The following is a 59,864-nucleotide window of genomic DNA, read 5'->3' as shown; positions in this document are numbered from 1 at the left end:
CCCACACCAGCCCAACACAGGGTATCCCACACCAGCCCAACACAGGCTAGCCCATACCAGCCCAACACAGGGTAGCCCACACCAGCCCAACACAGGCTAGCCCACATCCCAACACAGGCTAGGCTAGCCCACACCAGTCCCACACAGGCCCACACCAGTCCAACACAGCCCACACCAGTCCAACACAGGCTAGCCCACACCAGTCCAACACAGGCTAGCCCACACCAGTCCAACACAGGCTAGCCCACAGTCCAGTCCAACACAGGCTAGCCCACACCAGTCCAACACAGGCTAGCCCATACCAGTCCAACACAGGCTAGCCCACACCAGTCCAACACAGACTAGCCCACACCAGTCCAACACAGGCTAGCCCACACCAGTCCAACACAGGCTAGCCACACCAGTCCAACACAGGCTAGCCCACACCAGTCCAACACAGGCTAGCCCACACCAGTCCAACACAGGCTAGCCCACACCAGTCCAACACAGACCAACACAGGCTAGCCCACACCAGTCCAACACAGGCTAGCCCACACCAGTCCAAGTCACAGGCTAGCCCACACCAGTCCAACACAGGCTAGCCCACACCAGTCCAACACAGGCTAGCCCACACCAGTCCAACACAGGCTAGCCCACACCAGTCCAACACAGACTAGCCCACACCAGTCCAACACAGGCTAGCCCACACCAGTCCAACACAGACTAGCCCACACCAGTCCAACACAGGCTAGCCCACACCAGTCCAACACAGGCTAGCCCACACCAGTCCAACACAGACTAGCCCACACCAGTCCAACACAGGCTAGCCCACACCAGTCCAACACAGGCTAGCCCACCAGTCCAGTCCAACACAGGCTAGCCCACACCAGTCCAACACAGGCTAGCCCAACACAGGCTAGCCCACACCAGTCCAACACAGACTAGCCCACACCAGTCCAACACAGACTAGCCCACACCAGTCCAACACAGGCTAGCCCACACCAGTCCAGCAACACAGACTAGCCCACACCAGTCCAACACAGGCTAGCCACAGACTACCAGTCCAACACAGGCTAGCCCACACCAGTCCAACACAGGCTAGCCCACACCAGTCCAACACAGGCTAGCCCACACCAGTCCAACACAGACTAGCCCACACCAGTCCAACACAGTCCAACACCAGGCTAGCCCACACCAGTCCAACACAGACTAGCCCACACCAGTCCAACACAGGCTAGCCCAGCCCAGGCACCCACACCAGTCCAACACAGACTAGCCCACACCAGTCCAACACAGGCTAGCCCACACCAGTCCAACACAGGCTAGCCCACACCAGTCCAACACAGACTAGCCCATACCAGTCCAACACAGGCTAGCCCACACCAAGCCCAAAACATGTTGTCAAGTAAAATAATTAATACAAGATAATAATTGCTGACACCATTCGAACCAATGAGGGTTCAGAACTGAAGCCAATTATCTTGGAATCATCAGATAGAACCTTATAGTTCCGAGTTCACAAGGTATTTTTGTGAAACCATTACTGAGAGTGTCGTTTTAGTTGAACTGTTCTGTAGTGTGAAAACAGAAAACAACATTGTATACTGCCAATGATGAAGTGTGTAAAAAGACTTAGATAAGTGCATGTGACATACTGTATGTCTGGTGAAAACATGTATATGATAGTAGCAACTTTGTCTTTCTGATACAATATAATGTGCAGCTGACCCAAAAGGGTGGGCTGATTTCAGGTGAAGTGAGGGCTGCCCTTGGGACTACGTGCCTTGGGGCCAATGTTTTAACCCACATCGTGCCAATTTGGACATGTTTGCTGGGTAGCTTGGTCCCAGATCGTTTTGAGCAGTAGTGCCTGGTCCCAGATCTGTTTGTGCTGTATTGCCTGGTCCCAGTAGTGCCTGGTCCCAGATCTGTTTGTGCTGTATTGCCTGGTCCCAGATCTGTTTGTGCTGTATTGCCTGGTCCCAGATCTGTTTGTGCTGTTTCGCCTGGTCCCAGATCTGTTTGTGCTGTATTGCCTGGTCCCAGATCTGTTTGTGCTGTATTGCCTGGTCCCAGATCTGTTTGTGCTGTATTGCCTGGTCCCAGATCTGTTTCTGCTGTATCGCCTGGTCCCAGATCTGTTTCTGCTGTATCGCCTGGTCCCAGATCTGTTTCTGCTGTATCGCCTGGTCCCAGATCTGTTTCTGCTGTATCGCCTGGTCCCAGATCTGTTTCTGCTGTATCGCCTGGTCCTGAATATGTTTGTGCCGTCACCAACCCCACAGTTGGCCAGACAACAAAAAGACAGATCTGGGACTAGCCTACCAAGAGTTATATGCACTTATGCTGTCAGTTGTAGCTTCCATCATACCACCTCTGATGAATTGTATGGATGTAAACAAGATGTAAATCCTAAAACGTGTCCTGTCATTAATCTGGTTGCTTTGCAGCAGGTTGGCCTGCAGGTCTGTAATACTTAATGAAGATTTGGCAGTTAAAGCTGTTTACATTTTCCAGTCTGTTTCTTCCAGGGTTCTCCCCTCATCCCATTGTGTGTGTGTGTGTGTGTGTGTGTGTGTGTGCGCGCGCCTGGGTCTGTCTGTCTGTCTGTCTGTCTGTCTGTCTGTCTGTCTGTCTGTCTGTCTGTCTGTCTGTCTGTCTGTCTGTCTGTCTGTCTGTCTGTCTGTCTGTCACATCCATATCCACCGTGTCACTATGCAAAATGAAAGCTGAATCTCTTTCTGGTCTCTGTCCTCTGTCCCACTCGTGAAAAACAATATTATCTGAAGTTCGAGGACTTGAAAAGAGGATAGAGGACAAATCAAGGGCACTATGAACAATAACAGCATTCATACGCTGGCAGAAGAATGACATCGCCTGTGAGGGTGTGTGAGGGGGGGGGTGTACTGTAAATCTGTGTTTTAGCTTATTCTCTACATATTAGTACCTCCAAGTGATATCAAACAGTTTTGACACACTAATAGTGCTGAGTCTAAGCAGAGGAGAGGAACAGTAAGGACATGAGTCATATGTGGACAGCACAGTAGAGTTTATTCTCAGATCTCTCAATAACAGACACCTGTTACTGACCCCAGTGGATTTGGAAGTGGTCAGGTCAGACCCACGGTCACACGAGGCACGCACAACCACACACACACATACGCAAACACACAGGCGAGAGCAAACACAGGTGCTACGGGCACCGAGGGTCAGGTTTTTGTTTGAGACCCACAACACACACACACAAACACACACACACACACACACACACAAGCAGCTGCACCATCTATTTACTTACACCATTCACCTTCCCTCTCTATTGTGGAAGCCACTTTCCCTTTAACACGTTCTGGCTGACCACTGAGGCGCAGTCAGTCTGTCTATTTTCCTGGACTTAGTTTCTGAATCAGACCAATAGCCTGACAGGAAAAATCCCCCTGAAATTCAGCATTATCCGACTCTTAAATATAGCCAGAAACATCCTGAGGCTCATGGGTAATGAGTAATGTGGTCATGTGGTAATAAGGGGAAACAAGCAGGTACACAAACGGGCCGTATAGAGGGGCCGCTGTGTCGGGACTGACCTGGGGGTTTGGTTACACCCGGACGGGGATGGTTGAGTCAGGCTAGCCCCGGTCCTCAGCCCCCTGTCCCAGCAGTCAAGGCTGTCTGGGGCTGTGGATCTTAAAGAGGCTGTTGTTCAGTGGGAGCGGTGGCTGGGTGTTCCTGGGTGTCACCACTGACTGGACCAGGGTCATGGAAAGGTCAGCTGGGCCTGAGGGAAGCAAGATGACCAGCAGAGAGACACTAAGTAATCGCCAGGGTCATGTTCATTAGGGCACACCGTAGCAAAATGTTTTGCAAAGGAAAGCAAAAATGACCATTCAGGTAGTTCCCTGTTTTAGTCCATTTCTTCCGTTGAGTGACTAATGAACACAACCCTGGACTGGATGGAGAAGATGAGGGCTCTGTTTAAATGGCTAGTGGAACCTTGTCTGTTATTCATACAGGTTCCAACCATTCATCATACACCTTGACATGTCTGTATACCTCCTTTTGTGTCTTCTATTGACTCCCTCTCCTCCTCTCTCTTTCTCCCTCCCTCTGTCTTTCTTTTTGTCCATCATCACCCCCTGTGCTCCTCCTCTCCCTTCTTCCTGCTCACTCACAATCAACTGCAGTGTGAGTTCTGAAAAAGGACAGACAATAGAGATCTCATTTAGGAAACAACCCATTTTAGCATGGACATGGCTACTGAGGGCTTTCACCATTTTAAAGTTGTCAACAGGGTGGGGATTCTGTGGCTTGGGAGTGCTCAGTCAATGACAGAGCATTGACTTTTTCTTCAGATTTTTTAAAACCTTTGTTTAACTAGGCAAGTCAGTTAAGAACAAATTCTTATTTTCAATGATGGCCTAGGAACAGTGGGTTAACTTGTTCAGTGGCAGAACGACAGATTTCTACCTTGTCAGCTTAGGGATTTGATCTTGCAACCTTTTGGTTACTAGTCCAATGCTCTAACCACTTGGCTACTTAGGCCACCTGTAGTGTTTGTAAACGGCTTTAAGATATATCACCGCCATCTAGTGGCCACAATAAATAAATATCATACAAGATTCCAGCACTGCAGGTAAATCACCAATATTAGCTTTACACTTTTTTCTTGCACAAAAGATGGAAATGGACGACTTCAATATAGAAATGGCTTCCATGGCACTGCCCAAAGATGCCATAATGGGACAGATACAAAGACGAGTTGTCTAACTAAGTCTATGGGAAAGACAGATTTACAGATTCATCCCTCGTACTCACCCTTCTTTTCCTCCCATTGCTTCTCATTCTCTCCATCTCCAGAACTCTCCAATGCTAATACATTATCTCTGTCTGCTTGAGTCTGCCTGTAATGAGTTTACATAAAGTTTAAATAGAATATTGAGTTATTTCCTCTTAGATGATCCAAACATGTTACGCCCAGGTACTCTATTTCTACTGGACAAAATAGCTAGGTGGAGAAACATAATGGTTGCCTATAAATGCATACTGTAAATAGGAAACTGTCGGGTCATACGGAGACAAGACTCTGGCCATTTCCTGTCTGTCTGCACCCTCCTACCTGGCGACCTGCTGTTAAGACCAATCATTTGCCCCGGCGAATCCAAATTGGTCGTGTTGGTGTTATTTTTGGGCCTGCCTGCTTTATGTCAATACGGGGGCAACGAGAGTGGGGGAAACTGTAAGCAGCATTGGACAGTTGCTGGGCAAAAATACACAGATTTACATGCCTGGGTGTGTGCGTGCGCAAACGCACACACAGCTCGTCTCCCCATGCCATTTGTATTCCATAGCACTGTGCTGGGTGGTCCTCTCCTCCCTCTGTTTGTCCTCTCCCTCCTGCATCCCTCTCTCTCTCAGCAACTCCCTGTACAGGGTTAATGGGTCACTTTGTGAAACCGGGCCTGAGCTCAGATTGTAGTGCGGCAGCATGTGGAATGATGGGGAGAGTATGTGTTTGATGGTGTGTGTGTGTGTGTGTGTGCACATGACTGATATCTAAGGGAAGTTTTTGTGGGTGGGGGAGGACAAGAGAAGGGTTGTTTGAAATATCCCCATCAGTCACTGGAGACGCAGAAAAGTTAAAGGCTCAAACATAGAACTATGCTGCCCTCTACCGTCACACCTTGGACACACAGCTCAAGCTGTAGTATAGACGGGTGTGTTGACAACATCACAACAATGATGCACTTGTAACTGAGGCTAAAGGCTGTGTGTTGTTATGAATGGTAAGATCAAAGACAAGCATCAATGACAAGAAGCTGTTGTGTAGTGAATTGTAGATCTCTTGCTTCAGCTAGCTGTATCTTGTTTATGAAACCATATCTTATTTTGAGGTGTTTCGACTCATGTCAAGTCGATTCTAATATGGCTAAAGTTTGCTAGCTAGCTAACCAACAACTGTAACAATTTGAGAGACAAGTGCTTATTGAGCAAATGTATCAATGTCTATACCATAAAGTAATGTTCAGTACACATATACTTGGCTTCCATTTTCACTTAAACCTATGGTGAGTTAAAATACCCCAATGGAGTTTGGCAGGTCATTTTGTTTGCTTGGTGTTTTACTAAATAACATTAGTGTAGTTTTTCAAACATCAACTGAATCCCTTTTGAAAGTCACACAACATGTGTAGATATAGTCAAACTATCAACAGATTTTTATTTACATTCTACCTGACTCAAAGTATAAGTTATACTATGAACAAAGTATAATTTATGGGCTGGATTCAGTCTGTATTGAGGAAGTATCGCAGAAGATCCGTATTAAAATGTTAAGGTAACATTTCCATCGAGCTATAACACGGATCTTCCATGATACTTCGGTGATAGGGATTGAATCCAGCCCCGAGTGTCTATTCTCACTCAAAACTGTGGCGAGTTCATTTTTTTCACTCTCTTTGATGCTGTTTTAAAAACTTAGTATAAAACTCCAAACTGGTAACACTTGTAATGCAGCAAACCTTTTACTGTACATTAATTTAGTCTCCGGACGTCTTTCACCACACAACCATTGATCTAAAATATACATTAATATGAAATACCAACACAACATAATGACACTGTATCTTCTCAATTTAGTTGTTTTAATAACCAGTTAATCGAATAGCAAAACTGCCATTTGAATGTAATATGCTATAGCGGCAGGTAGCCTAGTGGTCAGAGTGTTGGATTAGTAACCGAAAGGATTCTAGATTGAATCCCTAAACTGACAAGGTAAAAATCTGTCCTTCTACCCCTGAACAAGGCAGTTAACCCGCTGTCATTGAAAATAAGAATTAGTTCTTAACTGACTTGCCTAGTTAAATAAAGGTAAAATTAAAATTAATTACACAGTTTTCACATTAGGCAATATACTTGCACTACCCATCAAAATTGACTGGAAATGTAATTTCCACAGGCAAGATAAATATATTGTCCAGATGTAATTACGACATATGTGTACTTTAACCCAAAAAAAAAAATGTTTATCAGGCACTAGTTCGCATCAAGCCTGTCTTGAGCATTTTGCCAATGCAGTAAATGTCCTCATTGTTCATGCACCTGGGGAAAACCCTTTTGGCTGCGCGAATCCTATCCTGACATAGGTCTGGATTAATGTCATGTTATCCTTATCCATGGCTTGAAGGAGGATGGCAATCATACACATTCCACCTGTATTGTAATCATGTGATGCATTTTACAGTATTGTAGTGTACAGTTGAAGTCAGAAGTTTACATACACTTAGGTTGGAGTCATTAAAACTCATTTTTCAACCACTCTACAAATTTCTTGCTAACAAACTATAGTTTTGGCAAGTCGATTAGGACAATTCTTTACAGACAGATTATTTCACCTATAATTCACTGTATCACAATTCCAGTGGGTCAAATGTTTACATTTTTTATTTATTTTACCAGGCAAGTCAGTTAAGAACAAATTCTTATTTTCAATGACAGCCTAGGAACAGTGGGTTAACTGCCTGTTCAGGGGCAGAACGACAGATTTTGTACCTTGTCAGCTCGGGGATTTGAACTAGCAACCTTTTGGTTACTAATCCAATGATCTAACCACTAGGCTACACTGCCACCCCATACATACACTAAATTGACTGTGCCTTTAAACAGCTTGGAAAATTCAAGAAATTGATGTCATGGCTTTAAAAGCTTCTGTCAGGCTAAATGACATCATTTGAGTCAATTGGAGGTGTACTTGTGGATGTATTTCAAGGCCTACCTTCAAACTCAGTGTCTCTTTGCTTGACATAATGGGAAAATCAAAAGAAATCAGCCAAGATTTTATTAAAACCTTCCCCAACCAGAAAAAGTGGATTGATGGCAGCATTCGGGCAAAACTGAAAGCGCAAACCACTGCTTTTAACCAGGGCAAGGCGACCGGAAACAGTGTAGTTATTCCCTCAGCAAGGCAATCAAACAAGCAAAGCGTCAGTATAGAGACAAAAATAGAGTCACAATTCAATGGCTGAGACACGAGATGTATGTGGCAAGGTCTACAGTCAATCACGGATTACAAAAAGAAAACCAGCCACGTTGCGGGCACCGACGTCTTGCTCCCAGACAAACTAAACAACTTCATTGCTTGCTTTGAGGACAATACAGTGCCACTGACACGGCCTGCTACCAAAACCTGTGGGCTCTCCTTCACCGCAGCCAACGTGAATAAAGCATTTAAACGTGTTAACTCTCGTAAGGCTGCAGGCCCAGATGACATCCCCAGCCGCATCTTCAGAGCATGTGCAGACCAGCTGGCTGGTGTGTTTACGGACACATTCAATCAATCCCACACCATTGTTCCTGTTCCCAAGAAAGCTAAGGTAACTGAGCTAAATGACTACCGCCCTGTAGCACTCCCGTCATCATGAAGTGCTTTGAGAGGCTAGTCAAGGATCATATCACCTCCACCCTACCTGACACCCTAGACCCACTCCAATTTGCTTACTGCCCCAATAGGGCCACAGACGACGCAATTGAAACCACACTGCAAACTGTCCTAACCCATCTGGACAAGAGGAATACCCAAATCAAATCAAAATGTATTTGTCACATACACATGGTTAGCAGATGTTAATGCGAGTGTAACGAAATGCTTGTGCTTCTAGTTCCGACCATGCAGTAATAACCAACAAGTAATCTAGCTAACAATTCCAAAACTACTACCTTATAGACAAGTGTAAGGGGATAATTAATATGTACATATAGATATATGAATGAGTGATGGTACAAAGCAGCATAGGCAAGATACAGTAGATGGTATTGAGTACAGTATATACATGTGAGATGAGTATGTAAACAAAGTGGCATAGTTAAAGTGGCTAGTGATCCATGTATTACATAAAGATGCAGTAGATGATATAGAGTACAGTATATACGTATACATATGAGATGAATAATGTAGGGTATCATTTACATTTACATTTAAGTCATTTAGCAGACGCTCTTATCCAGAGCGACTTACAAATTGGTGAATTCACCTTCTGACATCAGTGGAACAGCCACTTTACAATAGTGCATCTAAATCATTTAAGGGGGGGTGAGAAGGATTGCTTTATCCTATCCTAGGTATTCCTTGAAGAGGTGGGGTTTCAGGTGTCTCCGGAAGGTGGTGATTGACTCCGCTGTCCTGGCGTCGTGATTTGTTCCACCATTGGGGGCCAGAAACAGTTTTGACTGGGCTGGGCGGGAACTGTACTTCCTCAGTGGTAGGGAGGCGAGCAGGCCAGAGGTGGATGAACGCAGTGCCCTTGTTTGGGTGTAGGGCCTGATCAGAGCCTGGAGGTACTGCGGTGCCGTTCCCCTCACAGCTCCGTAGGCAAGCACCATGGTCTTGTAGCGGATGCGAGCTTCAACTGGAAGCCAGTGGAGAGAGCGGAGGAGCGGGGTGACGTGAGAGAACTTGGGAAGGTTGAACACCAGACGGGCTGCGGCGTTCTGGATGAGTTGTAGGGGTTTAATTGCACAGGCAGGGAGCCCAGCCAACAGCGAGTTGCAGTAATCCAGACGGGAGATGACAAGTGCCTGGATTAGGACCTGCGCCGCTTCCTGTGTGAGGCAGGGGCGTACTCTGCGGATGTTGTAGAGCATGAACCTACAGGAACGGGCCACCGCCTTGATGTTAGTTGAGAACGACAGGGTGTTGTCCAGGATCACGCCAAGGTTCTTAGCGCTCTGGGAGGAGGACACTATGGAGTTGTCAACCGTGATGGCGAGATCATGGAACGGGCAGTCCTTCCCCGGGAGGAAGAGCAGCTCCGTCGTGCCGAGGTTCAGCTTGAGGTGGTGATCCGTCATCCACACTGATATGTCTGCCAGACATGCAGAGATGCGATTCGCCACCTGGTCATCAGAAGGGGGAAAGGAGAAGATTAATTGTGTGTCGTCTGCATATATGTAAACATTATATTAGGTAGCATTGTTTAAAGTGGCTATTGATATATTTTGCATCATTTCCCATCAATTCCCATTATTAAAGTGGCTGGAGTTGAGTCAGTGTGTTGGCAGCCACTCAATGTTAGTGGTTGCTGTTTAACAGTCTGATGGCTTTGAGATAGAAGCTGTTTTTCAGTCTCTCGGTCCCAGCTTTGATGCACCTGTACTGACCTCGCCTTCTGGATGATAGCGGGGTGAACAGGCAGTGGCTCGGGTGGTTGTTGTCCTTGATGATCTTTATGGCCTTCCTGTGACATCGGGTGGTGTAGGTGTCCTGGAGGGCAGGTAGTTTGCCCCCGGTGATGCGTTGTGCAGACCTCACTACCCTCTGGAGAGCCTTACGGTTGTGAGCGGAGCAGTTGCCGTACCAGGCGGTGATACAGCCCGACAGGATGCTCTCGATTGTGCATCTGTAGAAGTTTGTGAGTGCTTTTGGTGAGGGGACACAAGAATGTTGTGTGGCCTGAGATTTACCAGGGGCGTGAGGGGTCATAAAACCCCACATCTTCAGACCCCTAGATCTCTCCTCCTCTATTGGGGTTGAGAGATAATCTGTAGGGTGGTGGTCTCCTGTAACCTGACCTGATCAGGACAGTCATGACAAGTGCTATGAAAGACCCGACCAACTTCATTTTGGATACCTGTTGACTTTATAGAGGATGCATTTGTTAAATACAGTACATCTCTGATCTTGTCAATATCAGATTTAGTCAAACTTACTGTGAAGTAAAATCATTATAGTCATCATCATAATAGTACTTCAAATCAAATGCTATTTGTCACATGCTTCGTTAACAGGTGTAGACTAACAGTGAAATGCTTACTTACGGTCCATTACAATATATCATGCTTCATATCTTTCTACTTTACAAACCTACATTCTCATTATGTAGTTCTCAAAGTCTGTAGTAGACAAAGCAGTTTAAAATCTATAGGTTCACCAAACGGTTAAGTGATTATCAAGGGAGAACAGGCAGATTAATATTACTTCAACTGGGTTTTAATCAATTAGAAGACAATCAGATCAAGAAATTTGAGCATTGCGAAGAGTAATTACCTTATGAACATGTATTATAGATTAAACTGATTAAGTTTGGCAAAAAAATTACTACGATTTTGTGTGTTGCACTTAGTCAATTGAAAATGTGCTGAGTCTTAAAACAGCTTTTTTTTAAATATTCTATTTAGATGTTTTTTGTACTAAGAGTTCTGAAAATGCACATACTGTACATAAACCTAAACTGTAAGTAAACAAGGTGGACCCTGATTTATTGAGAAAAAAAGTAATCTTGATTTGCTATATAATAATCTGTAAAAGAGACAACTAAAACCATAGAGAAAGCCTAACATTTTTAAAGAAGCATATGAAAAGTTATACTTATGATAGTAAGATAGTAAATGCTCCTTTAATTGTCGGTGATGAAAGTGATCAAGTACGCAGGATAAGCCTGAATGTCGTTGAATACAATAAACATGGATGGCGCTGTTGGGTCGTCTGTCACGCTGTCATAGAGTTGAGTAGTTGATTTGCTTTTAGCTGGAGGCGCAATCATATCTTCTTGTCCTTCTGTGAAATCTCCGGTCAGAACATTGCACAGGTACATGTGCTTCTGCCCTTGGGAATCTGGGACTGAGTATGTGTCATCGGCAGAGTAGCTGGCCTCAACTGCAAAGTAGGTGCCGTTTCCATACGCTGCCGCTGCAAAAAGTGATGACATTATTATCATGACATAAATGATCTATAGACTTCTGCTGAGTGGTAGGAGGGGTCAGAGAACATAGCTAGCTGGCTAACTAGTGTTTGTTATTTTAGCCTAACTTTCGTTGGTGAGTCTTACAGATGTAGTTGCTACGTTAGTGGCAAAACCAAAATTAGTACACTTTCCTAATACTCATACCTGTTTATCATTTGATCTGAATTTGTAATACTCATATAAAAACAGAGGTTTTTGGCACTACTTTAGAACTCTGGTGTTTGTCATTTTGTACATCTTACCATTTTTCCCAGCGTAGCTCCGATTGAACCCGTTTGCGTTAATTTGATCTATGATTAGGGGGCAAGTTCCATGGAACAGCCTCTTCTCATTGTTCTGGTGACAGTTCTTGGAATCCATTTCTTGTTTCTTGATCTGGAGATTCCTCCACAGGCTTGGGTTCTGGATCCTCTCAATCTGAAGGAAGGGGGAAAACCAACATTCATATGCAAAAAGACATTGTAAAAGACTGTCAATACAGCTAGATGTCCTACTCTAATATGACCGGTTTTCAAAACCCAGATGAAGCTTAGATCTGGATTAAAAAGCACAACTCATTCCATTAAGAACATGGCCAAATTATGACATTATAACAACTGTAACCATTCCATTTGGCAGGCCCAGCCAGAATGTGAATGTAACCAGGGGTGGAATTGAAAGGGAGTGTGTGATTCTTGGTGATATAACAATGGAGAGATCTGAGTGTTGTGTCTTTTTTAATTGCACCTCTTCATGTAACTTGTATTGAAATACATTTAGCAGCAGAGATAGATACCTTTAGAACGGTGTTTTGGCAAGTGGCCTGAAACAGGCCTAGGACCTCATCATGCTCAGAGTTTCCTGGCTGGATGGGGAAGGACTGGCATAAAGAGTTGTCTGTCATGGTATCCCAATACTGAGGAAGGCTGTCATGAGCTGGAGAATACGGTTGAATAATGAAGGTCAGACAAACACACAGGCTTTACATTGTTGTAAATTCTTGTTAGTACTATAATGGGAATATAACAGTGGGAATGCTATCCTCATGTGTATGCATTGCTTACTCCCAACCAAGAGGACCATAGATAAAGCAATAGCAAGCAATATCAAAATAAAAGTTATTGGAATGCACATGCATCAATATCAATTAGCCAATCATAAACTCCCAAGAAAACACTTTAGAGAATGTGAATGTGGTGTATTGATTTCTTGAAAATTGTTGATCAAGTTGACATGGAAGGCCAAAAGGATAGGTACCTGCTTTGTCAATGCGTCTGATGTCGAGGCTGTTGCCATGGTTATCTGTCGCAGGCCCATTTGGCAGGGTGACCTTGTACATCCGACCTTGGATAGTGACCTCCACATGCTGCTTCTTGGTCTCATTTGCCTGCTCCAGATGGAAGTTATGGATGAGGTCAAAGCTTTGGTACTGCCCTCCCTGCTGCTGGTACTGCCATTCCACCACGGTGCTGGCTAGCTCAGCACTCCTCATGAGTTCCTCTTCACTACGGATCCTTTGGAGCATCTTCTGGATTTCATTAGTAACTTTGAGCACATCTTTGGTGATGCCCTCTATAGTCAGCTTGTCTTGAGATGACCCCTGTTCCACTCTCACTCCCATGGTGTTGATCATGTTACTAATGCGCTGGCGGTCAGAAGTGGTTAAGTTGATGATGGCATCGTCAGTGATGATGGAGCTGTCTTGCTCCTTCAAGATCAGGTCCATGACCCACTGCTTAGCTTCATCTACTTTAGCCTGAGAATCCCCACAGATGTGGAAGCAAGCCGGATGCACTTCTTTATCCATGAAGACAAATCTCTCATGCTTTTGTGGCTTATTACCTTTATTCCTAGTGAAAATTGCTGTAAGAATATGAACAGATGGTAATATATTGTAAGTCCCAGTAAATGCAGCTGTTTATCTAAAACTCTTTCTGTAAAAAAATTCTGTATACAAAAAAAATGAACAAATTGACATGGAAAGTGTTTCAGTTATCATGTAATAACGAAGACACCTAGCAAATTTAAACATGTTATATACTATATATACTCAAGTTAATAAAGGCATCCCATACATTTTATTCTGGTGCCAATGTTTTCAAAGGTTTTAAACAGACTGCCTTCATCTTGAAGGTCAGTGACTGCCTCCTGATCATCAGTGTCCTCCTCTTCCTGATCATCTGTGTTCTCCTTCTTCAGCAGACTGTTGTGAAATTCAGTCAGCATGGCAGTCTGAAAGATGACAATCCGGACCAGCCTCAAGGTGTTCACTGACTTCTTGGCCACCACTTCCACTAGCGCATCGAACATGGCGTCTGCCACCTGGCTCACCTGTACATTGCCTTGGCCTTAAAAAAGTATGTTTGAATTGGAATTAAAACTGAAATTGTGACTGTTTGAATTAGAATTGGGATTCAATATAACACAACTTTATAAATGTTCATACATGCTTAGAACAAAAATAATAATATTAGGCTTTAAGTCAAGTGTTATTCTGTCTAACAAATGCAATATCAATGTTATTTGATATTTCTCCTATACTCTGTATACGGCCAGTCGTGTTCTCTGTGTGACTCACCTGTGCCGAGAGCAGGAAATGAGATGGATTTGAAGTCTTTCCTTGTGCACATTCTAAGTGCATCCTTGACACTCTCCTGGATGTTCTGAGGGTCACTGATGCCGACCAGGTGAAGGATCTTCTTACTCTGCAGGTTGCCTGGCTCGGTCAAAATCATATCTTTTATAGGTTGGGCTGCTGGAAATAAAGTGTATGGGTTATTTATTTACACATACCTCATACTGCACGCAGAGACAAAGACTTCAGCTTGCTCTCGGTAAGTAGAAAAACAGCCTAACTGCGAGAATCTTGCACTATCCCTTAATTGCATATTTAGATATACTTATGTGTAAGTAATTTAAGAAAAATAAGGGTATGTTTTCAATTTCATAAGGGGACCAGCATATAAGCGGCAGTGCAAATTCATTTCTAAAATTGGAAGTATACCATAACCCAATGGGTGTAGACAAAGGAGAGCTCTCCTGTAGGTGCCAAAACATTCAACGGCCCTTTTCTCAAAAGTGAGTTTACAAGTTTATCAACATTCAAAGCAGAATTACTTTCCCATTGTTCCTCAAAAATGCAGTGTATGATATAACATTTTGTAGTTTTGTGTCTCCACTTTTTTACCAATGTAAAAAAAACAATTTCAAATTTTGCTACACAAGACCGATTTGAGCCGGTCAGTCACAATTTTGCAACAGGGTCACATTCATATTCAGAGATTCAGGGATATAAGTTCTTAAACTAAATAAAATGACAAAACTATAACTGGTTTTACTGAGTTGTTGACATTCTGCCTCCACAGTTGGACCAGCCGCATCCAGAATGGCTTTCGACACCCCTGGAGAAGAATAAGAGGAGAGTGTTTTTAAAAGTACACACCTCTGCCTGCATCGGTCTTGACTGCATACATGGCCTATCTTTCCTGGCTGAGGGACACTACATTTCACTACAATGACCAAATACACTGTGTATGCAGTGCCAATTATTTGGAAAATCACATTATTAAAACTGAAACTCTAGGGGCGCAATTTCATTTTTGGATGAAAAACGTTCCCGTTTTAAACAAGATATTTTGTCACAAAAAGATGCTCGACTATGCATATAATTGGTAGCTTTGGAAAGAAAACACTCTGACGTTTCCAGAACTGCAAAGATATTTTCTGTGCGTGCCCTAGAACGTGAGCTTCAGGCAAAACCAAGATGAGACGGCATCCAGGAAATGAGCAGGATTTTGAGGCTCTGTTTTCCATTGTCTCCTTATATGGCTGTGAATGCGAGAGGAGTAAGTCTGCCCTTTCTGTCGTTTCCCCAAGGTGTCTGCAGCATTGTGACGTATTTGTAGGCATATCATTGGAAGATTGACCATAAGAGACCACATTTACCAGGTGTCCGCCCGGTGTCCTGCGCCGAAATTGGTGCGCAAAAGTCAGCTGCAAGTATTTTTCCATGGAATTTAGAGAAGAATACAGGCTTCCACGAACGATATATCAATGAAGAGATATGTGAAAAAACACCTTGAGGATTGATTCCAAACAATGTTTGCCATGTTTCGGTCGATATTATGGAGTTAATTCGGAAAAAGTTTGACGTTGTAGGTGACTGAATTTTCGGTTCGTTTCGGTAGCAAATGTGATGTACAAAACGGAGCGATTTCTCCTACACACAGACGCTTTCAGGAAAAACTGCGCATTTGGTATGTAACTGAGAGTCTCCTCATTGAAAACATCCGAAGCTCTTCAAAGGTAAATGATTTTATTTATTTGGTTATCTGGTTTTTGTGAAAATGTTGCGTGCTAAATGCTACTCAAAATGCTAAGCTAGCTTAGCATACTCTTACACAAATTAGTCAATTGCTATGGTTCAAAAGCATATTTTGAAAATCTGAGATGACAGTGTTGTTAAGAAAAGGCTAAGCTTGAGAGCAGGCGCATTATTTTCATTTTATTTGCGATTTTCAGAAATCGTTAACGTTGCGTTATGCTAATGAGCCTGAGGCTTTAGTCACGATCCCGGATCCGGGATGGGGAGTTTCAAGAAGTTTTAAGATAGGGTTATTCAAGCTTGTCTTTTGGAGTCACAAATCTTGGTGTCTTCTCCTCTTGACCATCCAGGTTGTTATTGGAAAAAAAACATTTTGGTCCCACTTTTTTTTAAATGTTTTTTTTGAATGATCCCCTATAGATTGTTTGGTGATGGTAAAACTATCAACTGCAACTCTGCAGATATGCAACAACTTAGTTGATAGTCAGTTAAACAGTTTGTTGAGAGTCAGTTGAACAGTTTGCTGATTTGAACTTAAACCATCTCTAGGCTAATGTCCAAAAAAAGTGTGAGAGACTTCATTCTCAATTACTAACACAGCTCATTAAGATAAACTACATTGTTGCACATTACAGCCTACTGGGCACAGAAGTTAAGTCAACGTCTATTCCATGTTGGTTCAATGTAATTTAATTGACATAGAAACAAAGTTGATTCAACCAGTGTGAGCCCAGTGGGAGGTGACACAAATAATGACTTGCTGAATCTCACGCATACTAAATCCCCCAATAAAACCTACTGATTAAACCAATAAAACTGCTGTTGTTGTTGAACGTTTAACCTAAAACATGGAACCTCAGGGGAGCCAGAGGTAAGGTTGGATGTACCTGTCTTAAGGTTGAAGGTCCCATTGGTGGAGTTGACGATGACATCAGTAGTCTCTTTGGTTATGTCTCCTGTGACGACCTGTATAACCACCCCTCCCATCTTTGTCTCATGCATCCCTGAGCTTGAAGTGACCTTAGAGAAAAGACCTACCAGTAGGAAATAAGTGTTGTACAAGCTGATAAATAATAGCAGATAAATCATCTTAGACAGAAAAGAACAAGCTCCTCCTGATAAAAATCAAGGAGGAGAAAGTTGGCATTGTGTCAGACAGTGAAATACCTTGGTGTTTATATCGAAAGTCAACTGAATTATTGGAATTTAAACATTAAGAAGCTTTCAGCTCTGTAGACACTTCTACAACTCTGAGAAAAGATGCGTGCACACAAACCAAACTCATTGACTGGGATAACCCATTTCAAATGACCAGCTGCATGGTCATCTCCTAAACTGAGGGTAATCTAAGATTGCTCCGTACCATCACGCTCAAATTGGTAAATTACAAGGTTTTAATGCTAAGAGCTGCAAATCCTCCCTTGTTATGAGGATTATATGAGCTGCACCTTTACCTTGTTGAGTGGATGCTGAGCCCTTTGAAATTGCAGACTGGGTCATGAACCTTTTGTTAAATTCGTCAGTGAAAGCCTGACAGGGAAACAGAGAACGTTTAAAAATACTAATTCAATGCAATACCATTTGACCAATTCAACTGCATTCACATATGACTTATTTGATTACCACCTGGTTATCAAACGCACTCTAAACGTTATTTGTGTATATTTAAAGTCCCTCAGTTTGGCCTTATACCTTGAAAGTCGAAACATCACTTGGGTGGAGGATGAACACCACCTCCTTCAAATGCTTGGGGTTCATCTTACTGCTGAATCTGAGGACTTTATCCAGCATCAGAGAGGCCACCAGGTCTCTGGGGAAGCCCAGGTTTCCTGTGCCGATGGCGGGGAAGGTCACTGACATTAGTTGCTGCTGCTCCGCCAGAACCAAGCACTTCTTTACGATCTTACTCAATGTCTGCAAGATGTCAGGTAAACGTGTTTTTCATAAAGGAATTGCTGCAAAGTTGCTTAAATCTTTGTAATTTCATTGAGCATGTTTCTATAGTATTGTGTGTTTACATTGTATTGGCATGGTATGTGAAATACAAATATTAATTTTAGTTCTCAGTTGAGGAACAACATCTAAGAGTATGGTTTTCCAGTAAATGTTTCAGTAAAGGTAGACAGTTAGACAGCATTCTACCTTCTGTGTTGCTCCTTGTCCATTATTCCATCTAGGAGCAATGATATGAAAGACCAGCTTGCTTTTGAGGTTGCAGCCTTTGGTGATGATGACTTCCCCAACCTTGCCAGCAGTGGCATGTTGGTTTATCAGTTCCTGAAGTTCAGGGCCAGCAGCATTAAGGAGTGCAGTGGAGACTGCTCCACTATCCAGTATCAGGTCATTACCGACTGTATTCACAACAACCTCAGTCTGTAACAGATACAGTGCATTCGGAAAGTATTCAGACACCTTGACTTTTTCAACAATTCATTACGCTACAGCCTTATTCTAAAATGTAACAAATTAACATTTTTCCTCGTCAATCTACAAACAATACCTCATAATGACAAAGTGAAAAACAGCTTTTTAGAAATGTTTGCACAAATAAAAAACAGAAATACCTTATTTGCATAAGTATTCAGACCCTTCGCTATGAGATTTTAAATTGAGCACAGGTGCATTTTGTTTCCATTGATCAGCGTTGAGATGCTTCTACAATTTGATTGGAGTGCACCTGTGGTAAATTCAATTGAATAGGAAAGGCACACACCTGCCTATATAAGGTCCCACAGTTGACAGTGCATGTCAGAGCAAAAACCAAGCCATGAGGTCGAAGGACTTGTCCGTAGAGCTCAGAGACAGGATTGCGTCGAGGTACAGATCTGGGGAAGGGTACCGACAAATGTCTGCAGCATTGAAGGTCCCAAGAACAGTGGCCTCCATCATTCTTAAATGAATGAAGTTGGGAACCACCAATACTCTTCCTAGAGCTGGCCGCCCCCAGCAAACTGAGCAATCTGGGGAGATTGGGGAGGTGGTCTCTCTGGACAGAGCTCCAGAGTTCCTCTGTGGGGATGGGAGAATCTTCCGGAAGGACAACCATCTCTGCAGCACTCCACCAATCAGGCCTTTATAGTCGACTGGCCAGACGGAAGCCACTCCTCAGTAAAAGGCACATGACAGCCCGCTTGGAGTTTGCCAAAAGGCACCTAAAGGACTCTGACCATGAGAAACAAGACTATCTGGTCTCATGAAACCAAAATTGAATTCTTTGGCCTGAATGCCAAGTGTCACATCTTGAAGAAACCTGGCACCATCACTACGGTGAAGCATGGTGGTGGCAGCATCATGCTGTGGGGATGTTTCTCAGCGGCAGGGACTGGGAGACTAGTCAGGATCGAGGGAAAGATGAACGGAGCAAAGTACAGAGAGATCCTTGATGAAAACCTGATCCAGAGAGCTCAAGACCTCACACTGGGGCCAAGGTTCACCTTCCAACAGGAACGACCCTAAGCACACAGCCAAGACATCGCAGGAGTGGCTTTGGGACACGTCTCTGAATGTCCTTGAGTGGCCCAGCCAGAGCCCGGACTTGTACCGATCGGACATCTCTAAGACCTTAAAATAGCTATGCAGCGTCACTCCCCATCCAACCTGACAGAGCTTGAGAGGATCTGCAGAGAAGAAATGTGAGAAACTCCCCAAATACAGGTGTGCCAAGCTTGTAGCATCATACCCAAAAATCGCTGCCAAAGGTGCTTCAACAAAGTACTGAGTAAAGGGTCTGAATACTTATGTAAATGTGATATATTTATATATTTATTTAGACATTTGAAAACATTTCTAAAAACCTGTTTTGTTTTGTCATTATGGGGTATTGTGTATAGATTGATGAGGGAAAAAATACTTAATCAATTTTAGAATAAGCTTGGAACAACAAAATTTGGAAAAAGTCAAGGGTTCTGAATACATGTATGATACCTAAGGTAAACTATACCAGACTATTCAAAATAATTCTCTGATTTGATTTTAGTAAGACTGACATTTATAAGAGAGCAAAGACATAATGATAACATTTTACCAAAGCATCTTGGATGTTTCCTTTCATCAGTGTGATGGTCAGCCCCTCTTTGGTCTGCGCTTTCTCTGACCCATTTGTGCTCTGCTCCCATCTACAATGCTGGGTCTCTGTGGATATGGCCAGATGCTGTTGCAGATTATTTCCCCCGTGGTTCCCAAACTCTTTCGGCACCATTTCCTCCATAGCCTGGACTGTCTTGTCATTGCTCACCAGATGCATCTCATCCACCAGCTGGACTACACAAGCTGTCTTAATTTTGATGGCTTCAACATACATGTCCTCCTCGTCCTGGAAGAACTTCTTCGCTCCAGGTTCTGGGACTTGTAAAGTATCAAAGTATGTTGATGATACCAGGTCTTTAAATAAGGTCAAGCAGTCAGAGACATGAACCCTGATGCCACTAAGGCAAATGGCCTCATCCTTGAAAGAAACCTTTACTCCACCTTTGACTATATCAGACCAAGCACTCTTTTTTTCTTGGATGAATTTGACAATGGCGTTTGACTTAATCTGAAGAATTTCATCAACTGGAGCATTTTGAAGTAAGAAGCCACCAAGTTCCTTTTGCACTGAATTGACAATGTCCATATTGCCAGCCACTACCACTTTTATATTTGGATGGACACCAGACGTCTTCACCATGAAAGTCCTAGACAAAATGTTGTATGTTTTTTCCAAACGGGAGGTAAGGTCCTTCCACCCTGACATCTCCAGGACATTGGAGTCTTCAACATCTATGTACTTGGAAACCAAACATTTTTCAAGTTGGCGTTTTGCTTCACTCAAGGCCAGGTCTGAAACAGCCAGGAGCTCCACGCCATTTCTATCTATTTCTAGTGCTGCATTAACACTCTGTGACGTGAAAAGAGTGTTGCTAAGCTTTTCTTGGTCTTCCTCCTGCAGAAACTCAAGGACATAGTTGCTCACTTCCACCTTCTTCCGTTTCAGTGCCGACACCCCATCTATAATCTTCCTATTAGCACCCCACACCTCTTGCATTAAGCCTGTTAAGATCACATTCTGGCTCTCACGGTTGTATGCCATCTTCAGTTCTGGGTATTCACCTGCAATCTTGCCTTGCAGACCATCTTGAGAAATTACATGGTAGATAGATGGAGCTAGGTGGAGCTCCTCTGTCTTGCTAGTCTTCTCCCTCTCAATTATTCTGGCAATCTTGTCCATGATTTCCTTTAGTGACTGACTGAGCCTATCCACTTCATCTACCAAGCCCACCACTATGAGTGCACCTTTGGTCTTATCAGGGACGACAACCACTGCCTCACCAGACATCGCCTTGCAGATCTCCTGTTCAGACTCCTCCCATGCACAGTCCTGTACATTCAGCTCCAAGGATTTGAATTTAGACAAGGCTTGAGTGAAGGTAGCCTTGACAGTGTCCTTCCACTGGTTGACATGCTTGGCTTTGACATCTTTCTGTTTGAGTAGAGATGGTAGGGGCCTTAACTGGACAGTATGGTGTTGCAGGTCTACTTTGCAGAAGTTTTCGGCCATAATCTTGTTGATGGTTGCAGTAGCTTCTTGCTTGTCACAAAGGTATCTCCAAATGGCCTGGTCGATGTTCTCAGTGAAGGCAGCTGGGAGTTTCAATGTGGGTTGATCTTTGTCATACAGGGCCGTTCCCAGAGATTCATAAAATGGGAAAGCTTTGATAGGCTGCTTCTCATCGTGGTGCTTTTTTGTGACTCTGTGAACAGCTAAATACACAGAAATATCTATCAATATATCATCACGCATTATGGAAACTCTGTCACAACATAGAGAATAAGAATGACCATTTACCGTGCGGATCTTGGAAAGTGATGATAGCGGATTGGTCCTCTTCACACATTTCAAGGTCGACAACTTCACCTTCTTTTTCATAGTACAGATGGAGATGGTCTGAACTGTAATTTGGAGGTATGTTTTCAACTTTCACTTTTGCTGTGATTTCCAGTAGTTTTACTGATAATTCTTTCTGCTTGAATATCTTGTGGCTGATACAGTTTGAGATAAAGTACTCAGTATCTGCCAAATAAGAAAAAGGTTGATTATGCACTTAAGATATTGCTTAGGTTTCAATGACTGAACAAAGATGTGACAATAACAGTGACACTCCACCACCCCCAGCCCCCAGTTTTATTGTTTACCTTTTACATTTTGGAAAGTCACTACAGCCATACTGATGTCAGGCAGGATTTCCAGACTGAATCTCTGTGATGCAGTATGAGAAGCTGAGGTTTGGGCATTCATGATGTTCTCTACCAACATCTCCAGAAATGCCTGGTTCATACCCTTCTGAATGTTTCCCAGCACTGCTGAGGTGGAATGCAGCTCTGTCTTATCTGTTGCTGCACTGTCCTCAGGACAGGCTGTTTCTCCATCCACACTCTCAGGTAAGTCTTTTGGAACAACAGCAGCTGAGGATGAAATGTAAGCAATGCATATCCAACAGGCTTCAGACCAATGTGGACAAACAAAAGTGGGCACAGTTAAATAGTAACATTAAGCCCTGGAAACCTGACACACAGTAGGAAAAGGAAACATGGAAACAGGATGTGGCATTGCTGTACTTGAATATCAACAACAATATTAATGACAGATGGTTGGAGCTACCGTAGCTGTATCTGATATGCCCAAACAAGATGACTTTGGGTTTTCTCCCAAATGAGATGAAGTTAGTAAAAATGTAAGATTGTGTGATTACAATCTCAATAAAGGTATAACAGTTGTAAGTATTATGTAACAATGTGCATACAGTGTATTTTCATTTTTTAACTAGGCAAGTCAGTTAAGAACAGATTCTTATTTTCAATGACGGCCTAGGAACAGTGGGGTAACTTCCTTGTTCAGAGGCAGAACAACAGATTTTTACCTTGTGAGCTCAGGGATTTGAACTTGCAACCTTGATTAAGTGGGACCACAATTAAGTGGGACCACAATGAAATGTTTTCCCAACGCTCTAACCACTAGGCTACACTGCCACCCACCATGTAGGCCCAAATTACACTTTACCTGCCTATGTAACTACCATGTGTATAGGTTACATAGGCCTAGGTATTATGGGACACTAATTATTAAGTGGGACCACAATTACAGTGGGGCAAAAAAGTATTTAGTCAGCCACCAATTGTGCAAGTTCACCCACTTAAAAATATGAGAGAGGCCTGTAATTTTCATCATAGGTACACTTCAACTATGACAGACAAAATGAGAAAAAAAATCCAGAAAATCACATTGTAGGATTTTTAATGAATGTATTTGCAAATTATGGTGGAAAATAAGTATTTGGTCAATAACAAAAGTTTATCACACACTGTTGCTGGTATTTCGGCCCAGTCCTCCATGCAGATCTCCTCTAGAGCAGTGATGTTTTGGGGCTGTTGCTGGGCAACACAGACTTTCAACTCCCTCCAAAGATTTTCTATGGGGTTGAGATCTGGAGACTGGCTAGGCCACTCCAGGACCTTGAAATGCTTCTTACGAAGTCACTCATTCATTGCCCGGGCGGTGTGTTTTGTTAAAGATCCAGCCACGTTTCATCTTCAATGCCCTTGCTGATGGAAGGAGGTTTTCATTCAAAATCTCACGATACATGGCCCCATTCATTCTTTCCTTTACACGGATCAGTCGTCCTGGTCCCTTTGCAGAGAAACAGCCCCAACGCATGATGTTTCCACCCCCATGCTTCACAGTAGGTATGGCGTTCTTTGGATGCAACTCAGCATTCTTTGTCCTCCAAACACGAGGAGTTGAGTTTTTACCAAAAAGTTATATTTTGGTTTCATCTGACCATATGACATTCTCCCAATTTTCTTCTGGATCATCCAAATGCTCTCTAGCAAACTGCAGACGGGCCTGGACATGTACTAGCTTAAGCAGGGGGACACACCTGGTACTGCAGGATTTGAGTCCCTGGCGGCGTAGTGTGTTACTGATGGTAGGCTTTGTTACTTTGGTCCCAGCTCTCTGCAGGTCATTCACTAGGTCACAGTTCTTGTTATCATTTTGACCCCACGGGGTGAGATCTTGCGTGGAGCCCCAGATCGAGTGAGATTATCAGTGGTCTTGTATGTCTTCCTTTTCCTAATAATTGCTCCCAAAGTTGATTTCTTCAAACCAAGCTGCTTACCTATTGCAGATTCAGTCTTCCCAGCCTGGTGCAGGTCTACAATTTTGTTTCTGGTGTCCTTTGACAGCTCTTTGGTCTTGGCCATAGTGGAGTTTGGAGTGTGACTGTTTGAGGTTGTGGACAGGTGTCTGTTATACTGATAACAAGTTCAAACATGTGCCATTAATACAGGTAACGAGTGGAGGACAGAGGAGCCTCTTAAAGAAGTTACAGGTCTGTGAGAGCCAGAAATCTTGCTTGTTTGTAGGTGACTAAATACTTATTTTCCACCATAATTTGCAAATAAATTAAAAATCCTACAATGTGATTTTCTGGATTTTTGTTCATTTTTATGTCTGTCATAGTTGAAGTGTACCTATGATGAGAATTACAGGCCTCTCTCATCTTTTTAAGTGGGAGAACATGCACAATTGGTGGCTGACTAAATACTTTTTTTGCCCCACTGTATACAGTGCCTTGCGAAAGTATTCGGCCCCCTTGAACTTTGCGACCTTTTGCCACATTTCAGGCTTCAAACGTAAAGATATAAAACTGTATTTTTTTGTGAAGAATCAACAACAAGTGGGACACAATCATGAAGTGGAACGACATTTATTGGATATTTCAAACTTTTTTAACAAATCAAAAACTGAAAAATTGGGCGTGCAAAATTATTCAGCCCCCTTAAGTTAATACTTTGTAGCACCACCTTTTGCTGCGATTACAGCTGTAAGTCGCTTGGGGTATGTGTCTATCAGTTTTGCACATCGAGAGACTGAAATCTTTTCCCATTCCTCCTTGCAAAACAGCTCGAGCTCAGTGAGTTTGGATGGAGAGCATTTGTGAACAGCAGTTTTCAGTTCTTTCCACAGATTCTCGATTGGATTCAGGTCTGGACTTTGACTTGGCCATTCTAACACCTGGATATGTTTATTTTTGAACCATTCCATTGTAGATTTTGCTTAATGTTTTGGATCATTGTCTTGTTGGAAGACAAATCTCCGTCCCAGTCTCAGGTTTTTTGCAGACTCCACCAGGTTTTCTTCTAGAATGGTCCTGTATTTGGCTCCATCCATCTTCCCATCAATTTTAACCATCTTCCCTGTCTCTGCTGAAGAAAAGCAGGCCCAAACCATGATGCTGCCACCACCATGTTTGACAGTGGGTATGGTGTGTTCAGGGTGATGAGCTGTGTTGCTTTTACGCCAAACATAATGTTTTGCATTGTTGCCAAAAAGTTCAATTTTGGTTTCATCTGACCAGAGCACCTTCTTCCACATGTTTGGTGTGTCTCCCAGGTGGCTTGTGGCAAACTTTAAACAACACTTTTTATGGATATCTTTAAGAAATGGCTTTCTTCTTGCCACTCTTCCATAAAGGCCAGATTTGCGCAATATACGACTGATTGTTGTCCTATGGACAGAGTCTCCCACCTCAGCTGTAGATCTCTGCAGTTCATCCAGAGTGATCATGGACCTCTTGGCTGCATCTCTGATCAGTCTTCTCGTATGAGCTGAAAGTTTAGAGGGACGGCCAGGTCTTGGTAGATTTGCAGTGGTCCGATACTCCTTCCATTTCAATATTATCGCTTGCACAGTGCTCCTTGGGATGTTTAAAGCTTGGGAAATCTTTTTGTATCCAAATCCGGCTTTAAACTTCTTCACAACAGTATCTCGGACCTGCTTGGTGTGTTCCTTGTTCTTCATGATGCTCTCTGCGCTTTTAACGGACCTCTGAGACTATCACAGTGCAGGTGCATTTAAACAGAGACTTGATTACACACAGGTGGATTGTATTTATCATCATTAGTCATTTAGGTCAACATTGGATCATTCAGAGATCCTCACTGAACTTCTGGAGAGAGTTTGCTGCACTGAAAGTAAAGGGGCTGAATAATTTTGCACGCCCAATTTTTCAGTTTTTGAATTGTTAAAAAAGTTTGAAATATCCAATAAATGTCGTTCCACTTCATGATTGTGTCCCACTTGTTGTTGATTCTTCACAAAAACATACAGTTTTATATCTTTATGTTTGAAGCCTGAAATGTGGCAAAAGGTCGCAAAGTTCAAGGGGGCCGAATACTTTCGCATGGCACTGTATGTGTTTCCCAAAGTCTTAAATTCAAGATTTCAAGTAAATGCATTAGTATCTTTTCCAAAAGAACATAGCATCTGGGTCGGCCACAGCAACTAGCTAAGACAACAACCCATATATTACCGGTAAAAAGTTTTAGAACAACCCGGGGCATCTTTGTGAGACGCAGAGTAGGTGAACAGATGATCTCCGCAAGTGTGGCTCCCAACGTGAAGTATACAGGAGCTGGTGTGATGGTATGGGGGTGCTTTGCTGGTGACACAGTCAGTGATTTATATATAATTCAAGGAACACTTAACCAGCATGGCTACCACAGCATTCTGCAGCGATATGCCATCACATCTGGTCTGCGCTTAGTGGGACTATCATTTGTTTTTCAACAGGACAATGACCCAACACACTTCCAGGCTGTGTATGGGCTATTTGACCAAAAAGGAGAGTGATGGAGTGCTGCATCGGATGACCTGGCCTCCACAATCCCCCTACCTCAACTCAATTGAGATGGTTTGGGATGAGTTGGACCACAAAGTGATCGAAAAGCAGCCAACAATTTCTCAGCATATGTGGGAACTCATTCAAGATTGTTGAAAAGAATTCCATGTGAAGCTGGTTGAGATTGCCAAGAGTGTGCAAAGCTGTCAAGGCAAAGGTTGGCCATTTTGAAGGATCTAAAATATTACAATTTGTTTAACACTTTTTTTTAATACAACATGATTCCATATTCCATAGTTTTGATGTCTTCACTATTATTCTATAATGTATAAAATAGTCAAAATAAAGAAAAATTCTTGAATGAGTAGGTGTGTCCAAACTCTTGACTGGTACTGTTTGTATGTATGTACAGTTGAAATCAGAAGTTTACATACACCTTAGCCACATACACCTTAGCCACATACACCTTAGCCACGTACATTTAAACACAGTTTTCACAATTCCTGACATTTCATCCAATTAAACATGCCCTGTCGTAGGTCAGTTAGGATCACCAATTTATTTTAAGAATGTGAAATGGCAGAATAATAGTAGAGAGAATGATTTATTTCAGCTTTTATTTCTTTCATCACATTCCCCATTGGTCAGAAGTTCACATACAGTCAATTAGTATTTGGTAGCATTGCCTTTAAATCGTTTAACTTGGGTCAAACGTTTCAGGTAGCCTTCCACAAGCTTCCCACAATAAGTTGGGTGAATTTTGGCCCATTCCTCTTGACAGAGGTGATGTAACTGAGTCAGGTTTGTAGGCCTCCTTGCTCACGCACGCTTTTTCACTTCTGCCCACACATTTTCTATAGGATTGAGGTCAGGGCTTTGTGATGGCCACTCCAATACCTTGACTTTGTTGTCCTTAAGCCATTTTGCCACAACTTTGGAAGCATGCTTGGGGTCATTGTCCATTTGGAAGACCCATTTGCGACCAAGATTTAGCTTCCTGACTGATGTCTTGAGACGTTGCTTCAATATACCCACAATTTTCCAACCTCATGATGCCATCTATTTTGTGAAGTGCACCAGTCCCTCCTGCAGCAATAGCACCCCCACAACATGATGCTGCCACCCCCGTGCGTCACGGTTGGGATGGTGTTCTTCGGCTTGCAAGCCTCCCCCTTTTCCCTCCAAACATAATGATGGTCATTATGGCCAAACAGTTCTACTTTTGTTTCATCAGACCAGTGGACCTTTCTCAAAAACGTACGATATTTGTCCCCATGTGCAGTTGCAAACCATAGTCTGGCTTTTTTATGGCGGTTTTGGAGCAGTTGCTTCTTCCTTGCTGAGCGGCCTTTCAGGTTATGTCGATATAGGACTCGTTTTACTGTGGATATAGATACTTTTGTAGACTATGATCTGAAGCCATTCTTGTGATTATTGTGACTTTGCCATTGTAATTGTGTGTAAACTTGTATAGTCAAATTAATCTATGATCGTATGCTATCCATTTGTTTGTATGCTGTTCTTTGTATGACATTTTAATATTTGATTATTAACCAATGATATTAGGCCACTCCTGGCCATGATTACAGACACCTGTGTCCTTTGACACTATATAAACGAGTCATCCCGCAGTGTTTGTGATTATACCCTGATGAAGACAGCTTGGCTGTCGAAACGTTGGTATTAAATTTTTGCATCTGAGCTCCAAGAGTGTGCAGCTCTCTTTTATTTTCAAGTTTCTACTCCGCCAGCCAGCACCTCGTCTTAATAGGTGTGCGTTTCTTTTTCTTCTTATAGATACTTTTGTACCTGTTTCCTCCAGCATCTTCACAAGGTCCTTTGCTGTTGTTCTGGGTTTGCACTTTTTACATTTACATTGATTTGCACTTTTTACACCTAAGTACCTTCACCTCTAGGATGTAAACCTTCGACTTCAACTAATATATATATATATATATATATACACATATATATATATATATATATATATATGTGTGATTGGCACTATCCCCACTTTGCAATCAAGCATAATTTATTGTATCAGGTAGTAAAGCATGATGGGGAGACAAAAGACTTATTACTCATACCCAGCCAGTAGATAGGACTGTGTTGCAGCTTGCCCACACCCACCTGCTTGGGGCACACCTAGGGATGGAGAAAACCAGGGAGCGGATCGGGAACCGGTTCCACTGGCCTAGAGTCAAGGGCGCCGTGGAGGACTACTGCCTTAGTTGCCCGAAGTGCCAGATCACCCTATGGTTCCCTTGCCCATTATAGGAGATCTGGTGGATCCGTTGGTGAAGACCACGAGGGGACACAAATACATCCTGAGGCAACCCCACTACGGCGGCGGCAGCAGCAAATGGTATCGCACGGGAGCTCTTCAATTTATTTAGCCGGGTGGGTATTCATCGGGAAATCCTGATGGACCAGGGCACCGCGTTAATGTCTCATGTGATGAAAGATGTCTGCAATCTGTTACGATTCAAACAGGTGAAGACCAGTGTGTACCATCCACAAACGGACGGGCTGGTGGAACGCTTCAGTAAGACCCTTAAACAGATGCTGAAGAAGGTCATCGAGAGAGACGGGAGGAACTGGGACCAGCTGCTGCCCCACCTTGGTCTCGGTGCTGATCCCTACAATGGAGAGTAAATTCCTGGCTACGTGGCATGGGCCGTACGACATCTTTGAGAGGGTAGATGACGTCAACTATAAGGTCCGCCAACCGGGGTGGAGAAAACCCCTCCCGCTTTACCATGTGAATTTACTTAAGAAATGGCACGCACGCGAGGCACTGTGCGTAACGTGGACCCGGCCACAGCAGGGCCCGCCCTCGGTTGAAGTTGCAATGGGGGAAGATCTCAGCCCGACCCAACGACAAGAGCTCAAGCTCAGAGTTGGTCCAGCGGAATACGTCCGTGTTCTCCGAGGTTCCGGGGCGCAAGGATCTCGTGGAACATCAGATCTACACCCGTCCGTGAGAAAAAGTGCGGGCCTGACCGCGAACCCCCACAAGTGCAAGCCTGGCTACGCCGAGGTGGAGTACCTGGGATATCAGATCGGGAGGGGAAATGTGAAATCCCAAGGAAAAAAATAACATCCCTGCTTTTAGGGGATGGCCGGTCCCCCGAACCAAGAGGCAGGTGAGTTCATTCCTGGGGTTAGCAGGGTACTACAGTAGATTTGTACCTAACTTTGCCGCAATTGCTTCTCCCTTCACAGACTGAAAAAAGGCACGACTACCCCAGACGGTTCGATGGATGAAGGACACAGAGGCGACATCCAGACCCTGAAGGATGCGCTATGTTCGCACCCGGTACTCGTCACACTGGACTTCTCAAAAAACCTTCTGGTCCAGACAGACACATCTGACACAGGTGTAGGGGGCGTTTTGTCCCAGGAGCAGGAAGATGAGGAGCACCCCATCATGCATGTCAACAGGAAGCTCCTCCCGAGGGAGAATAAATACTCTATTGTCAAGAAGGTGTGCCTCGCTGTGAAGTGGGCACTGGACACCCTCAACTATTACCTTCTCGGGAGAAAGTTCACCCTAATCACTGACCATGCCCCCCTTGTGTGGATGGCAAGAGGTAAGGACACATATGACCGTGTCACCCGCTGGTTCCTGTCCTTACAGCGACCAGGAGGTCTACCCCGGGGGATGTTAATAGAGGGGAGGTACGTGAGGCAACGTTGGCTCCCTCTGCTGGGAATATGGGAGCTGGGCACCCCGACATGGACAGCTCTAAGTGGAGGTAATTAGAGGAAAGTGCCAACCAGCTGTGGAGGCCAAATAAAAGGAGCATGGTGACACACTGTGGGAGAGAATGTGGAGAGACCGACACCAAGCAAAAGTAGAGAAGAAGGACTGAGCGAAACCTAAGTGATTTTCTTTGTTTTATTCATTTTCTGTTTTAGTAAAGTTGTTTTTGCGGACGAAAGCATCCCTATTTCTGTGGCAATCTCTGCACGCTCAACCCAACACCCCACAGTTCACCAATATATTAACTCAGCAAAAAAAGAAAAGTCTCTTTTTCAGGACCCTGTGTTTCAAAGATAAATCGTAAATATCCAAATAACAGATCTTCATTGTAAAGGGTTTAAACACTGTTTCCCATGCTTGTTCAATTAACCATAAACAATTCATGAACATGCACCTGTGGAACAGTCGTTAAGACACTAACAGATGGTAGGCAATTAAGATCACAGTTATGAAAACTTAAGACACTAAAGAGGCTTTTCTACTGACTCTGAAACACAGAGACACAGAGCACATGGAGTGGAAGGTTGGTTTAAAACAGGTTCTAGATGTCTGGTCCATTAATTGAATCATGACTGAAATGGGAGATGAGTCAGAGGGGACTCTAACATTAACATACTTGTTATAAAACCTCCCCCTCAAAAAATATATTGCTGCCATCTGTCAAAATAATTTTCATAGTTGAAAAACATTTATATCATCGTTCATGGAAATTAAAATGTATAGTTAAGCTGATGATATAATATATATTATAAGTTGAGAGGACTTGAAATAAAAAGTTGAGTCAACTTTTAAAAAGATCTATGGAACCAGCTGCAAAATAATTTTCTAGTTCTCTCAACTTTGGCAAATGTGTTGAGACAACTCAGGAATGTGTTATTGTAGAATTTTCCTTCCACATAGTTCAGTAAGGCTGTTTGCCTTGAATTTTTAAAAGTTGACTGAACTTCCAAATGCTTTCAGTGTGCATGAATATTACACTAGGCATCCATATATATGTCCAAAGTTGAATGAGATCTATTGAATAACGCTTGGCTCAATCTGTTTTGACTGACATAAAATCTAAGTGGACAGACCTTACATTCCAGCCAACAGGCATATCAGTAAGGCAACAGGCATATCAGTAAGGCAACAGGCATATCAGAAAGGCAACAGGCATATCAGTAAGGCAACAGGCATATCAGAAAGGCAACAGGCATATCAGAAAGGCAACAGGCATATCAGAAAGGCAACAGGCATATCAGAAAGGCAACAGGCATATCAGAAAGGCAACAGGCATATCAGGGCATATCAGTAAGGCAAAGGCATATCAGAAAGGCATCAGGCATATCAGTAAGGCAACAGGCATATCAGAAAGGCAACAGGCATATCAGAAAGGCAACAGGCATATCAGAAAGGCAACAGGCATATCAGAAAGGCAACAGGCATATCAGAAAGGCAACAGGCATATCAGAAAGGCAACAGGCATATCAGAAAGGCAACAGGCATATCAGAAAGGCATCAGAAAGGCAGGCATATCAGAAAGGCAATCAGGCATATCAGAAAGGCAACAGGCATATCAGGCAACAGGCATATCAGAAAGGCAACAGGCATATCAGAAAGGCAACAGGCATATCAGAAAGGCAACAGGCATATCAGGCATATCAGAAAGGCAACAGGCATATCAGAAAGGCAACAGGCATATCAGAAAGGCAACAGGCATATCAGAAAGGCAACAGGCATATCAGAAAGGCAACAGGCATATCAGAAAGGCAACAGGCATATCAGAAAGGCAACAGGCATATCAGAAAGGCAACAGGCATATCAGAAAGGCAACCACTCCTATAATATCCCATGAGTCCCCATGTTAATTATTTGTAAAAGGTGATGACATTCTCTTGCAATAACACATATTTCTAATTAAGCAATATGGCTCGAGGAGGTGTGGTATATGGCCAATATACCACAACTAAGGATTGTTCTTAAGCATGACACAAGGGAGTGCTTTGATACAGTCATTAGCCGTGAAATATTGGCCATATACCACAAACCTCTGAGGTGCCTTATTGCTATTATAAACTGGTTACCAACATCATTATTTTTCATTTTTTGTCATACCCGTGGTATATGGTTTGATATACCACGGCTATCAACAGTCAGCAGTCAAACCACCCAGTTTATAATACAATCATTTATAATAACCCGAACCCTCTTCCATATTGACCTAAAGTTAAATGTTTTGTACTTACGTTGTTTGCTTGAGTTGACAGCAGATGGTATTTCCTAAACATAAACATCATGTGTTAAGTTTGATGGGGCTTGTCCAGAGAATATATAGTACCAGTCAAAAGGGTTTTTCTTTATTTTTATTATTTTCTACATTCCAGAATAATAGTGAAGACATCAAAACTATGAATTAACACATATGGAATCATGTAGTAACTCAAAGTGTTAAATCAAAATATATTCTATATGAGATTCTTCGAAGTAGCCATCCTTTGCATTGATGACAGTTTTGCATACTCTTGGCATTCTTTCAACAAGCTTCATGAGGAAGTCACCTGGAATGCATTTCAATTTGTGAGAATATTTTCCTTCTTAATGCATTTGAGCAAGTAAGTTGTGTTGTGCGAAGGTACGGGTGGTACAGTTGAAGTGGGAAGTTTACATACACTTAGGTTGGAGTCATTAAAAATCGTTATTCAACCACTCCACAAATTTCTTGTTATCAAACTATAGTTTTGGCAAGTCGGTTATGACATCTACTTTGTGCATGACAAGTAATTTTTCCAACAATTGTTTACAGAGATTATTTCACTGTATCACAATTCCAGTGGGTCAGAAGTTTACATACACTAAGTTGACTGTGCCTTTAAACAGCTTGGTAAATTCCAGAAAATGATGTCATGGCTTTAGAAGCTTCTGATAGGCTAATTGACATCATTTGAGTCAATTGGAGGTGTACCTGTGGATGTATTTCAAGGCCTACCTTCAAACTCAGTGCCTCTTTGCTTGATATCATGGGAAAATCAAAAGAAATCAGCCAAGATTTTATTAAAACCTTCCCCAACAAGAAACCGTGGATTGATGGCAGCATTCGCACAAAAATGAAAGCGCAAACCATTGCTTTTAATCACGGCAAGGCGACCGGAAACATGACTGAATACAAACAGTGTAGCTATTCCCTCCGCAAGGCAATCAACAAGTTAAGTGTCAGTATAGATGTAACGGATGTGAAATGGCTAGCTTAGTTAGCGGTGGTGCGCGCTCGCAGGGCTGCCGGCCCAGACAGCATAGCGTTTCAATCGGTGACATCACTTGCTTTGAGACCTTGAAGTAGTGGTTCCCCTTGCTCTACAAGGGCCGCGGCTTTTGTGGAGCGATGGGTAATGATGCTTCGAGGGTGACTGTTGTGTGCAGAGGGTCCCTGGTTCGCGCCCGGGTATGGGCGAGGGGACTGTCTAAAGTTATACTGTTACATAGAGACAAAGTACAGTCGCAATTCAACGACTCAGACACAAGACATATGTGGCAGGGTCTACAGTCAAACACGGATTACAAAAAGAAAACAAGCCCCGTCGCGGACACCGATGTCTTGCTCTCAGACAAGCTAAACAACTTCATTGCTCGCTTTGAGGACAATACAGTGCCACCGACACAGCCCGCTACCAAAACTTGCGGGCTCTCCTTCCCTGCAGCCAATGTGAGTTAAACGTATTAAACCTCGCAGGGCTTCCGGCCCAGACAGCATCGCTAGCCGCATCCTCAAAGCTTGCGCAGACCAGCTGGCTGGTGTGTTTACTGACATATTCAATCAATCCCTGTCCCAGTCTGCTGTTCCCACATGCTTCAAGAGTGCCACCAAAGTTCCTGTTCCCAAAAGGCTAAGGTAAGTCATTTAGCTAAGGTAACTGAGCTAAACGACTATTGCCCCGTAGCACTCACTTCCATCATCATGGAGTGCTTTGAGACAAACTGAAATGGTCCACCCACATAGACAGCGTGGTGAAGAAGGCGCAACAGCTCAAGACATCAGTTAGGAATTTAAAGCATACTTCCAAAGTAGTGGCAAAATGGCTTAAGGGCAAAAAAGTCAAGGTAGTGGAGTGGCCATCACAAAGCCCTGACCTCAATCCTATAGAAAAATGTGTGGGCAGATCTGAAAAAGCGTGTGCGAGCAAGGAGGCCTACAAACCTGACTCAGTTACACCACCTCTGTCAGGAGGAATGGGCCAAAATTCACCCAACTGGTTGTGGGAATCTTGTGGAAGGCTACCCAAAATGTTTGACCCAAGTTTAAATTGTTTAAGGCAATGCTACCAAATACTAAGGTGTATGTAAGCTTCCAACAAACTGTATATAGAAGATAGCCCTATTTGGTAAAATACCTAGTCCATATTGGCAAGAACAGCTCAAATATGCAAAGAGAAACGACAGCACATCATTACTTTAAGTCATGAAGGTCAGTCAATCTGGCCAAGGAAAGTGAAGGAGTCCTGCATCAGATGACCTAGCCTCCACAATCACGTGAAGTCAACCCAATTGAGATGGTTTGGGATGAGTTGGACTGTAGAGTGAAGGAAATGCAGCCAACAAGTGCTCAGCATATGTGGGAACTCCTTCAAGACTGTTAGAAAAGCATTCCAGGTGAAGCTGGTTAAGAAAATGTGTCACACCCTGATCTGTTTCGCCGGTCGTTGTGCTTGTGTCCAGCCCCCTCAAGGTGTCACCCACCTGTTCCATTATCCCTTGTGTATTTACACTTGTGTTCTCTGTCTGTTGCCTGTTCGTCTCGTCAGGTTCTTACCAGCATGCTTTCCCGTTTCTCAAGTTCTTCCCTTCTGACCATTCTGCTTGATCTGACCCCGAGCCTGCCTGCCGTCCTGTACCTGCCTGACTCTGACCTGATCACGAACCTCTTCCTGTCCTCAACCTGCCCTTTGCCTGCCCCGTGATTATAATAAAGTATCTGAGAACTGTACTATCCACCTCCTGTGTCTGCATATGGGTCATATCCTGAGTTGTGATAGAATACCAAGAGTTTGCAAAGCTGTCATCAAGTCAAAGGGGTGGCTAATTTGAAGAACCTCAAATATATATATATATATATATATATATTTTGATTTGTTTAACACTTTTTTTGGTTACTGCATGATTCCATATGTGTTATTTCATAGTTTTGATGTCTTCACTATTATTCTACCCAGTTAGAAAATATTAAAACTAAAAACCGTGAATGAGTATGTGTCCAAACCTTTGACTGGTACTGTACATGTAATCCAGCAAATCATTAGTAAAACACATTTACTGTCAATATCACACTACTGTATATACGATTCAGAACAAGAGACAGCAGCAGTGAATGTGGCCTTGAAGCTGTTAGAGGGTCGGATATGCATGCTTGGATAGTGGCCGCATTCCAGGGTGACAACTTTGCAGACGCCTATCAGATCACACAACTCCTGGATAGGTGTTGAACATTTATTTTCTTTCTTTTTTATTTAACCTTTATTTAACCAGGTAGGTTGGTTGAGAACACGTTCTCATTTACAACTGCGACCTGGCCAAGATAAAGCACAGAGTTACACATGGAGTAAACAATAAACAAGCCAATAACACAAACAAGTCAATGACACAGTAAGAAAACAATAAAGTTTATATACAATGTGTGCAATAGGCGTTAGGAGGTAGGAAATAAATAGGCCATAGGAGCGAATAATTATAATTTAGCAGATTAACACTGGAGTGATAAATGAGCAGATGATGTGCAAGTAGAGATACTGGTGTGCAAAAGAGCAGATAATTAAATTAAATAAAAACAGTATGGGGATGAGGTAGGTAGATTGGGTGGGCTATTTACAGATGGACTATGTACAGCTGCAGCGATCGGTTAGCTGCTCAGATAGTTTGTTTAAAGTTGGTGAGGGAAATAAGTCTCCAACTGCAGCGATTTTTGCAATTCGTTCCAGTCACTGGCAGCAGAGAACTGGAAGGAAAGGCGGCCAAATGAGGTGTTGGCTTTGGGGATGATCAGTGAGATATACCTGCTGGAACGTGTGCTACAGGTGGGTGTTGTTATCGTGACCAGTGAACTGAGATAAGGCGGAGCTTTACCTAGCATAGACTTGTAGATGACCTGGAGCCAGTGGGTCTGGTGATGAATATGTAGCGAGGGCCAGCCGACTAGAGCATACAGGTCGCAGTGGTGGGTGGTATAAGGTGATTTGGTAACAAAACAGATGGCACTGTGATAGATTGCATCCAGTTTGCTGAGTAGAGTATTGGAAGCTATTTTGTAGATGACATCGCCAAAGGCGAGGATCGGTAGGATAGTCAGTTTTACTAGGGTAAATTTGGCGGCGTGGGTGAAGGAGGCTTTGTTGCAAAATAGAAAGCCAATTCTAGATTTGATTTTGGATTGGAGATGTTTAATATGAGCCTGGGAGGAGAGTTTACAGTCTAACCAGACACCTAGGTATTTATAGTTGTCCACATATTTTAGGTCGGAACCGTCCAGGGTGGTGATGCTAGTGGGGCAGGTGCAGGCAGTGAACGGTTGAAAAGCATGCATTTGGTTTCACTAGCATTTAAGAGCAGTCGGAGGCCACGTAAGGAATGTTGTATGGCATTGAAGCTCGTTTGGAGGTTAGTTAGCACAGTGTGCAAGGAGGGGCCAGAGGTATACAGAATGGTGTTGTCTGCGTAGAGGTGGATCAGGAAATCGCATGCAGCAAGAGCGACATCATTGATCTACACAGAGAAAAGAGTCGGCCCGGGAATTGAACCCTGTGGTACCCCCATAGAGACTGCCAGAGGTCTGGACAACATGCCCTCCGATTTGACACACTGAACTCTGTCTGCAAAGTAGTTGGTGAACCAGGCGATGCAGTCATTAGAAAAACCAAGGCTATCGAGTCTGCCGATTAGAATACGGTGATTGACAGTTGAAAGCCTTGGCCAGGTCGACGAAGATGGCTGCACAGTACTGTCTTTTATCGATGGAGGTTATGATATCGTTTAGGACCTTGAGCGTGGCTGAGGTGCACCCGTGACCGGCTAGGAAACCGGATTGCACAGCGGAGAAGTTACGGTGGGATTCGAAATGGTCAGTGATCTGTTTATTAACTTGGCTTTCGAAGACTTTAGATAGGTAGTGCAGGATGGATATAGGCCTGTAACAGTTTGGGTCTAGGGTGTCACCCCCTTTGAAGAGGGGGGTGACCGCGGCAGCTTTCCAATCTTTAGGGATCTTGGACGATACGAGAGAGGTTTAACAGGCTGGTAATAGGGGTTGCACCAATGGCGGCAGGGGTTGGAGTAGCCAGGAGGAAGGCATGGCCAGCCGTTGAGAAATGCTTATTGAAATTTTCGATTAACATGGATTTATCGGTGGTGACTGTGTTACCTAGCCTCAGTGCAGTGGGCAGCTGGGAGGAGGTGCTCTTGTTCTCCATGGACATTACAGTGTCCCAAAACTAACTTGGAGTTAGAGCTACAGGATGTGATTTTCTCCTTGAAAAAGCTAGCCTTTGCTTTCCTGACTGACTGCGTGTATTGGTTCCTGACTTCCCTGAACAGTTGCATATCGCGGGGACTATTCGATGCTATTGCAGTCCGCCACAGGATGTTTTGTGCTGGTCAAGGGCAGTCAGGTCTGGAGTGAACCAAGGGCTATATCTGTTCTTAGTTCTGCATTTTTTGAACGGGGCATGCTTATCTAAGTTGGTGAGGAAATAACTTTTAAAGATTGACCAGGCTTCCTCGACTGACGGGATGAGGTCAATATCTTTCCAGGATACCCGGGCCAGGTCGATTAGAAAGTGTTTTAGGGAGCGTTTGACAGTGATGACGGGTGGTTGTTTGAGCGGACCCATAGCGGATACAGGCAATGAGGCAGTGATCTCTGAGATCCTGATTGAAAACAGTGGAGGTGTATTTGGAGGGCAAGTTGGTCAGGATAATGTCTATGAGGGTGCCCATGTTTACGGATTCAGGTTCTGCTGTTGACATGAATGGAACCAAGGCTTTTTCAATCACAGAAGTCAACAAATGAGGGTGCCTGGGGACTCGCAGGGCCTGGGTTTACCTCCACATCACCATTGGAACAGAGGTGGAGTAGGATGAGGGTATGGCTAAAGGCTATCCAAACTGGTCGCCTAGAGAGTTGGGGACAAAGAATAAAAGAAGCAGATTTCTGTGCGTGGTAGAATAGATTCAGGGCATAATGTGCAGACAGGGTTATGGTGGGGTGCGGGTATAGTGGAGGTAAGCCCAGGCACTGAGTGATGATAAGAGAGGTTGCATCTCTGGACAAGCTGGTTATAATGGGTGAGATCACCGTATGTGTGGGAGGTGGGGCAAAGGAGGTATCAGAGGTATGATGAGTGAACTAGGGGCTCCATTGTAAACTGAAACAATGATAACTAACCTAAACAACAGTATACAATGCATGTTGACATTTGAGAGAGACATACAGCATGGCATAAAGTAATCACAGGTGTTGATTGGGAGAGCTAGCTAAGACAACAACGGTGAGACAACAACAGCTAATCAGCTAAAACAACAGGTAAAATGGCAATGACTGGGCAGAGAGGGTCGGTTAACTACACAAAGAGCCTGAGTTTGCGGCTGGGGCCGACAGATAGACAAAAAATAAACAGAATAGAGTACTGTGATTAATGGACAGTCCAGCAGGCATCAGCTACATAGATAAGTGATCATAGGGTCCAGGGGGCAGCAATAGATGGAACAGGGAAGCAGGGGAGTAGTCGCTAGCACGCGGGCGACAAGGCGATTAAAGTTAGTAGCCCGGGGCTAGTAGAAGCGTCTGCTACGAGGTCGGACGGAGGCCGGTTGAAGGCACAGCGGATGGAGTATTCGTCGGCAGACCAGTCGTGGTGGTGCGGCGGGGCGTCGTGTTGACTAAGGATCCAAGCCAGATGGCGAAAGAGGTGTTGTAGTTGTAGTAATTTAGTTTGCGCCCTGCTCACGGCTAACTTGTGCTAGCTTCGGGGCAGGGGCATTAGCCACTTTAGCCACTCGGTAGCAGCGGTGATCCGGTGCCAAGGTCCAGAGCTTAAGGCAAGGATCCGGTGTAGTAGTGTGTTCTAGCCGTGTTTTGCGTATGCAACCAGGTGATGAATGCATGTACCCAGGAGACAACAACCTTGCCTCATGTCCAGAGCCAGATCCTTCTTGGCCTCTTGGTCAGCAAATCCAAGTGGATTATTGTTAGTTCAAAGTGGTGACCCCAAAACAAAGATATATAAAAACAAAACAACAAAGAGGCTAAACTAAAGAGGGTAAGTAACAAAAAAACAACACCAACACTGGCTGGACGAGAGGCCTCTGGCCACAGGTGAACAACTGAGTAGGCCCGTGAGGTGGGCCTCAGGGATAGCTTCGGTACTGGGTAACTCGGAGGTTGCTAGCTAGCTGTGAAGATCAGGAGTAATCGTCCAGGGATTACGGCAGGAATCCGGCGTTGTAGTGGAGAGACAGTCCGATACTGGTAGGCTTGCGAGTATTATCCAGGCAAAAAAAAAGGCTGGTATCTGTGCAGCAGGTAAAGCCCGCTAGCAGTGGCTAACAATGACTAAATAGCTTGTAGCTAATTAGGCTGGTTAGCTTCTGATGGCTCGGTGGTTCTTGCTATAAGTCCTAAAAATTAAAAATAATAGCGGTTCCGTATCACATTGGGTGAGGCAGGTTACCGGAAGGTATAATTGAACTAAAATGGAAAAGAGATTGAAAATAAAATTGTAATATATACAAAAATAGATGGAAAATACATAAGTACACGAGAGGATGAACAAAACACATCTGCACTGCTACGCCATCTTGGATGAACATATCCACTAACCACATCATATGATATAGCAATCTGATGCCTGACTGTGCAGATGATGTCTGCAACATTGTCTGCCTGGAATGCAACCACTATCAGGGAGGGGCCAAGCTTACCTGTGAAATTGTGACCTCATCTGATGGTAGACGAAGATTCAGTATAAGCACACCTTGATCCAACTTGATCTTGTGTTCTTGCTTTTCAAGAACCATCTGCCTCACTGTGTGTGGAAAAAAACATTACTTTTGCCTTGTACTAAAGCTTCAAAGTTTGAAACTAGTAAATAAAAATCACAGACGTGGGACTGTTTAGTATAATATCAAATTGTTACTTCCGGGGAGAGGAATTTGTAGCAATTCCCCTCAGATTAAAGACATTCTGAGATTTGAAAAAGAGCAAAATGGTGTCCATGTCACTTGCTTTGTTATAAAGATGAGCAATGGGGCCAAATGTAACCCCTCAAATTCATAGACAGCATTCTATATGCAAAGACAGAGTCATCCAACAGATAATATTATAAACATGGGTAATACTATGTAGAATGAGGGATATCTTGAAAGATTTCTTATCACTGTTTATACAAGGGAATTATAGTCTGTATTAAACAATTCAATAATAAAAGTACCATGTTAGTACCATGTTTATTTTTTATTTAACTAGGCAAGTCAGGGAAGAACAAATTCTTATTTTCAATGACGGCCTAGGAACAGTGGGTTAACTGCCTGTTCAGGGGCAGAACAACAGATTTTGTACCTTGTCAGCTCGGGGATTTTATTTATTTATTTTATTTTACTAGGCAAGTCAGTTAAGAACAAATTCTTATTTTCAATGATGGCCTAGGAAGAGTGGGTTAACTGCCTGTTCAGGGGCAGAACGACAGATTTTGTACCTTGTCAGCTCGGGGATTTGAACTTGCAACATTCCGGTTACTAGTGCAACGCTCTAACCACTAGGCTACCCTGCCGCCCCATGTTGTGCGAGCTGAAATAAAATATCCCAGAAATGTTCCACATGCCAAAAAGCTTCTCTATCATATTTTGTACATCCTGTTAGTGAGCATTTCTCCTTTGCCAATATAATCCATCCACTTGAAAGATGTGGCATATCAAAAAGCAGCTTAAACAGCATGATCATTACACAGGTGCACCTTGTGCGGGGGACAATAAAAAGCCACTAAAATGTGCAGCTTTGTCACACAACACAATGCCACAGATGTGAGCGTGCAATTGGCATGCTGATTGCAGGAATGTTCAGCAGAGTTATTGCCAGAGAATTTAATGTCAATGTCTTTATCATAAGCTGCCTCCAAGGTCGTTTTAGAAAATTTGGCAGTACCTCCAACCAGCCTCATAACCGCAGACCGCAGATATGGCGTTGAGTGAGCGAGCAGTTTGCTGATGTCAACGTTTTGAACAAAGTGCCCCATGGTGGTGGTTGGGTTTTGGTATGGGCAGTCATAAGCTACGGACAACGAACACAATATGCATTTTATTGATGGTAATATGAATGCATAGAGATACCGTGACGAGATCCTGAGGCCCATTGTCCTGCCATTCGTCCACCACCATCCCTTCATGTTTCAGCATGATAATGCACAGCCCCATGTTGCAAGGATCTGTACACAATTCCTGGAAGGAGAAAATGTCCCAGGTCTTCCATGGCCTGTATACTCACCAGACATGTCACCCATTAAGCATGTTTGGGATGTTCTGGATCGAAATGTACGACAGGAGTTTCTAATTCCTGCCAATATCCAACAACTTCGCACAGCCATTGAAAAGGAGTGGGACAACATTCCACGTTTCACAAACAGCCTGATCAACTCTATGCGAAGGAGCTGTGTCGCACTGCAAGAGGCAAATGCTGGTCACACCAGATACTGACTGGTTTTCTGATCCACACCCTGACCTTTTTTTAAGGTATCTGTGACAAACAGATGCATATATGTATTCCCAGTCATGTGAAATCCATAGATTAGGGTCTAATTTATTTATTTAAATGGAGTGATTTCTTTATATGAACCGAGACTCAGTAAAATCTTTAAAATTGATGCATGTTGCATTTATAGTTTTATTCAGTATATTTACATAATGTGATTTTAGTGCCAAAGATCATATTTTTTTATAACCCTGTTAGGAGTTTGTTATTCTTCAATAACACAGACCCTAAAGCAAATCAGGGGGAGAAACATATATTTGTTCAAAGAGATCAAATCATAGTTGTTATGCTGGGAAGCAGATGGAAGATGTTTATTATTCCCTGTCCTCAATGGTTTCATCCTGGAGACAGGATGTAGTTATTAACCCAACCCTAGCCAGTGGTAGACCAATTAGAATTCCATGCAGTAAAATTGGGCCAATGGCCAAATAACAAGTATGCCATTTCAGGCAAGTCATTCAAACACCACATGGCAAAAAGTATGTGGACATGCATTCAAATTAGTGGATTCAGCTATTCCAGCCACACCTATTGCTGACAGGTGAATAAAATCGAGCACACAGCCATGCAATCTATATTTTGCTATGGCCATCTCAGTCTCCAGACTTCAAACCTATTGAAAACCAGTGGTTTGAATTGAAGAGGGCAGTCCATAGGCACAGACGAAGGATATCAAGGATCTGGAAAGACTCCATATCGAGGAATGATCCCTCCTAATGTCTTCTCTAATCTCATAAAATATTTTACAAAATTGGTCCTGAGCCAGCTCCTTCTTGATCGGCCAGTTCAAGCAGATCATTTTTTGTTCAGAGTGGTGACCCAAAATAAACATGTATTAAAAGGAAATAACAAAGAGGAATGCCAGTAAATAAATACAATTAAAATAGAGAGCATCTCGCTTACTAATTAACAATATAACATTATACAATATCTTTACTTGTTTTTCAAGTTTATCATGGTTTTCTTAAAGATAAACAAGCTGAGCTCATGATGTACAGGTCTGCCAAGTACACTCAAATTTAAACTAGAAAGAACATTCCACGTGTTCAGGATTTAAATACAGTTTCACTTTCTATTTGAAATCATGTCAAAATGTTAGTGTGTATTGAAAAACTTTTGTTTTACAAGAACAGTGTCACGCCCTACAGTAGTTTAAAAAACGGCAATGCTGATTTACATAAGGTTTTCCCATTTGAATGGAATGACAATCAAGGGCTTCTTACTTGGTATTGTTTCATATTTGATGTATTTTTAGATTAACATAACAGCCTTTTGTATTTACATTCCATTATTTAAAATATCTATGATAAAAGATCATAACCTAATTTGTGGAAAAAATGACTGGCCTTTTTATAACTTACCCTCTGCAGTCTGGAACCTCACAACTGCTCCTTGTCCTTTTGAGATTTCAACTAGACAATCACCGCCGTTGGATGACTTTTTACTTTGAAAATATTTAACCAACTTGTTTTTAAGTTTAGGAATATCTGGGTTTCCTTCGAGCTCAACAAGCACAGAAAATAAGTATGATTCTGCCATTGCTGCTGGACACGAACTGAACAAATTTACTGCAGGGTGGGTGTCTTGGTTCAAGTTTCACTTTCGCTTCTTGCTCTATTCATAATGAGAACAAAATGTTACAAAAGCGCACCGCTGTCACGTTCTGACCTTAGTTCCTTTGTCATGTCTTTGTTTGGTCAGGGCGTGAGTTGGGGTAGGTAGTCTATGTTCTTTTTTCTATGTTGTGTTTATGTGTTTGGCCTGGTATGGTTCTCAATCAGAGGCAGGTGTCGTTCGTTGTCTCTGATTGAGAATCATACTTAGGTAGCCTTTTCCCACCTGTGTTTGGTGGTTGATTATTTTCTGTTTTAGTGTTTTACGCACCTGACAGGACTGTTTCGGTTTTTGTTTATTTTCACGTTGTTATTTTGTATTTCAGTGTTCAGTATAATAAATGATCATGAACACATACCACGCTTCGCATTGGTCCGACATTTCATACTCCTCGTCAGAGGAGGACAAAGAATTCTGTGTATTGTCCATATCGCTTAGCTTCCTGCCTAGCAATAATGATGCAATGTTTAGTGGTAAGGAGGAGACTCCACCCAAAGTGGGGTATGTATACTACCATGGGTGGAACCATGTCTTTGTCTAATGAAGCTGTATTGACTCTCTGAGAAGAATGAACTTGGTTTAAGCTTTCAGTGTACGTCGAGTTCTTACTCGAATAATAGGAACTAAAAGGGGGGACCAACTCCATATTAATGCCCATGATTTTGGAATGAGATGTTCGAAAAGCAGGTGTCCACATACTTTTGGTCATGTAGTGTATGTTCATGAAGCATTTTATTGCAACAACTGAGTACTTTAAAACAAACACAATTGAAAAATATGTATTCAAGTAGCAAGACATCAACATTCAATTATTCTATGCAAATTTGGTTCACCCATTAAATGTTTTTGAGTTGGCAAAGTCATTTAGACAGCAAATCGCTTAATAATTAACAATGTAACATTATGCAATATCTTACCTTTCAGGTTTTCATAAAGATAAAAAAGCTGAGCTCATGATGTACAGGTCTGCCAAGTACACTCAAATTTTAACTAGAAAGAACATTCCACGTGTTCAGGATTTAAATACAGTTTCACTTACTATTTGAAATCATGTGCAAAATGTTAGTGTGTAATGAAAAACTTTTGTTTTACAAGAACAGTGTCATGCCCTACAGTAGTTTAAAAAACAGCAATGCTGATTTACATAAGGTTTTCCCATTTGAATGGAATGACAATCAAGGCCTTCTTACTTGGTATTGTTTCATACCCTCTGCAGTCCGGAACTGCACAACTGCTCCTTGTCCATTTGAGATTTCATATTCAACTAGACAATTACTGACTTTGGATGACTTTTTACTTTGAAAATATTTAACCAACTTGTTTTTTAGTTTACGAAAATCTGGATTTCTTTCGAGCTCAACCAGCACGGCAAATAATTATGCTTCTGCCATTCCTTGGCGACCCGTTATTCCATGCAGGTGGGGCAGAGACCCACTTGTTTTGCTAGAAAAATAAAAAATATATTTTTAAATAATTGTTTTTTTGGGGGGGGGTTGTTAATAAGGGAATTTATATGTTTAAGGTAATGACTAAAGAATTCCACCCTGAAAGGTAAATATTAGATTATCTTCTTATGGCTGAGATCCCGCTAACGGGATCGATATGACAACAGCCAGTGAAATTGCAGGGCGCCAAATTCAAACAACAGAAATCTCTTTATTAAAATTCCTCAAACATACAAGTATCTTATACCATTTTTAAGGAAATCTTGTTGTTAATCCCACTACAGTGTCCGATTTCAAAAAGGCTTTACAGCGAAAGCACACCAAACGATTATGTTAGGTCACCGCCAAGTCACAGAAAAACACAGCCATTTTTCCAGCCAAAGAAAAAACAGTCATTTTTCCAGACAAAAAGCAGAAATAGAGAAAATTAATCACTAACCTTTGATGATCTTCATCAGATGACACTCATGTTACACAACACATGTATGTTTTGTTCAATAAAGTGCATATTTATATCCAAAAATCTAATTTTACATTGACGTGTTATGTTCAGTAGTTCCAAAACATGTGGTGATTTTGCAAAGAGCCACACAAATTCACAGAAATACTCATAATAAACATTGATAAAAATGTAGATAAACTTCTCCTTAATGCAACCGCTGTGTCAGATTTCAAAAAAACTTTACGGAAAAAGCATACCATGCAATAATCCGAGTTCAGCGCTCAGAGACCAAAGCACCCAAACAAATATCCGCCATGTGGAGTCAACAGAAGTCAGAAATAGCATTATAAACATTCACTTACCTTTGAGGATCTTCATCAGAATGCACTCCGAGGAATCCCAGTTCCACAATCAATGTTTGATTTGTTCGATAAAGTTCGTAATTTATGTCCAAATACCTCCTTTTTGTTAGTGCGTTCAGCCCAGTAATCCAAATTCATGACGCGTGAGCAGACGGCCAGACTAAAAGTCAAAAAGTTCCGTTACATATCATAGAAACATGTCAAACGAAGTATAGAATCAATCTTTAGGATGTTTTTAAAATAAATCTTCAATAATGTTCCAACCGGAGAATTCCATTGTCTGTAGAACAAGCTAACTTTCACATGAACGTGCATGGTCAGCTCATGGCTGCTGGCTGACCTCTGACTCATTCCCCTTTCATTTGGCCCCCCTTCACAAGGTTCTAAAGGACCTAAAGAACAAGGTTCTAAAGACTGTTGACATCTAGTGGAAGCCTTAGGAAGTGCAAGATGACCAATTTCCCACTGTATCTTCAATGGGGGATGAGTTGAAAAGCTACAAACCTCAGATTTCCCACTTCCTGTTTGGATTGTTTCTCAGGTTTTTGCCTGCCATATGAGTTCTGTTATACTCACAGACATCATTCAAACAGTTTTAGAAACTTCAGAGTGTTTTCAATCCAAATATACTAATAATATATTAGCAACTGGGACTGAGTAGCAGGCAGTTTATTCTGGGCACCTCTGGGCACCTTATTCATCCAAGCTATTCAATACTGCCCCCAGCCATAACAAGTTATGTAACATATATAATGAATAATTAGACAAACGTAACTATTAGTCATTATTAGATTATGTAATATGTATAATGAATTAGAATGATAAACTTCAGTCTAATACGGTTTGGTCGAGACAAGTAGAAATGTGTGTGTAACTAAGAAAATACAGAGAACAATTAAACTGTGCATGACCTGACCTGGTTAGAACTCTGAGAAACTTACGGCAGGAAAGGGAGTCCTGTCAAGGTCCCTCTAATCTCGGGAGGATGGAACTGCCAGCTTTGTAGTGATAAACGGGTGATGAGAACTATGGGGAAAGATACATCCCACCTACTGTTTGTGTGTCTGTATGTGCGTGTATGTAGGAGGAGGTAGGGAGGGGGTGAGTTATAAAACGGCATGTCTTTGTATTATGGACTTTAGAACGTTCTCGTGGATAACTTTACGGACCTTTTGCATAAGCTGAGTCTTTGCCTAATTATTATTAAACCCAGGGTCTTACAAACCTCGGGAATTGGTCAAAGCTTAAATAAGTTTTAGTTATTATCATGGGGATTGAAAGTTCTTGTGACAGTTTGGTCCGGATCTCAATATCTTTTTCTGTCGTTCCATGGAGACTGTCACGCCCTGACCTTAGATATCTCTGCTTTTCTGTATATTTTAGTTAGGTCAGGGTGTGACTAGGGTGGGTACTCAAGTTTTTGTAAGTCTCGGGTTTTTGTATGTCTAGGGGGTTTTGTATGTCTATGTTGGCCTGATATGGTTCCCAATCAGAGATAGCTGTTTATCATTGTCTCTGATTGGGGATCATATTTAGGTCGCCATTTTCCTCATTTGTGTTGTGGGATCTTGTCTATGTATAGTTGCCTTAGTGCACACCAGTAGCTTCACGTTTAGTTTGGTTGTTTGTTGTTTTGTTCAGTGAGTTTCAGTTTATTAAAATATGTGGAACTCTATGCACGCTGCGCCTTGGTCTCATCATTACGCCGATCGTGACAGAGACACCAAAACCGTGCATGGGTGCATGAAATATCTGTAAATTAAAGACCTGGCCCCAGTCTGAGGGTTCTTTACAGGCCGGTGGTGAACTGGTGCAGGCCGGTGGTGAAACGGTGACGAGATCCAACCAACATTGAAACCTCAGCTGCAAAAATAATGTCAGTGCTCTTTATTCATGGATACATGGGATAATATCTGTATGATTGCCTTAAGGGTCCGAGCAAAATACCAGCCTTAGTAAAGTTGAACATTTATTTTGAGGCCTTTAACTCTACAGCTACAGCACTCACCAGTTTTCTTCCCAGAAGTCCACAGGTCATCCCTGTAGACTGCCCAAAACTAATGCTTTACAGCTGTAGACTTATCATATAGTTATCAACTTAGAATAGTACCCTAAGCAACACCCCGCAAATTAGGAAAGCCCTTGATATGACATTAGACACTGCCATGATAAGGTAATTTTGCCAAGACCATGGAAGTCAATAGAATACAGTCCAATTAGATGATTAAGGGGGCATAACTATATTTTATTTTGTTTATGCTTTCGTTCATTTTGTTTCATTTTCTTCGGCACGTAGAAAGTGATAGAGCCATAAACAACTTCCCCATACAACCATCAGTTAGTGCCACAATGCCACTCATTTGGGAGGAAATGTAATGATATATTTCATGAGGATAATGAAAAGGCGATCTGTTCATTTGCAGACACCCTACCAGGGTCGACCACACCAGAGGGGGGACTGCAACAGCGATCACCAACTGGACATCTGCTGTCCAGCCATGGAGCAGACTTCATTTGCCTACCCGGGTTTCTGCGAACATGCAGGTTAATTTGCAACATGCAGGTTAATTGCAAGATTGAACCCAACATGGGGGGACTGTCATGACGTTGGCCTGGGGGTAAGTTTATGACAGTCATAAATACCTCTTCCCCCCCCTTTTCCTCTCTCTACCCTACTGATGTTACATTTGCAAAACCCTTGGTTAACATAGAGATTCTGGGAATATCAGATGGTGGGGGGAAATGAACTATAGTCTGGTAATCAGACCAATAGAACATATGCGGTGGTACTTAATGAATATGATGTCAGTTCGGTTGTCATCTGAGACAATCTAGTCAATGATAAGATGACATAAACTCTACAGTGGAAAGTCTACACATCAGAGTTATCAGATTCACGTGGAATTGTTGTTCAATTTAAATGTTTGAATTTGAAATCTTTTGTGATGGGATGAAATGTGATTTTAGCTTCTAAAATGTGAGATATGATAAGATAGGGCTCTGCTCACTCAGTGGCCCGCCCATGTGAAGAGACATCGTTTGTAAACTATGAAACACACGCATTTCTCCCTTCCTATATAAAGCCTTGACGACAATATGACCTCCTGTTCCGAAGATGTGAGGACGACGGTCTGATGTCAGAATGGTTCAGATAATACCTACAGAACGAAGCCAATATCAGCGTGAGCTTTGGTTGCGAATGGTATGAACTTTGAACTCTTATTCACTACAGAAGTGATACCTCCTAGCCGTTGAGTTAGCAACAGCAGATGCAAACGAGGCTTAGGGAGGAACAGACAGAGTATCCCATCTATCACACAACGACGTTACTACAACGTATCCAATTGACCACCAGAGACATTCTTCAAAGGACTCGGTTGGGCAACACGGCCTTCCATCTACCACCAACCTACCGAAGCGCAGCTCAGAGTAAATATTTATTGCATTTTCCTTTCCAAATGGGTGGTAATTTAGAATGCATAAGATAATGTATTTACGATAGCACAGCTTCTTCCCTTTGTTCCTCAGTCTTCCCGCTCTTTCACTCAAACCCAGCCCCTTTTCTTTTGTGTAACAAGCTGTCATCTCTGTTCCGCCCGCTAGGGACGTTTTCCATTATGGCGTAATTTGTAATCAAGTTATGATTTAATTATGTGTATGTGTAATTCTGTGTGATTAGTTAGGTATTTAGTAAATAAATGATTAAACCCAATTTTGTATTGCTGATTCAAATTGTTAGCCAGGGTTTGTGCAGATAACCAAGAATTTACAACTTTCAGATGAGACTGAATTAAGATGATGATTAGTATTGACTGCTATTGATGTAAAATATTACTAGGTCTTTAACTTCTTGCGTCGAGCAATCCCGGATCCGGGATCCTATTTATAGCCTCAAGCTCATTAGCATAACGCAACATAAACTATTCATGAAAATTGCAAAAGAAATTAAATAAATATATTTGCTCTCAAGCTTAGACTTTTGTTAACAACACTGTCATCTCAGATTTTCAAAATATGCTTTTCAACCATAGCTAAACAAGCATTTGTTTAAGAGTATTGATAGCTAGCATAGTTATAAGCCTAGAATTCAGCCAGCAACATTTTCACAAAAAGAAGAAAATCATTCAAATAAAATCATTTACCTTTGAAGAACTTCAGATGTTTTGAATGAGAAGACTCTCAGTTAGATAGCAAATGTTCAGTTTTTCAAAAAATATTATTTGTGTAGGACAAATCGCTCGTTTTGTTCACGTTTGGCTATGAAAAAAACCTGTATCCAGTTATAGCCTCAAGCTCATTAGCATAACGTAACGTTAACTATTTATGAAAATCGCAAATGAAATGAAATGAATGTGCTAGCTCTCAAGCTTAGCCTTTTCTTAACAACACTGTCATCTCAGATTTTCAAAATATGCTTTTGAACCATAGCAAAACAAGCATTTGTGTAAGAGTATTGATAGCTAGCGTAGCATTTAGCATAGCATTTAGCGGGCAACATTTGCACAAAAACCAGAAAAGGATTCAAATAAAATCATTTACCTTTGAAGAACTTCGAAATTTTTCAATGAGGAGACTCTCAGTTACATAGCAAATGTTCAGTTTTTCCCTGAAAGATTCTTTGTGTAGGAGAAATCGCTCCGTTTTGTACATCAGGTTTGGGTACCAAAAAAAAACGAAAATTCAGTCATCAAAACGGCGAACTGTTTTCCAAATTAACTCCATAATATCGACTGAAACACGGCAAATGCTGTTTAGAATCAATCCTCAAGGTATTTTCACATATCTCTTCATTGATATATCATTCGTGGATGTCTACTTTCTCCTGTGAATCGCTTGGAAAAAGACGTGCAGTTGAAGATGACCCACCAATTTCGACGGAGGACACCGGGCGGACACCTGGCAAATGTAGTCTCTAATGGTCAATCTTCCAATGATATGCCTACAAATACATCACCATGCTGCAGACACCTTGGGGAAACGATAGATCGGGCAGGCTCATTCCTTGCGCATTCACAGCCATATAAGGAGACAATGAAAAACAGAGCCTCAAAAATCCTGCTCATTTCCTGTTTGAAGTTTCATCTTGGTTTCGCCTGTAGCATCAGTTCTGGGGCACTCACAGCCAATATCTTTGCAGTTTTGGAAACGTCAGAGTGTTCTCTTTCCAAAGCTGTCAATTATATGCATAGTCGAGCATGTTTTTGTGACAAAATATTGCGCTTAAAACGGGCCCGTTTTTTTTATCCAATAATGAAATAGCGCCCCCATAGATGTAACAGGTTAAGAGTTTATTCGGAAGAATAACAGCTCTATAAATATTATTTCGTGGTGCCCCGACTCTCTAGTTAATTACATTTACATGATTAGCTCAATCAGGTACTATTAATTACGGAGAAATTATTTTATAGAATAGCATGTCATATCACTTAATCCGGCATAGCCAAAGACACAACACATTGTTTGCTAGATGGTTACACTAGTGCATTCACAGTCATCTAGTGGCTAGCTACACTACAAACTTAATTTTCCAGGTTCCAGTGAAGCAATTATGATGACAATCCACCACAACATACCCGAGATTGGCCTGATTAGCAACGGGTAGACTAATGAATTTCATTGTGTATTAAAAACCCAGGAGATCATTGTTTGGGGTTTTCTCCAGTGGTTTGAATGGGGAATTGGGCTTCCTGGAAAAATGTTGACAGAGGTTGCAACAGTAACCTAGGTGGTGGGCTAAACAAAAGGTAAATTGAAAGTAAAGGTTTTGGAATCAATTAAGAATATCATCAATGGTCAGAGGTTTAGAGACATAGATACTATATACAGTACTAGGGCTGGGCAATATGGCCAAAATATTATATCACGGTATTTATTTATTTTTTATGGTATGATGGTATTTTATGTTTTTTAATAATAACATTTCTAAATCTGCCCTGTGTAGTGCGTGACCCTAGGGTGGCAACACATACATTATAAGTGATTTCAATGGATGTTTCTCCATTCTGATTGTTAACACTTCCGGTGCCGACAGAGATGGCCGCCTCGCTTCGCGTTCCTAGGAAACTATGCAGTTTTTTTTACGTGTTATTTCTTACATTGGTACCCCAGGTCATCTTAGGTTTCATTTCATACAGTCGGGAAGAACTACTGAATATAAGAGCAGCGTCAACTCACCATCAGTACGACCAAGAATATGACTTTCGCGAAGCGGATTCTGTGTTCTGCCTTTCACCCAGGACAACGGAATGGATCCCAGCCGGCGACCCAAAAAACCGACTTCGTAAAAGGGGGAAACGAAGCGGTCTTCTGGTCAGACTCCGGAGACGGGCACATCGTGCAAATCAAATCAAATCAAATCAAATTTATTTATATAGCCCTTCATACATCAGCTGATATCTCAAAGTGCTGTACAGAAACCCAGCCTAAAACCCCAAACAGCAAGCAATGCAGGTGTAGAAGCACGGTGGTTAGGAAAAACTCCCTAGAAAGGCCAAAACCTAGGAAGAAACCTAGAGAGGAACCAGGCTCGTTAACCACTCCCAAGCATACTTCTCGCCAATGTCCAGTCTCTTGACAACAAGGTTGATGAAATCCGAGCAAGGGTAGCATTCCAGAGGGACATCAGAGACTGTAACGTTCTTTGCTTCACGGAAACATGACTCACTGGAGAGACGCTAATACAAACAGTGTAGCTACTCCCTCCGCAAGGCAATCAAACAAGCTAAGCGTCGGTATAGAGACAAAGTAGAATCTCAATTCAACGGCTCAGACACAAGAGGTATGTGGCAGGGTCTACAGTCAATCACGGATTACAAAAAGAAAACCAGCCCCGTCACGGACCAGGATGTCTTGCTCCCAGGCAGACTAAATAACTTTTTTGCCCGCTTTGAGGACAATACAGTGCCACTGACACGGCCCGCAACCAAAACAGGCGGACTCTCCTTCACTGCAGCCGACGTGTGGAAAACATTTAAACGTGTTAACCCTCACAAGGCTGCAGGCCCAGACGGCATCCCCAGCCGCGCCCTCAGAGCATGCACAGACCAGCATGCACAGACCAATCAATCCCTATCCCAGTCTGTTGTTCCCACATGCTTCAAGAGGGCCACCATTGTTCCTGCTCCCAAGAAAGCTAAGGTAACTGAGCTAAACGACTACCGCCCCGTAGCACTCACTTCCGTCATCATGAAGTGCTTTGAGAGACTAGTCAAGGACCATATCACCTCCACCCTACCTGACACCCTAGACCCACTCCAATTTGCTTACTGCCCAAATAGGTCCACAGACGATGCAATCTCAACCACACTGCACACTGCCCTAACCCATCTGGACAAGAGGAATACCTATGTGAGAATGCTGTTCATTGACTACAGCTCGGCATTTAACACCATAGTGCCCTCCAAGCTCGTCATCAAGCTCGAGACCCTGGGTCTCGACCCCGCCCTGTGCAACTGGGTACTGGACTTCCTGACGGGCCGCCCCCAGGTGGTGAGGGTAGGCAACAACATCTCCACCCCGCTGATCCTCAACACTGGAGCCCCACAAGGGTGCGTTCTGAGCCTTCTCCTGTACTCCCTGTTCACCCACGACTGCATGGCCACGCACGCCTCCAACTCAATCATCAAGTTTGCGGACGACACAACAGTGGTAGGCTTGATTACCAACAACGACGAGACGGCCTACAGGGAGGAGGTGAGGGCCCTCGGAGTGTGGTGTCAGGAAAATAACCTCACACTCAACGTCAACAAAACTAAGGAGATGATTGTAGACTTCAGGAAACAGCAGAGGGAACACCCCCCTATCCACATCGATGGAACAGTAGTGGAGAGGGTAGTAAAGTTTTAAGTTCCTCGGCGTACACATCACAGACAAACTGAATTGGACCACCCACACAGACAGCATCGTGAAGAAGGCGCAGCAGCGCCTCTTCAACCTCAGGAGGCTGGAGAAATTTGGCTTGTCACCAAAAGCACTCACAAACTTCTACAGATGCACAATCGAGAGCATCCTGTCGGGCTGTATCACCGCCTGGTACGGCAACTGCTCCGCCCACAACCGTAAGGCTCTCCAGAGGGTAGTGAGGTCTGCACAACACATCACTGGGGGCAAACTACCTGCCCTCCAGAACACCTACACCACCCGATGTTACAGGAAGGCCATAAAGATCATCAAGGACAACAACCACCCGAGCCACTGCCTGTTCACCCCGCTATCATCCAGAGGTCAGTACAGGTGCATCAAAGCTGGGACCGAGAGACTGAAAAACAGCTTCTATCTCAAGGCCATCAGACTGTTAAACAGCCACCACTAACATTGAGTGGCTGCTGCCAACACACTGACTCAACTCCAGCCACTTTAATAATGGGAATGGTGGGAAATGATGTACAATATATCACTAGCCACTTTAAACAATGCTACCTAATATAATGTTTACATACCCTACATTATTAATCTCATATGTATACGTATATACTGTACTCTATATCATCTACTGCATCTTTATGTAATACATGTATCACTAGCCACTTTAACTATGCCACTTTGTTTACATACTCATCTCATATGTATATACTGTACTCAATACCATCTACTGTATCTTGCCTATGCCGCTCTGTACCATCACTCATTCATATATCTTTATGTACATATTCTTTATCCCCTTACACTTGTGTCTATAAGGTAGTAGTTTTGGAATTGTTAGCTAGATTACTTGTTGGTTATTACTGCATTGTCGGAACTAGAAGCACAAGCATTTCGCTACACTCGCATTAACATCTGCTAACCATGTGTATGTGACAAATAACATTTGATTTGATTTAATTTCATACTTTTCCATTCAACTTCAACCCCAAAAAGTCATAATTTTCATAAATTTCTGCATATGAGATCATTTCTACACTTCTAGACTTCTACACATTGGGGTGCACGATATGGGCAAGCAATCTGTGCCTTATTTTTAACCAAATGTTGCAATTTGACTTGCGATTTAGAGCAAAACACTTGGGTTAACTGTTGGAATCACGAAAATAGAATGTGTATTCTAATTATATAGTTTGAATATAATAGTGGGCACTTTTGTTGTTGTTTGACATGACAACGAATGAAAATGCCAGGGAGGAGTTATTGTGACAGGGTAGGAACTAAAGTGTTGATAGGTGTTTCCTAAGGGACCCGATAATCTTTGGCTACATTGAATGTTTTCTTAGCTACTTCATGTAGTTAACATATACTTGCTTTGCGTTTACCTCTTTAATTTAGAAGATACTGTTGCACAAACAACATGCTGATTTAGGTCTACACCATCACTGGTACTATCAGGCTGTATAGCTAATTACGCTTGCTGACCCCTCCAACGCTGTATGTTACATCGTGACGTGTCATGGCGTAACGTACAGCACACATAGAGCAACTAATTCTGTCTTACAGCCTCTCTCCACCAGGTGCAGCACTTCTCTCACCAATTAAAAACAAGAAAAAGACAGGGACAGGGTAAGGGGGATACCTAGTCATTTTTTGCATCATCAATGCAAGCTATTGTGATTCAAATTCGACACAAACCTTCAAATAGGTATGTACAGTTGAAGTCGGAAGCTTTACGGCAAAAGCACACCTTGTGATTATGTTAGGTCAGCACCTAGCCACAGAAAAACATACAGCCATTTTCCAAAGAAGGAGAGGTGTCACAAAAGTCAGAAATAGCATTATAAATATTCACTTATCTTTGATGATCTTCATCGGAATGCACTCCCAGGAATCCCAGTTCCACAATAAAAGTTTGTTTTGTTCGATAAAGTCCATCATTTATGTCCAAATACTTCCTTTTTGTTTGCGCGTTTAGCCCAGTAATCCAAATGCTCAATGCGTGATCACTTAGTTCAGATGAAAAGTTTAAAAAAGTTATATTGCAGTTCGTAGAAACATGTCAAACGATATATAGAATCAATCTTTAGGATGTTTTTAATAAAAATCTTCAATAATGTTTCAACTGGACAATTCCTTTGTCTTCAGAAATGAAAAGTAACGCAGCTAACTCTCATGGCAGCACGCCTGACTTAGCTCATGGCATTCTGCCAGACACCTGATTCAAACAGCTCTTATTCTCTCCGGCTTCAAAGTAGAAGCCTAAAACAAGGTTCTAAAGACTGTTGACATCGAGTGGAAGCCTTAGGAAGTGCAATATGGACACTGTATATTGAATAGGCAAAGACTTGAAAACCTACAAACCTAAGATTTTTTCTCAGGTTTTTGCCTGCCATATAAGTAGCAACATTTATTAAATTATCTTTGATTAGGGTTAAGCTTGGGATAGATTTATTCAGAGTTTGATTAATATCTTAAAAGGTGATAATGAAATGCTAAAATTCCTACAAATTAGAAGATTTTGTAATGTAAGAGATTTGCAACATTGGGTGCATCTGTAAATTCACTCTAGAGTGTCAGAGTGCACTCAGAGTATGCTCTGGGCATTTGTAAATTTAGAGCTTTGTCAGATTGGAGTAGCGTTGGAGCTTTGAGTCTTGGAATAGGGTTGATCCGAGCATTCTGACCTCACAATGGCAGTCAAGCACACAAGCTAACTGGCTAAAGTTGGTTAGCTTGTTAGCTACTTACAGACATACAGTAAACAAGAGAAAAACACTCTCTAACCCTTCGTATTCAATTTTTTAGGCAGATGTTTACTTACACCTGTCAGAACAACCGAGTTTAGGGCGTTTTGTAAATTCCTCAATTATTCTGCGCTCTGAAATTGGAGTAGATTGCCAAGGTGAATTTATGAACTCTATATGTATAGAGAAAAATGTTTCAAAGTGGCAGCATTAATTAAGTTATTAACTTGAAATTAGCTTGGGTAATATCTTGTAAAATGATAATTGAAGTTATTGCAAATTAGATATGGAAAAGTAATGAATGTTTTACAGACTGTTCTACTATAGAAGCAACCTCCACTCTACTGGTGTGTTGGTTAAACATACAATGGTATTTTTTTCATGGCGAAATCACATTTATCTCCTTGGAAGATATGGAACAAATAGACAATCATAATTTCAGTAAAAATATCAAATTCCGTGTTTATGCTACCAAACCAACTTTATAAGAGGTTTTACAAATAGGTTATATTTTACCCCAAAATTTCATGACCTGGGGTAAGGCATTGTTGGCAGAATAGATGGATGCAGTTCAATGCGTAATTAATATAATTCACCAATACATTTATTGGTAGTCCAACAAATACTGCAATCAGGTTGTAAATCACAGCTGGCCTGGTACATTGTTTGCGGCCTCCACCCATTCGGAATGATCACTGTTTCAGTCTCTCAATGACTCAATACTTTGGACAAAAACAGACAAATGTAACTAAGGCTGGTAATGTGTTAGCTACAGTAGCTAACTTTCTAGCTGCTGGGAGGATGTCATGTCATTGGCTGTGGGAAACCTTTACCCCCCTTTTCAGTGGCTACTGCTATAGTTGCATGTGTCATTTGTTTAGCTAGGAAGAAATGTGAATCACTTTGCTTGCTAGCTATGATAAACTCGAACGACTGTTATCCACAGTTAGCATATATCTTAGTTGTCAATCAAATGTATTTAGGATCGATCAAATTGGTGAGCAGGCAGGCAAGTTCCCATTCAGAGGTCAAAATGTGGGTTGGAACAATCACTCATTGGCAGGCAAGCTGCAGAAGGGCGAGCAGGCAATTTTGATGGCCAACTACAAGCTGAAAAAGTTTGAGGGTTTATCTACTGTTCCCTTGTTAGATATTTGCTTATCTCACTCTGGCTAGCATTAGTTGTTGATCTTGTTATTGTTGCTGATGTGAATAGGAAACTGAGGGAGAGAGAGCCTAACCTTTCATGGTTGTTTGATCAATAGGACTGTAATGTTTCCAAATGTAATATGACTCCCATAAACACACAGTCCAGTTCAAAGTTCAGTGTCTATAAATTATCAAAATGCACAGCTGCTTTCCCACTATATTGCTATAGAATTTTTACAAATGTCTTTACACCACGTCATTCCCAAACATTCTATGAAAGTATGAAAACGTGAAAATGACCATATCTAAGTGCTTGCTTGTCAGAAAAAAAAGAAAAAAAGTGTGATGTTCTTCTTGGGCTGTATATGAACATATCTTAACAAGGTTTCATTTGACTAAAACACTCTGTTCCACTTTAAAAAATGATTCCATATTTTAAACTAGCAGAGCTCTACAACCAAAGCGGCAGGGTAACCTAGTGGTAAGAGTGTTGGACTAGTAACTAGAAGGTTGCAAGTTCAAATCCCAGAGTTGACAAGATACAAATCTGTCATTCTGCTCCTGAACAGGCACTTAACCTGCTGTTCCTAGGCCGTCAATGAGAATTTGCTCTTAACTTACTTGCCTAGTTAAATAAAGTTAGAAAAAAAATCATGGGGATACTGTATCCATAATAAACTGCTTACAGGGTAAGGAAACCAATATGTATTTTAGGTGAACTACATTTTTAACATTGAGGGAACAGCACCATCAGGTAACAGTGCCATCTAGTGGTCAGAAACTGATAATATCAGGATGTATGATAAGACATAAACCTGACTAACTTCTCTGAACATGGGTCTCCCTAGTAAGGGAGATGGTTCTTGTGTATCTCTAGCTGAGACCTTCTGGGCAGAGATATGTGGTGTGGTGTGCCCTTTGCAGGTTGGCCCAAGACCCCTAGAGTTAGCAAGCGCAATAATATTAGCTGGCTAGTTAATCTGCTTCGTAACACTGAATTTGTATGTGTCCTGTGAATTTTTGTTTGTCCAAATACTTATGACTTCTTCAAATGGGGGGACTAGATACAGGATAAACCCATCTTCTATTAGTTTTTACTTAAAGGGGAAGTTCAGTATTTTAAAACTTAAGTTGAGTTGTTTCCTCACCCTGAAAGTAGTCTATGGTTCTGGAAAAAAATGTAATTTAGCAAATAATCATTGGTAGTTATAAAACAAACTGAAATTAACTCGATATTTGGTTTGACGTGACTTAAAGATGATTTGGCAATAGAAAAAGAGCATGTTTCATCAATTCACCAGTAGAGTGGAGGTTGCTTCTATCGTACAACAGTTTTGTAATGTCTGTAAAACATGTATCACTTTCTTATCTCATTTGCAATAACTTTAGCATTGAATTATCATCTTTCAAGATAGTATTCAGTCTGAATCAAATTTTACCTAAGCTAAACCCTAATTCAAGCTAACTTAATTCATGCTGCCACTTTGAAACAAAACGTTATGTTCATACTCATATTACATTGTTGCATAATATCAGGATGGGACATAAACCTGACAAAATTAATTACTAATTTCTCTAGATATTGGAAAAAAAACGCATCACCAAATTCACATGACATAGGATGAATAAACAAGACTCAGAGCCACAGCTCCACCATGCAACTCACATGAGCCTCTCTGAGCCAATGAACATTACAGAATGGGCAGTTATGAAACTAAGTCATGTAGTAGCTCTTACATCCACTTGATGGCAGTGCAATAATACACACCATTGGAGGAGCTGATACCAGCCATAAATGTTAGACTTACATATAAGACCTTTTTTTATCGATAAAAATAGAACTTAGTACCCGATTATGGTGACTAGGATTTTTGTCAGCTCAAGAAGTCATATTGACAACCCATCCTAGTTGTTGTATATTTGTATTTTCCCTCTTTCTAAGTTTCTAATGGAGATATTCATCTCTGTCAGTGGTGGAAAAATTACTCAATTGTCATAAAAGTAAAGATACCTTAATGGAAAATGACTCAAGTAAAAGTGAAAGAC

The 59,864-nt window shown here is 42.2% G+C and overlaps 1 protein-coding gene and 1 long non-coding RNA gene across 3 annotated transcripts; one reads left to right on the top strand and one right to left on the bottom strand.

The window, feature by feature from the left end:
- Positions 1-10,941: 10,941 nt before the first annotated feature.
- LOC135554655 (protein mono-ADP-ribosyltransferase PARP14-like) lies at positions 10,942-43,798 on the bottom strand. 2 transcript variants are annotated; one of them, XM_064987065.1, is made up of 17 exons: positions 43,561-43,798; positions 40,378-40,481; positions 32,664-32,697; positions 22,186-22,455; positions 21,839-22,063; positions 20,039-21,753; positions 18,157-18,387; positions 17,707-17,928; positions 17,469-17,544; positions 16,902-17,048; positions 15,029-15,091; positions 14,269-14,445; positions 13,766-14,038; positions 12,948-13,553; positions 12,487-12,626; positions 11,954-12,128; positions 10,942-11,656 (listed from the first exon to the last, which is right to left on the bottom strand). In XM_064987065.1, the coding sequence occupies exons 1-17, from the start codon at positions 43,736-43,738 to the stop codon at positions 11,364-11,366; spliced, it is 4,929 nt and encodes a 1,642-aa protein (XP_064843137.1). In that variant the 5' UTR covers positions 43,739-43,798; the 3' UTR covers positions 10,942-11,363. The 2 variants fall into 2 exon arrangements, with proteins under 2 accessions (XP_064843137.1, XP_064843138.1); XM_064987066.1 differs by having other exon boundaries at positions 14,269-14,442.
- Positions 43,799-43,828: 30 nt separating this feature from the next.
- Positions 43,829-49,768, top strand: LOC135554656 (uncharacterized). Its single transcript, XR_010457711.1, has 3 exons — positions 43,829-43,913; positions 48,486-48,680; positions 49,146-49,768. It is a non-coding gene; the product is annotated as an uncharacterized LOC135554656 (long non-coding RNA).
- The last annotated feature ends 10,096 nt before the right edge of the window (positions 49,769-59,864 follow it).

The sequence above is a fragment of the Oncorhynchus masou genome, chromosome 14 (assembly GCF_036934945.1).
Source record: "Oncorhynchus masou masou isolate Uvic2021 chromosome 14, UVic_Omas_1.1, whole genome shotgun sequence".
Classification (NCBI taxonomy): Eukaryota; Metazoa; Chordata; class Actinopteri; order Salmoniformes; family Salmonidae; genus Oncorhynchus; species Oncorhynchus masou.
The sequence above is the reverse complement of the archived record's forward strand: the minus strand, read 5'-3'. Positions and strand labels throughout refer to the sequence as shown.

Coding starts and splice junctions, on each gene's coding strand:
- LOC135554655 (XM_064987065.1), bottom strand. CDS start 43,738: ATGGCAGAATCATACTTATTTTCTGTGCTTGTTGAGCTCGAAGGAAAC. Junction 40,482..43,560: donor GAGGTTCCAGACTGCAGAGG/GTAAGTTATAAA, acceptor TTCCACACACAG/TGAGGCAGATGGTTCTTGAA. Junction 13,554..13,765: donor CATTGGCACCAGAATAAAAT/GTATGGGATGCC, acceptor ATATTCTTACAG/CAATTTTCACTAGGAATAAA.